Source organism: Colossoma macropomum, unplaced genomic scaffold (genome assembly GCF_904425465.1).
Source record: "Colossoma macropomum unplaced genomic scaffold, Colossoma_macropomum, whole genome shotgun sequence".
Taxonomy (NCBI): Eukaryota; Metazoa; Chordata; class Actinopteri; order Characiformes; family Serrasalmidae; genus Colossoma; species Colossoma macropomum.
Genome location: NW_023494786.1, coordinates 29,863,444 through 29,935,532, shown reverse-complemented (window position 1 = coordinate 29,935,532; position 72,089 = coordinate 29,863,444).

Below are 72,089 nucleotides of genomic sequence, written 5' to 3'. Positions count from 1 at the left end.
AAAGGAAACAGTTTTGCTTCTGAATCTGTTTGATGAAGAACTGATTTATATGTATTAAAAGTGTTGAGTTCTGAGTTAAGTTGTGTTGAGGTGTTCCGTTCTGATCAGCTCAGACTTGACTTTCTAAGGAAGATCATCGGTTGTAGCGAAGCCTCCACAGTAAGGTGGACTGAAAGTGACAGAGTCTCAGGACTGAAGGGACGCTGGCTGTGGGCGACTCACAGGTGTGCTGCCTTAGCCTTTATTAGCTCTCCTGCTGCCGCTGCTGCTGTTTGTGTGGGAAGTCTGAGATTGATGGCAGAAGAGGCGTCTTTGCTGAGGCTTTTTAAAAGTGGGAGTTAAATTATTTTTAATTTAACGTATGTGGTGAGTCACTCACCATCGCTTTTAGAAGAATTTAAAGCTAAGAAAGTTTTTTATTATGTTTCGATTGAAAGCTGAACTCAGATCTGTTTATCTCAGGATAAAAGTCCTAATCACACACACACACACACACACACACACACACACACACACACACACACACATATATATATATATATATGTGTGGTGTGTGTGTGTGTGTGTGTGTAAAGTCCATCATTTATTTATTTATTTATTTATCTATCTATTTATTTATTTATTTTCCTGTCAAAATGCCAGTTAACTACAGTTCATTTTCAGGAGGTGTTTCTGAGGGAACATTACACATTAGATCCACCTGTATAAGGAAAGTCAAAGGGGCATCTCAAGGTTTATGGATAGGGGGGCTAAGCCTGTACCAGGGGGGTCTGGGGGCATGGTCCATCAGAATTCTTTTAATGGCCCCAAAATATCTGCTCATCATGAACGGAGTAGCAACAGCCAGAAATCGTTTCGAAAAATGCCAGTTTGGACCAGTTGGCACACAGCAAATCTGTCCCTTCACAGTTTGTATTAAGCACAGAGCTAGTATGACTTAAACACTACACTGTTAGAAATAAAGGTTTTGTGCAGGTATATTTTCCATTCATCAAGGTACAAACAGTGTAAATGTTCCCTCAAAGGTACAACAGTGGTTTTAAGGTCTGATTGTGTACCTTAAATAAGTTTTTCCAGGTGAAAAGTTTGTATTTGAACCTTTTCATAACCGAATGTTTTAAAACAGAACAGTAAAATAAAAGCCTGGAGGCGAGACGGGGTGTGTGGAGTCAGTACAGCTTCAATGGATTATGGTACAGTTATGTTCCCTGACTAAAGGTACTGAGATGTACCGTTGAGGGTGCCACCCCAGTGACAGGAGGGGTCCTGCCCCAGTGACAGTTTAGTACCTTTATGTCTGAGTGTATATTCATCCTCTTGCAGCAGGCATAGATCAAGCAAAGGTACTGAAGTCAAGCAGTGTCATCTCCTCTATCTTAGATAAACTGCAAGGTCCTAAATACAGTATTCAAATACACAGATTATAGGACAGTTCAGTCTCTGTGCAATCAGAAAGCGTTTGATGAGCTAGGTGACAGAATTTCATGGAAAAATTATAGTGAAAAAATTTCATTTAAATATAGTATTAATTTTAATTGAGCTTAAACAGCTTAAGCAAGTATCCCTCACTTTCATATCTGCTCCGTCGCCCTGTCAGTCTCCTTCAGCTTCTTTCTCTCCCTCTCTTCATCTGTGTTTAGTGATACATTATTTTATCAAACTGATATTTACAAGAACCCAAGGAAATAATGAGAACTCTGACTGGCCTTTTAAACTCTGACTGACCTGCTGTCTCTTAATTTCCATCTACAGGTTGAGGATTTGAGGGGTATAGCCATTGCTGTGGGATCCCACTTTATGACCTCACATGACCTTTTCACAGACATTAACTTTCAATGACATTAACTTTCTGCAGTTATCTGATTATTCATGAAAACACCATACTCCGATCTAGAAATCCGATTAAGAAATCTGATGATTTCTCAGTGCATGTCAACTCTTACTCTGATTTCTTTCAGATTTGTCAGTCTGTGCATGTGCACAGTATGTTCATATTTTCAGGTAAAGTTTTAAAAATGCAGCGACATGAAGTTTGAGCTTTATGTTACGTTTGCATCACGTCTTCTTCTGTGACTTTATTGGCTGGTTGCTAAGCAAAAATCCCAATACTGTCTGACTCATGTAGACCCAGAGTTTCACATTATCTGATTACTCAAGTGCATGTAAACATGTTGATCAGATTACTGACAAAATCTGATTTTCTGCAGTTAATGGATTATTAAGTGCATGTAAACGTACTCATTGTTTCCAAATACTAAAGAGAAATATAAAAGCAAGTTAAAGATTCTTCAAATTTACGGTCTTGCAGAATGACTCTTACTGGTATAGTGTAGGGTGCTTGCACAGCTGGGGGATTGAACCCCAGTCTACTGCACAGAAGGCAGAGGTGTTACCAGCTAGACTACACCAACCTACTCCAATTCCCCAGTACACTACACCAACCTACTCAAATTCCCCACTACACTATACCAACCCACTCAAATTCCCCTCTACACTATACCAACCTACTCCAATTCCCCCCTACACTATACCAACCTACTCATATTCCCCTCTACACTATACCAACCCACTCAAATTTCCCTCTACACTATACCAACCCACCCAAATTCCTCTCTACACTATACCAACCCACTCAAATTTCCCTCTACACTATACCAACCCACTCAAATTCCTCTCTACTCTATACCAACCCACTCAAATTCCCCACTACACTATACCAACCCACTCAAATTCCCCACTACACTATACCAACCCACCCAAATTCCCCTCTACACTATACCAACCCACTCAAATTCCCCACTACACTGTACCCACCCACTCAAATTCCCCTCTACACTAAACCAACCCACTCAAATTCCCCACTACACTATACCAACCCACTCAAATTCCCCTCTACACTATACCAACCCACCCAAATTCCCCTCTACACTATACCAACCCACTCAAATTCCCCACTACACTATACCAACCCACCCAAATTCCCCTCTACACTTTACCAACCCACTCAAATTTCCCTCTACACTATATCAACCAACTCAGATTCCCCTCTACACTATACCAACCCACTCAAATTCCCCACTACACTATACCAACCCACCCAAATCCCCCACTACACTATACCAACCCACTCAAATTTCCCTCTACACTATATCAACCAACTCAAATTTCCCTCTACACTATACCAACCCACCCAAATTCCCCTCTACATTATAACAACCCACTCAAATTCCCCTCTACACTATACCAACCCACCCAAATTCCCCTCTACATTATAACAACCCACTCAAATTCCCCTCTACACTATACCAACCCACCCAAATTCCCCTCTACACTGTACCAACCCACTCAAATTCCCCTCTACACTATACCAACCCACCCAAATTCCCCTCTACACTGTACCAACCCACTCAAATTCCCCACTACACTGTACCAACCCACTCAACTTTCCACACTACACTATACCAACCCGCTCAAATTCCCCATTACATTATACCAACCCACTCCAGTTCTTCACTATTCTATGCCATACCACTCAAATTCTGACTACACTACACAAACCTACTCAAGTTCCCCTCTACACTATACCAACCCACTCAAATTTTTAAACCAGTGGGCATCAGCTAGCTAGCTAATGTTAGGGTTAGCCTAACCCTTTTTCTTTGCCTTATGTAACCATGAAATTCGATAGCTAACAAGCAACTGAGTAAAACCCAATAGCCAGCTATACTGACCATACTTTGCCACAAATCCTTGTTGTAGGTGGGAATCTTCACTCTGTAACTATTTATTGTTTCACTCTGTATATTATAGTTTTTTTACAAAGGTCTAATGTTTATTTTAGTGAGCTTTTAGGCAAAATCCTGTCACAGCTTCAGCAGTTGCCCCCCTGTGTTAGAGAGCGAATAAAACCAGAGACCCTCCTCCAGGTCTGATATGAATGGCTTACAACTTAGGAGGTCTGATATGATTGGTTGAGCCAGGGGTTCCATTTTTCATGTTACATTAGTAAATCTCTGGTAGCACAGCAGAGGCAGCGCTGCATTAGAGCAGAAATGTGTACATTTATTTAGGAAGTGGGACTAAATAACATTTAGGAGGGGGCTAAAGCCCTCCTAAAACTGGCCTAGCGACACCCATGATCCCAGGTAATTGCTAGATAGTAGCTGTGGTATCCCAGGCGGTTGCTAAAGTGTTGCTAGGTCATTGCTAAGATTATTAAGGTGATCGCTATGGTATCCCAAGTGTTGGGGTATTTTTAGGTCATGCAATCCCTTGTGGTTGCTAATGTGTTGCTAGGCTATTGCTATGGTTGCTAAGGTGTTTTTAGGCCATTGCAATGCAATCCCAAGTGGTTGCTAAGTGTTGCTAGGTCATTGCTAAGGTTACTAAGGTGATTGCCATCGCTATGGTATCCCATGTGATTGTTAAGGTGTTTCTAGTTCATGTGATCCCATGTGGTTTCTAAGAGGTTGCTAGGCCATTGCTGTGGTTGCTAAGGTGTTGCTGGTCCACTGCTATGGTATTCCAGGTGTTTTCTAAGGTGTTAGTAGTGTTAAATAAATAGTTGTTGAGGCTTCTGTGTAAAAATGTTGAAAAATAATCAACATAATGGCTTTTTTTGACTGGAAATTCAATAAATGAGGGCAGACTGTGACTTTTGAAACTGTCCTTGAATTAAATCATTTTCAACAGTTGAAAAAAAGAACACACTAAGCTGATCTGTACACATTTTCCAAAAGCTTCTGTTGCTCTTTGAGACAAAATATTGACTCTGGGAACCTTGGAGAAGCACTTGAACCAAACTGCGCTCATGAGTTTGTAATTTCTTTCTGAAATCTAAAATCAGTCTGTTGGTCATGTGGTGCTGTTGCAGACACTATTATAGTCTTTTGGCTCTGAATGATTCATTATGTGTTTGCAATGAGAAACTGCAGTACGCCTGCAGTAAGAATCCACGCAGCAGATTCATGTCTTATACAGCCAGACGCCCGCGTCCTTGAGCGAACGCGATTTGTGAAAAGCTTTTTTTTCGATGCAGAGAAACTCGACTGGGTCTTTTTTAGGATTCTCAGAAGCCAGGATGTGATTCATATTGTCTGGCGAAGTGTCAGAATAGGGAAAATTCATCTGTCTCTATGCGCGTATATGTTTTCATGTGCAAAAGTCCAGGTGGAGCGGTCAGGGTCCCTTTCGTATTTGCTTGAAAAATCAATACATGTAGTACGCAGTATGCCGAACCTTGTATTTTTCAATGAGGCCTCTTGAAGCACAATGAACTTCTTCGCTTTCGTGTAAGTCTTGCGCAGAAACACACACTTCAAATGAAATTCTTTAAACCTGGCTGATCAAAAGTCTGCCTCAGTCTCTTTCTACAGAAACAAAAGCCTGAGCTGGTGAACTCTGATAACTCCACGCGCAGGGAGAGAAGGAAGGACACGTTTAGAGGATGTGGAAGACGGATCAATTTGTCATTTGGAAGTTAACACAGAGAAACTGTAAGATTTAAGACTTAGGCCACATCCTGACCCTGTGAGAATAAAAAAATGAGTCAGATCGAGCTAGAAAGAGCAAAAATTAACAGAGTGCTGAGGAATTTATTGCCTGGGAACTGGAAAATTCTCTAATTTATCACCATGCAGTTGAATTTCTCCCGTTCTTATTCATTTAGGCTTTTATTCATTCAAGCTGTGTGCAGACAGTTTCATTATTCATCAGTTTCATCTTTGGAATATCTGTACACTCAGACTTCTGTGTAATACAGTGCAGTGCAAAAGTCGAGGCGCCCTTCATTTATTTATTTCTGGTTAAAATGGCCATTAAGTACACATTAGTCATTTTTCAGGAGATATTTCTAAAGAGGTTAAATGTAAGATAATCCACTTGCTTAAGGAAAGTCAAAGGAACACTAGAAAGAGAAAGTTCTTGAACGAAGTTCAGGCTGACTTGAAAACGGCAGCTAATAAAACTTTGTGCAGTAGGTGATCTTTAGAAAACAGGGCAGCAATGTTCTTTTTGGCCATGCACACCATTGTTGCTCGGTGTTCTCCTGATGATGGACTCATGAACATTAACATTAGCCACTGTGAGACGGGCCTTCAGCTGCTTAGAAGTTACCCTGGTTTCCTTTGTGACCTCGTGGACTCTTACACACCTTAGTCTTGTGATCTTTGTTGGTCGACCACTCTTGGGGAGCGTAACAGTGGGCTTGAAATTCCTCCATTTGTACACAGTCTGTCTGACTGTGATTGGTGGAGTCCAAACTTTTTAGAGATGGTTTTGTAAACTTTTCCAGCCTGATGAGCATCAACAGCTCTTCTTCCGAGGTCCTCGGAAATCTCCTTTGTTCGTGCCACGATACACTTCCACAAATGTGAAGATCAGACTGTGATAGACTCCCTGTTCTTTAAATAAACAGGGTGGTCACTCACACCTGATGGCCATCACATTGATTGAAAACACCTGACACCTAATTTCACCTTCAAATTATCTGCTAATCCTAAAGGTTCACATAATTTTGCCACCCACAGATCTGTAATATTGAATCAATTTCCTCAATTAATAAGGGACCAAGTCCCTTAATACAAGTCTAGTAGTTTTGTCTCATTTGTTTTATTCGGTTCTCTGAGTTTTTGGTCAAATTTATATAGAAATATAGAAAATTCTAAAGGGTTCACAAACTTTCAAGCACCACTGTTCTGATGTACTGTACAGACGGAACTAGTGAGTGAATCGAGACACAGCCTGGCTGCATCTAAACCATATACTACCATTCTATACATACTACATTTCTTAATGTGCTACTGTTGGTCGTGTGCTACTACTTTAACATACTATGTATGCAGTTTTGTAAAAGGGACAATGATGACTGTACATTTTCCTAAATATATTAAAAAAATACATAACATTTTATATAAAATGTTTTGTTTTGGACATGAATCCATATATATATATCGCTGCTGTCAGAAGAAAACCTAATATCTCCAAAATGGTAAATTTACAGGAGAAGGAAAAAACTTTACTTTTAATTTAAGTAAATGGAACCAGACATTTTCCCAAGTCATTTTGGGTCACATAAAGGGCGGCAGGCATTTTCAAATTATGTCGAAAACTGAAAAATGACAAAAAATGTAGATACAAGGTTTTGATATATAACTTTTATAAGCATAGGCCTTCACATCACATCTTTAACCCCCACCCCCTGAAAAAAAACACAGAATGAGGTGCGTCCAAGCTTTTGACTGGTTGTGAATTGTATGTATATGAGGCTAAATTGGGATATGTTGTTTGCGAATGATATGTAAATAAGGGGCCAGTGGGTGGGAGCTTGTTTCCACGCAGCTAAAGCTGATTCATCATTCATGCTCGGTTGGATGTTCTAGAACAGTTCCATGAATCAGTTGTGAAGCAGTTCATAGATCATTCCAGGTGGTCCAATCTGCGCTTGATGAGTAAGGGTCAGTGTGTTCAGTCCTGTCTCTTTCACAAAATGCTGCTAAAGTGCAGCTATTTTGATCCAAAACATGAAACACAGAGCTACAACAATGTTCAGAAGTTCGGAATCACTGTTTTCATTAAAATAAAACATAAATGTTGCAGATAAATATATGAAAATTGTTCTCTTAAGCCTCTACTGCACTACAACCTTATACATTTTAACTAATTAGCAGGAAGCTGTAAATAAAAATGAAGAAATGTTTCATGTGTCCAGAATGATTAATGATGCACAGAGCTGTAAATGAATCTGAAGCTGTCTGAACATTCAGAATGAAGAAATACAAATCATATCCAGGAAGCTTCATATTTGAAACGTGCTGATCAAATCTCAGATTTTAATCTACACAGTATATGATACAGCTGACTAAGGTATCAGCAGTTATTTATATTTGGATTTTTCTACTAAACTGGTTCAGTGCTTCTGCTTTGACTGACCCAATACCTTCATTATGTTTATTTTATTAAAACAAATTATTAAACACCCTATTCTGTCACTACCAAAACAATCACAACACTTTACCAAAGTTTTTTCGGTCGTGACAAATTTAGTTTATTTTGAGCAGAACTCAAAACCAAAACACAAACACAGATTTAAACAGCTGTACACACATAAAATCAGATTTCCCAAGTAGGATCAATGAAGTAGATATAATAACATAATAAACATAACAAATTTGAGGTATTAGTCATTTTGCTATGCATTTCAGTTACACCATGTTGTTACATTATGTTGAGTTACATTATGTTATTTTATGATTGTTGTTTGTATTATTTGCAATATTATTATTATTATTATTATTATTATTATTATTATCATTATTATTATTATTATTATTATTGTGTGTAAAACACAAAAAAAAAATACCTAATAGCAGAAAATACGTGTTTTATTGTTTAGAATGCTTAATGATTCACACTGGTTTTCAGACTTTAGAACACATTTACTTCAAAACAATGGGATCTAACTGTGGCCATGAGGGACAGGGGTGCAGTCTCACTTCCTGCTCTAAAATGCAGGGGTGTGGCTAAAATAAGGCTCCGCCTACAGACTAAAACTCTGTGTTTCCAAAGTGACATGAAAATGGAACCACACTAATAAACCTTTTTTATTTAAAAGTTAAACTCATGATAAATTTAAATCTTTAAACTTCACATTACATTAAATCAAAAACTTCAAAAACATACAAATTACAAAAAGAAATTAAGTGTTGTTTTCACAAACTTAGGGGTTAGGGCTTTTTTGTTCAATTTTGAAAGTAAGCAAACACGTCCTCTACAGAGACCACACATCTGCACAGTTTAATACACAATTACTGCCTATTTGCTGAATTTAACACATTGGCAGAAAAAGTAAATATAAGCTGTGGCCTGTGCAAAAGTTTGTGCACATTAAACTAATTAAAGCAAATAAAAACTAATGTGTGGTAAGATTTTGCAGAAAAATGTATTTAAGTTTGTTCTCTAAAGAGGATGTGTTAACTTATTTTCACTTTTAAAATCAAAAAATTAAATTGAGTGGGAGTGTCCAAATTTTGCATATGACTGTACATTGCTATTCAAGTTTGGAATCACTTAATTAATAATATAAAACCAATTTTTTGCATGGATAAAATGATTCTAATATGATGCTAATACTCCTCAAATTATTTATAACAAGTTGTAAAAATGAAAAGCCCATGATTTTTTCATGATTATTTTCCAACCTCTCTTTGTACTTGTAATATTACTGTGCCTTTAAGACTATTATATGTAAATGACGTCTGTTCTGATTGGCTACTCTGTATTTTACCATCTCTTTCAAAGAGCAAAACCCAGTCCAATTAGAAAACAGTCCTTATGACTTCAAAGCAAATGGGTGGAGCTAATCTAGTATAGTTAGATGTGTGTAAATGCATCGTTTTTTTCTGACATCATAAAACAAATGAATTCAAAACTGGCTGTTTTACAGCTCATTTTCCCTCTGTGGACTGGTCCACTCTTCTGGAGGGTTTTGGAGCATGAACTGCATGTTTAAAGTCTTGCCACAGCATCTCAATTGAAATCAGGTCAGGACTTTAACTCAACCTCTCCAAAACCTTAATTTTGTTTCTTTTGAGCCATTCAGAGGTGGGCCTGCTTGTTGTGCTTTGGATCATTGTCCTGCTGCAAAACCCAACTGTGCTTGAGCTTTAGGTCACAAACTGATGGGCAGACACTCTCCTTCAGGATTTTCTGATAGAGAGTAGAATTCATGACAAGTCGTCCAGGTCCTGCAGAAGCAAAGCAGCCCCAGATCATCACACTACCACCACCATGTTTGACTGCAGGTATGATGTTCTTATGGTGGAATGCAGTGCTTTATGCCAGATGTAATGGGACCCATGTCTTCCAAAAAGTTCCACCTGTGACTCATCAGTCCACAGAATATTATCCCCAAAGTCTTGGGGGCAGTCTAGATGTTTTTTATGCAAATACAAGACGAGTCTTTGTGTTCTTTTTGGTCAGCAGTGGTTTGCACCTTGAAATTCTCCCATGGATGCCATTGTTACCCAGTGACTTTCTTATTGTGGAATCGTGTTCACTGACCTTAACTGACACAAGCGAGGCCTGCAGTTTTTAGATGTTCGTCTGGGTTCTTTTGTGACCTCCTGGATGAGTCGTCGATGTGCTCTTGGTGATATGTTATTAGGCCGGCCACTCCTGCGAAAGTTCACCACTGCTCCAAGTTTTGCTGCAGTCCCAAAGCCTCAGCAACGGCCTTGTAACTCTTTCCAGACTGGTAGATTATAGTGACTTTGTGGCATCATGTGCTGCTTTTTGAGAACTTCTAGGTGCTTCACATTGCCAGACAGGTTCTGTTTATGTAATGTTTAAGCCTTGGGTTCACTACATGACTTTTAAGGTTTTACCAGATTATTAAAAGACTGGGAATCTCACACAATCCAACTGTTTTATGCAGATTTTTGGGTGACTGAAATATTGGGGACTACACACTAAATGATAAGGAATCACACACTACTCAACTTTTAAGCTGTTGCTGAACCGAACGGAACTCACTGAACTCACTGAACTCTCGCAAACTCACGCATTCTGCCATTACTAGGAGACACAAATAAACAAAGTTAGAGCGGCTCGCGCTGCTGCTTTTCTCTCTGCCGTTTGCACTGATACAGTAAAGAGACAGCAGGTAAACATGTTGAAGTGAGGATCATGGATTTAAAAATATGATCAGTGAGGTATTATTTTTTTTTAGAGTTTTAAATGTACATAAATGACTCGACTCTCACTCCAACTGTCGACTCTGACTGACTAAAAATCTGCAGACTAGAGCCAACTAACACCGACTCGAACTAGCCAGACTAAAAACTGGGGCTAAAATCGGGGTAAAGTCACGTAGTGTAACCCCAGCTTTAGATTCAACAGGTCTTGCAGTAATCATGCCTGGGTGTGGCTAGTGAAACTGAACCCAGTAGTCAGTTGAATTTGCTTAACTGATTGAATTAGTAGCTAGTGGGGCTTTACTTTTTCACATAGGACCAGGTTAGGATAAAAAAATGAAATCATCATTTATAAACAGCATTTTGTGTTTACTCTATCTACATTATCTTTGCCTAATATTGAAAGCAGTTTAACGGTCTGAAACATTCAGGTGTGACAAAAATGCAAAAATAGAAAAAAAAATGAGAAGGGGCAAATACTTTTTCACAGCACCGTAAATACACACAGTCATACAGGGTGAATATATGTGGATGGATGTAGATGTTTAGGGTGAATGACTGAAGATTGCGATGTTCTTGTTGCTTTTTCACTTTGTTTTCTTTACCAATGGTAACTCCTTGCTCTCACTAGCCAGGTAAGTAGCATCCTTTACTTCAATGTGCTACAAGAAATAATTAAACAGGATATCAGAAGAGGCATGTTAGGGTGTGGAGGCCTAGAGGGAGAACTACAGGAGTGAAAATGACAAGTTATTATGATTTCAGATTTTTGAATGGTAGTGCATAGAAAGCGAGAAAGCGAGAGGGAGTGAAGGATCATACTGTGAGTATAGACGAGTGGAGTGGATGGACTCTCCTGGTTTCCCTCCGTTCCTTCCCCTGACTTCCTCCATGCCGGGCGAATGATGGCTGTAGTCAGAGATAATAGTGGTCGAATGCTTTTGTCCATGTCAGATTTAAAACAGCCCCTCGCCATCGCCGTCCATCCGAACGGCTGGAGGACTAATATTTGACTGAGGATTTTCTCTCTGCAGAGAACAAAAAAAGGGGGCGGGGAGTGAAGGGGGTTGCCAGGTTGGTGAAAAGAGGGAAACGTGTCACCGCGGTGTTCCCGCAATTACTTACAGCGTGCCTCCAGGCCGGCCTATCAGAGCGCGCTCTGGGCATACACATGCCGAACATGGCATGACATTTGATCGCTCTCTTATCGTGGGTTTTCCTTTGGGGCGGGGGATCATAAAGGGGGATTAGTTTGCTGTTCTGGCCTGATAAAACCTTCCGTTAGCCCAAAACCGCACACGCTGATAAACCCTCGGTTAGCCTAAAACCACACAAACTGCAGCAATGGCCAGTACGCTCTGTTCACACTGCTGCTGCTGGATGGGTGAACACATGCTAATGGACAGAGAGGGATCAGGTTATTTGCTTATAGTGGAATATCCTTCACACGTATTAGCCTGAAGAGGGTTTTCACAGCCAGAGTGTGTGTGCAAGTGCATTGGTGTGCATCTCTAGTGAGCTTCTAGTGTGTCTAGGGGTGTAAAAATGCATCGATCTGAAGGTGGCGATTTAACTGCAGCGACTTTGGAAGGCAAAAACCAAAACTGATGGTTTTATTAATATTCAGCAAAGTGTGGTGACCACTTGAGCCCCATTACATAACATAGGCTTAACCATGCATACACGTTATGGGAGTTATTATATGCTGTACAGAAGCATATGATATAGGTATAGATAATTGATCAAGCATTTTCTGCTGATATAGACCTGATAATTTTTATTTTTATTTATTTTATCTTAATTTAACCAGGGTAATCAAAATCTCTTTTACAAGTGAGCCCTGGCCAAGAAGGCAGCACACAAAACAATCAACAATGAAACACCACCACAACCAATAAAATCAAATTAGTGTCAAAACCACATTAAACACATTTTAATAATTTCTGTTCATCTGCTGAGTTTAACATATTGGACATTTTATTTAACTTTTGCACATTTTTTCCCCAATGTGTTGGACAGTGTGTTGGCAGATAAACAGTGATTATGCATTAAAATGTGCAGAAGAGTGCTCTCTGCAGAGGATGTGTGAATTCTGAGGATGTGCAAAACATATCATGCCCCTCCTGTGGGGTAGTAGAGTGTTTGATTAGCTTCAGCATCACATTCTGCTTTTAGAACTGAAGTACCTCAGTTAAAAGTTTTAAAATGTATTAATTTTATATCAAATCTGTGTCAGCATATACTAATGGTGTCATCTAAAATATATTAATATAGAAAGTAAAGTATCAGAAAAGAAAAAGTGGTATTGTGCCATATATATATATATATATATATATATATATATATATATATATATACATATGCAAATCATGTAAACCATATCTTTAAAGGAAAATACTAAAAAGACAACATATCAAATGTTAAAACTGAGAAATTTTATTGTTTTTTTTTCCATTTTGAATTTTTGCCAATGTTTGCCACTGTGTTTCATCACCTCTTCTTTTATCAACACTCTGTAAGTAGTTTTGAAAGTGAAATGTTTTCCTGTTCTTGTTTGATATAGGATTTCAGCTGCTCAACAGTTCAGGGGCTCATTTGTCATATTTTTATTTTATAATGCACCAAATGTTTCCAGTGGTCACAGGTTTAGCACCCTGACTCTTTTAATATGGAACCATGCTGTTGTAATACATGCAGAGTGTGGTTTTACATTGTCTTGCTGAAATAATCAAGGTCTTCCCTGAAAAAGACGTCATCTGGATGGCAGCACATGTTGCCAAAACATGTATATATTGTTCAGCATTAATGGTGCCTTCACATGTCACCGCCATGTGCACTGATGCATCTGTTTTTAATGCAGTGTTGCCTGAGGGCCCAAAGATCACAGCCAGCAAATACTGTTTTTTGGCCTTGTCCCTTGCATACAGAGATTTCTCCAGATTCTCTGAATCTTTTAATGATATTATGTACCGTAGATGATGAAGAGCAATAGTTATTTGTTATTTTATGTTGAGAAATATAAAAACATAGAAATATAAAAACAAAGATTCTTGAATTGTTGCACTATTTGATCGTGCAGTCTTTCACAGAGTGGTGAACCCCTCCTCATCTTTACCTCTGAAAGACTCAGCCTCTCTGAGATGCTCTTTATACCCAATCATGTTACTGACCTGTTGCCAATCAACCACCATTTTTTAGCATTACACAACTTAAACAGTCTTTTGTTGCCCCACCTCCCAACTTTTTTGGAACATGTTGTTGGCTTCAAATTCAAAACGGGCACATATTTTTCAAAAACAATAAAATTTCTCAGTTTCAACATTTGATATTTTGTCTTTGTACTATTTTCAATGAATTCTAGTGTTTAAATGATTTGCATATCATTGCATTTTGTTTTTATTTACATTTTTGCACCGTGTCCCAAATTATATATTTACATTGTATCTTGGTGAACAAAAGTGTACTTATACAGTATCATTTTCTGACAGTGTATAACAGACAGTTTTGTTAATGTTTACCTTAAAATCAATAACACTTAATAAGTAAATGATGCTAGGGATGTTTCTGTACTACTGTACTATAGACTACGGTCACTCTAGAATAATGGCTGCTTAGTAAAGTTTGTAAAGGAGATTCACTTCATTCATGCACACAACAGTACATGACTGAACTGAATTATCTCCAGTGTGGTTAGATTCTCCAGAACGTGCGGCGCTCAGAAGGGGCCAGAGTGAAACACTTTCTCCTCTAATACAAGCTTTCATGATAAAAGAGTAAATTACCGAGCTATTAGAGCTTGAACTTACCCTGTGCTGGGAGCTGTTTGTGTCACCCATATCAGGGAAGTACCTGTGTAATTTGCAGCTGGCTGATTAAACGAAATCAAATGGAGATTAATGTCAGAATTTTGTGACGTACCACCAGTATCATTCGATGTACCCCCTGGGGGTACATGTACCACAGTTTGGGAATCACTGCATTAGACAGTAAGCAAATAGTTGGGTTATATAGTCGATGTGTTGGACGTGGGAGAAAGGGGCAGGCGCGAAGACCTGAGTGACTCTGACCAGGGTCAAAACATTATGGGCAGACGAGTCAGAGCATCTCTAAAAGAGTACCGCTCCTAAACTTGATGAGTACTTGAGGAGGGAGAAACCATGAACCAGTGAAAGTGTTGGGCGCCTTGGTTAGGTTGGGCTCATTGATGCCTGAGGGAAACTACGGCTACCCCATCTGCTCCGAACTGACTGAAGAACTAGAAGACATTTTAAATGATCCATATGGGGCTTCATAGCCATAGACCAGTCAGAGTGCCTATGCTGTCCCCTGTCCACTATCAAAAGCCTTGTTCACGTGACCATCGCAACTGGACCTTGGAGCAATGGAAGATGTTCCCCGGTGCCATTTTCTTTTACATCACATAGACGCCCATGTGCGGTGTTTGCCTACATATCCAAAAATCATGGTTCTTCAAGGGTTCTTTAGTAAAGAAAATGGTTCTATGTAGAACCATGAACATTCAAAGAACCCTTTCCATGATTAAAGGGTTCTTTGCATCATGGAAGAGTTCTTCAGATTGATGGAGAATGTGCTGCAGATGGTTCTATACAGCATCTTTTTGTAAAGGGTTCTATGTTCTATATAGCACCAAAAAGTGGTCTTCTATTATTACAATGTCAGGCGTGTTACAATAAAGAGAACCCTTATTAGTGCTATATAGAACACTTTTCAGAAAGGTTCTACATAGACCCATTTTCTTTACTAAAGAACCTTTGAAGAACCATCTTTTTCAAGTGTGTAGGTAAGGGATGGCTTCAGGATGCACTGTTTGAATAAGACAAGCCATTGGAAGGGGCATGATGCTCTGGACAGTGTTCTGCTGGGAAACCCTACACATCACGTGGACGTTGATTCAACATGTGCCACCTACCTAAACATCATTGCAGACCAGGGACACTCCTTCATGGTGATGGTATTCCCCGATGGCAGTGGCCTCTTTCAGCAGGACAATGCGCCCCACCACACTGCACACATTGTTCGGGAATGGTTTGAGGGACATGATAAATAGTTTAAGGTGTTATTTTGGCCTCCACATTCCAGCATCTGTGGAATGTGCTGGAACAACAAGTCTGATCTGTGATGGCTTCACTTCACAAACTACAGGATCTGCCACTGATGTCTTGGTGCCGGATACCACAGGGCATCTTCAGGGGTTGTCAGAGCTGATTCAGTGGCACATGGAGGACCAACAGCATATTAGGCAGGTGGTTGTTGAGTGCGTTTACATGTACTCAATAATCCAATCATAATCAGATTTCTGCAGTTATATGATTATTCAAATTGTCATGTAAACAGCACACTCTGATTTTTTAGATCAGAGTAAGGTCTAGAAATCCTGTTAAGCAATCCCAAAAAAAGAGTTGGATTATAGCTCAGTAATCAGATTTCTCAGTGCATGTAAACTCTTACTCTGATTTCTTAGATCTGATTAAATCTGATTAAGAAATCTGATAAAGAGAGCTGGATTTTAGCTCAGTAATCAGATTTCTCAGTGCACGTAAACACTCTGATTTCTTTCATATTTCTCAGTCTGCACATGTGCGAAAACAGAAAGCAGTACCAGAAAAAAGTGAGCAGCGTTACCCCGAGACTCAGCAAAACACTTTTGGAGCGATGCTAAAACCAACTACATGGTTGATGAAATCAAGGATTTAAATATTCTTCATCTTCTAGATGATGTATGTTGATATTTTCAGGTAAAGTGGTGCAATATTTTTTTAAAAAAAAGCTGCGGCATGAAGTTTTACGTTATGTTTACATCACGTCTTCTTCTGTGAGTTTACTGGATGTTTTCTAAAGCAGAAATCTGATTACTGTCTGACTCATGTAGACCTGGAGTTTCCCCACTATCTGATTACTCAAGTGCATGTAAACACGTTGATCAGATTACTGATAAAGTCAGATTTTCTGCAGTTTTTGGATTATTAAGTGCATGTAAACACACCCATATGTGGTCAAAGTAAAAATAAGTGCAGACCTGAGTAAATTTAGTAGTATACATTAGTATGTAAACTGAAAGAGCAGCACAGCATGATGCAAAGGAGCACATGATAAAACTGTTCACGGTTGATTCCTTCCCAGTGTGTTTGTATGTGAATACCTGTATGAGCAGCCAGTGTGCTCTGTGTTATGTTCTATTTATTTGTGGAGTGTGTGTGTGTGTGTGTGTGTGTGTGGTGTGTGTGTGTGTGTGTGGTGCTCTTTACACTCTGTCATCCTGCGTGGCTTCACACACACTCTGTCTCATCAGCGCTCAGGGCCTTCAGAGCTCAGTTCCTCCTCTGTGCAGAAATAAAGAGGAGATGTATTGCCCTGTGGATCTGTCCCAGCCATTAGCTCTGAACACAGCAGCTGTTAGCAGACAACGGAGGCAGGATCACAGGGAATAAACACACACACACAGACACACACACAGAGTTTTGTAAAACTACATTTGTGGGGATATTTCACTTGAACTATATGTAACAATGACATGGCCCATATGTATTAAGTATACATGTACGCATCTATATGTACTACTACTAATAATGATCATAAGTGTCCCATGTTTGGTATGCAAAAAAAAAATAGAATTTACAAAAGAAATTACAAAAGAAATATTAAACGATGGTTCATTAACCATCATCCTGTACCTGTTTTGGCCAGTCAGCACTTCATTATGTCAAATCAAGGTAGCTGGTGGAGAAATTTACCCAAAAATCCATGTGATGGCTGGGGGCATCCAGGAGAAATCGGGAACCAAACTTTGTTCTCTTAAATAGCTCAGGAGATATCAACTATTTTAAAAAATATGTTTTTTTTGTTGTTGTTGTTGTTGTTGTTTTTTTGTTTGTTTGTTTGTTTTTGTTTGTTTTTTTTTTACGGTTTTGATGTTTATTCACATCTATTCTATTGGTGTATGGTGTTATTACAAGAACAAACACTCACAGCTGAGATTTTAAACAATGTATTTGGTGCCTAAAACCTTTGAACAGAACTGTATATTTACAGTATATCTAATATATATATATATATATATATATATATACATATACACACCGTAAACAAAACCTTGAATCTCCATTTTTGTCATTTTTCAGTTTTGATATAATTTGAAAATACAACAACTCTTTATATTGTGTGTTAATTTCATGATAAATGGACCAAAAGAAACGGCTCAAAATGACTTGGAAAAAAGTCTGGTTCCATTGGCTTACATTAAAAGTAAAGTATGGTTTTTCCTTCTACTGTAAAGTTACCAGTTGGAGATATGAGGTTTTGTTCCCACAGCAGCAGCATATGTATACTACATATGGGACATATTATTATAACATATACACACACTCACTGGTTGGAACATGAACAGGAAGCCACTGTTGCTCTCACTGGTGGTCGTTAATAAAAATCGGAAACTGTGTTCACTCAGTGGAGATCACATGATGTTCATGTTCAGGTTCATGTGAACTCGTTCCCACAATGAAAATAATGTTACTGAATTGCTGAGAGTAATAAATACATTCTAATGAAGATTATTTTGTTCAATCAGGTATCAATTACAAAATGCACTGCTTTTTTTTAAATGGAAAAACTTTTCTTTAGGGTGTGTATAATATGTATTACATATTTAAGCATCTATATGTAGTGATATGTTTCGCTGTAGATTAAGTTTGTCCTGTTTGTCTCTGGTTTTCTTACAAAGTCTGAGCACTATTTTTCTGAAAATGTATGAAAATGAACACATAAACAAACACAGCCAGTGTGAAACTCTCCCTCATGTTTGTAGCAGCAGCACTCGAGTGCTTTTAGCTGGGGATACAGCACATAGTCCTGATCACTGTTTAGATGGAAATCACCGTGTAGAGACGTCCCCTCTAAAAGAAAACACAGGTGATGAAGTTTGTTTAACATGCCACAGTCTTAATTGTTTTAAATAGGGTGGATCCTAATTAACACATGCAAATGAACCCTAATTACTCACTACTAATGGGCCATAGTCGTATCTCTTCATTTATCATAGCTCCTGCTTAACTGTGAAAAAGGCTTTAAATATGCTTGATTGATGCTGATATTAGAAAGAAACACAAATGCATGCAAACGTTGACACAGTAGAAATGATAATTAATTGTAACTGAGTATCTCCAGTGAATATGTATAAATACAGTACAGATACAATACAAAAATACAATACAAATACCCTTCCACTCAGTGGCCACTTTATTAGAAACACCTATCTTGTAGGTCCACTCAGTGGCCACTTTATTAGAAACACCTATCTTGTAGGTCCACTCAGTGGCCAGTTTATTAGAAACACCTAATTTGTACTTCCACTTGGTGGCCACTTTATTAGAAACACCTACCTTGTACCTCCACTCAGTGGCCAGTTTATTAGAAACACCTAACTTGTACTTCCACTTGGTGGCCACTTTATTAGAAACACCTACCTTGTACCTCCACTCAGTGGCCAGTTTATTAGAAACACCTAACTTGTACTTCCACTTGGTGGCCACTTTATTAGAAACACCTACCTTGTACCTCCACTCAGTGGCCAGTTTATTTGAAACACCTACCTGATACTAAACTAGTTACTGTAGTAACTATGAAAGTAGTTCCTGGAAAATAACCTTTAAGATGAACTGAATAATCAGCCTGGAGCCTGAACTTAAAACTTTGATCTAAAAAAGTTGTGACACTGTTTAAAATGTAAAAAACAGAAACAGAAAATAGAACTAATACAACATATTAAACAAATGAAATGTTCAAACTGAGGAATGTTATTGTTTTTTTAAAAATATATGCCCATTTATATTTGATGCCAGCAACATGTTTCAAAAAAAGTTGGGACGGGTCATGTTTACCACTGTGTTTCATCACCTCTTCGTTTAACAACACTCTGTAAGCGTTTAGGAACTAAGGAGGCCGAATGCTGTAATTCTGAAAGTGAAATGTTTTCCCACTCCTGCTTGATGCAGGATTTCAGCAGCTCATATTTTTCATTTCATGATGCAACAAATGTTTCCAGTGGTGACAGGTCTGGACTGCAGGCAGGTCAGTTTAGCACCCTGGCTCTTTACTATAGAGTCATGCTGTTGTAATAAGTGCAGAATGTGGTTTTACATTGTCTTGCAGACATAATCAAGGCCTTCTCTGAAAAAGTCGTCATCTGGGTGGCAGCATGTGTTGCTTCAAAACCTGTATATATTGTTCAGCAGTAATGGTGCCTTCACAGATGTGCACTAATGCACCACCATAGCATCACAGATGCTGGCCTTTGAACTGTGTGCTGATAACAAGTTGGATAGTCCTTTTCCGCTTTATCCTAGAGGACGCAGCATGATTTGATTTGTTGGACCACAGGATAATTTTCCATTTCGCCTTAGTTCATCTTAAATGAGCTCTGGCCCAGAGAAGGCAGAGGCGTTTCTGGATCCTGTTTATGTGTACTTTCTTCTTTGCATGGTAGAGTTTTAACTTGCATTTAAGGATGCAGTGATGAACTGTTCACAGACAGTGGTTTTCAGAAGTGTTCCTGAGCCCATGGAATGATTTGTACCTCAGAATCGTGTCTGTTTTTAGTGCAGTGCTGCCTGAGGGCCCAAAGATCACAGCCAGATGTTATCGGTTTTTGGCCTTGTCCCTTGCGTACAGAGATTTCTCCAGATTCTCAGAATATTTCACTGATATTATGTACTGTAGAAGATGAATTCTTCAAGTTCTTTGCTAGTTTTCGTTGAGAATTGTTATTCTTGAATTGTTGCATTATTTTCCCACACCGTCTTTCACAGAGTGGTGAACCCCTCCCCATATTTACTTCTGAAGACTCAGCCTCTCTGAGATGCTTTTTTATACCCAATCATGTTACTGACCTGTTGCCAATTAACATAATTAGTTGTCAGATGTTCCACCAGGTGTTTTTTTAGCATTACACATCTTTACCAGTCTTTTGTTGCTAATATCCCATCATTGTTGATGGTTGTTGATGTTGTCTTTTACTATTCTCAATTAAATATGGTGTTTAAATGGTTTGTGCATAATTGTATTCTGCTTTTATTTACATTTTGCCCCTGTATCCCAACTTTTTTTGGAAATGTATCATTGAATAATAAGTCTTAATATTAATAATTGAATAATAAGCTTGCAGTTTAAGGGGTTAAATCATAATTAATACTCATGTGTGTTATTATTTGTGCAGGACTTGGTGACCAGTGTATCTCCTCGTATTGTCCGTGGCACAACATCCGGCCCTGGTCAGGGCTCCTTCCTCAACATTGAGCTCGTTAGTGAAAAAGCGGCCGCCTACTGGTGCCAGGGCATCACCGAGCTCACAAAAAACAAAGACTTTCCCACAACGTCAGTCCAGTTTCTCAATCTTTCACACTCAGATTCAGATTCAAATGGCTTTACTGGCAACAACTGAAATTGGCAACTTTTGCCAAAGTAAGAAACACTTTTAAAACAATATCTTACAAACCCGACATTACTTGTTTTGATTGAATCGTTTGCTCTGTTTCGTTTTTCTTAAAGGGTTCCAAAATGTCTGCATAACTGAATCATTAAAACGTAAACAATAAAGTCATTCAGAGTCGTTTAACATGAAATGCTCTGTTCTAGAGAAACTTGCCAATTTTCAAATACATGTCAGAATTGGTCACAGTTGTGGTGATAGGAACCAGACACCTAAAGATTTTGAAATCTTTAATAATAATAATAATTTAATAATAATAATAATTTTATTTATATAGCACTTTTCATGCCGGTGGCAGCTCAAAGTGCTTTACAGGCAGGTGATAAAACATAGTTATAGAAAAGATCATTAATACTTAATTAGAATCAGAAGAAAATGAAGAAGATTAAATTACAAGATAAAAACCACGAGACAGTCAGTTTCAGTTAAATGCTAATTTAAAGAGAGACGTTTTTAGGTGCTTCTTAAAAGTGAGCACTGAGCTTGGCTGTCTAATAAAAGGTGGAATTGAGTTCCACAGTTTAGAAGCAGAATAACTGAAAGAGTCTCTCCATGTTTTCTGTATTTTACAGAGGGTATCTGTAGAAGGCCACTATCTGCAGATCTTAGATTACGTGCCGGAACATAAACACACAGACACTCTGTGATGTAAGTAGGTTCTAGGTTGTTTTGAGCTTTAAGGACTGGTAGCAGAACCTTGAAATCTATCCTGAATGATACAGGCAGCCAGTGCAGTTCTTTCAAAACGGGAGTGATGTGATCTCTCCTTTTTGTTCTTGTTAGGATGCGCGCTGCTGCATTTTGTACAAGTTTAAAGACTCTTTCACAGAAAGTTATTACTTAAAATGGTTACAAATGCTAATTTTATTATCATCAACATTACATATAAACCCCAGAAGACATGTAGGTTCACTGGTGGTTTTGGAAAGTAAATAAAATGGTTTTATTTGTGTTGCTGACATTGTGATGTCTTGTTCCTATCACCACCACTTTTATAGACATAAACTATACAAACTATTATATACAGAATATTACAGAATTATATAAATATTTGCAAAAATTACATCTGTACAGTTGTGCAAATAAGCTTCAGTCACAGAAGAGTTACTGTAATTCAGTGAGGAGGTCTGTTGGTTTCAGTTTAAGTGCAAGGTGTCCACTACAGTTAAAGAGGGCTACAGCTCTGGGGATTAAGCAGTTAGCATGATGAATTTTGGCTGATTTTGATGTTGGGCGGCACGGTGGCACAGTGGGTAGCGCTGTCGCCTCGCAGCAAGAAGGGCCTGGGTTTGATTCCTGGCCGGGTGACCAGGGCCCTTACTGTGTGGAGTTTGCCTGTTCTCCCCGTGTCTGTGTGGGTTTCCTCCGGGTACTCCAGTTTCCTCCCACGATCCAAAGACATGCAGTCAGGCTAACTGGAAATGCTGAATTGCCCCTAGGTGTGAGTGTGTGCGTGATTGTATATGTATGTCTGTCTGTCTGCCCTGCGATGGACTGGCGACCTGTCCAGGGTGTATCCTGCCTTTCGCCCAATGACAGCTGGCATAGTCTCCAGCACCCCACCGCGACCCAGGATAAGCGGTTTAGATGATGGATTGATGGATGGATCTTCTACCGGAGAACAGTGGCTGGAAGAGGTGATGTCCAGGATAAGAGGGGTCTGGCAGACCACATCCAATGATCCTGTCTACTGTCCTGATTATGTGCTGGAGTTTGGCTTGTTTTTTGGGAGGTGGAGGAACCAAACCAGATGGTTATGGATGATGTGTGGATGGATTCAGTGATCACTGTGTAGAGCTGGATCATCAGGCTCTGTGGCAGATTGAGTTTCTTGAGCTGTCTTGAGTTTCTCTGTTGTGCTCTCTTGGCCACCTCAGGTAGAGACACAGTCATCAGTATGGAGACTGAAGAGAAGGGGTGAGAGCACACAACCTTGTGGTACCTCAGTACTGAGGGTCTTACTTGTGTTTTACTAGCTGCACCTACTGTCTCCTGTTTGTCAGGAAGTCCATGATCCACCAGCAGATGGGATCTGGCGCAGACAGCTGGGGCAGTTTGGCCTGAAGCAGCTCTGGCACTGTGGTGCTGAAAACTGAGCTGAAGTCCACAAACAGAACTCCAGCGTAGGTTCCAGGACTTTGTGATGCTATAGAATTGGACAGGGCCAAGTTGACCATGGATGATGTGTTTGGGATTACTTGGATTGTGAGAAGGAGAAAAATAAACCAACTAATAAGACTGAACTTCGGTTATATATATATATATACACGCTGATCAGGCATAACATTATGACCACCTCCTTGTTTCTACACTCATTGTCCATTTTATCAGCTCCACTTACTACATAGGTGCACTATGTAGTTCTACAGTTACAGACTGTAGTCCATCTGTTTCTCTGCATACTTTGTTAGCCCCCTTTTACCCTGTTCTTCAGTGGTCAGGACCCCCATGGACCCTCACAGAGAACCCTCACTCTTTGGGTGGTGGATCATTCTCAGCACTGACGTGGTGGTGGTGTGTTAGTGTGTGTTGTGCTGGTACGAGTGGAACAGACACAGCAGTGCTGCTGGAGTTTTTAAACACTGTGTCCACTCACTGTCCACTCTATTTACTTGTTGGCCCACCTTGCAGATGTAAAGTCAGAGACATCAGCTCATGTTTGTCAGCATAGTTTGTGTTGGTCATCCTCTAGTCCTTCATCAGTGGTCACAGGATGCTGTTGGCTGGATATTGAAGATGGTGGCCACTCTATAAAAGAGGGTTTTAGGATTCTGAAGTCCAACCATCTACACAGTATGTCTCTTCTCTCTTTAAGGGTTGGTAAGGCGAGAGCTTGAAGGGCTTCTTGATAGAATAAGCCCTGCCAATGATGATTTGGCATGCATGTTTATGGACGGTCTCAATTTGGTTCAACAAACACTGTGTCAGGTCTTCATGCCATGCTGGGCAGGTGTTCTGGGATGAATAAAACCAGTGTATATCAAAGTCAGCTCCAAGATTGCCTCTCCAGGTCTTCTTAATCTTCCCAAGAAATGAAGTCTTGAATGTAAGTTTAATGTAAGTCAATGGAACCAGACATTTTTCCAAGTAATTTTGGGTAATTTCTTTTCGTCCATTCATCATGAAATTGACACACACTGTAAAGGACAACAAGCATTTTCAAATCATGGCAAAAACTGAAAAATGGAGATACAAGGTTTTGTTTTGACAGCAGCGATATGTTTACATACTGTGCACAAACCTGTGCACATATCTTATGCACACTCACTCTTGCATGTCTGTGTATGTATACACACGTGCATTCACATGCATACATGCACTTTCTTTTTCCTTTCTATCCCATCCTTTCTTTCTCTCTATCTCTTTCTCTGTCTTGACATCTTTTCTGTAAAAGGTTTGAAGTTGTTCCTCCTAATATGATTCATTACTTTTGTTTCTCCCTTTTGAGGATAACGAAGCTGTCACTGTTTTATCAACAGCTATAATTCTCTATAATAAAGGTGCCGTTTTCTCTCTCTCTCTCTCTCTCTCTCTCTCTCTCACCCTGGTTTTCTGCATGTTAAACCGCTTGACAAGTAATTTTGGAAGCTTTTCCGAAGCCCTTATTCTTTTCTCCGTCCTTTCTCTTTGCTTTGCAGGAGAATGACAAAGACTTTTTTTTTGTAGTTTTCTTTTCATCACTGTCAAATCATCTCTCCCCCCCCGCCCCAATAATCATTTGCATTGAGACAGCCCATTTGAGCACAAAATAACTTCCTCCGGTTTGTTGGCTGCCTGCTTCACTCGAGGATGAGATTAATTCTGGATTACGCTCGTAATGACGAGAAATGTTGGCGTGGGTTTCTCCTAACCTCACGCTTCCATGCTTCAACATAAGCACGTGTTCACCAGATACACAATGGTGTTCAAAAGTTTGGAATCAACGTTTTTAATAAAATAATGACAATTTCATTGCAGAAAATGTAGAAAATTATTCTAATATTCTCATCCTGTGCAGCTTTAATGGGGTGTAATATTAAATGTGAAACTTGGAAGTTATGAATGAAAATGAAGATGATATAAATGTTTCCAGAAGTTCTTCAAAGGTTATTTAAAGGTGATATAGATGACATTTTCAATATTAATACAGCAGCAAGCATCAATTTTCTTTGTGAAGACATAAACTGTGTCCCAATTCAGGGGCTGCATCCTTCAGAGGCTGCATCTGAAGACCAGTTGTCCCATTTCGAAGGCTCCTTCATATGCAGCCGAGAAACGTGTCCTTTTCCATGGCAACGAAGGATCCGATGGGTGGATCCCTCGCCAGCCAACATATCCTGAGGTTCATTGCTTGCCTGCGAAGATTCGAGAACATGACAGCGTCAACAAAGGAGCAAACAGCAGCTGAGGAAACACTTTAAATGTAAGCACTGGGTTTAAACTGAGTCAACTAGCTAACAATACAGCCAAGGTGGTCTTAAGCAAAACTTACGCTAACGTGCAGGCACCGGCAGTGAAGCATCTCCAGCTGTAATAAATGAAAAAATAAAAAAATAAAATGAAAGTTTCTGGCTCCATCTTTAAAGAGCAGATCATCTTATTTCAGTTCAGCCTTCGTGGGTCTATGCAGCCTTCAAAGGACACATCTTCATAGACCACATCCTTGGAAGGATGCAGCCCCTGAATTGGGACACACTCTATAGTGGTGTAACGGCATCCTGAGCAGAGAATGAAGCCACGCCCCCTCTTTGTGTGTTGTAGTCTGAGCTCATCTATTTTTTGTTTTCATAACTGGTCTGGCTATGCGTGCTTGGTAGTCCCACCCTGTGAAAACGTTGGCCCTCCCCACATTTTCTTTTGCCCTCCTCAGACACTGACCGCCCACACAGCGTGAGTACACAGTTTAAGGTGGAACAAGAGAATTCAAAAAAGAAGCTGAGGCGCTAAAATGTAGTGTTAACTTCTGCACCTTTTAAGGTGGAACAGGATGAGTTGAACAAGAAGCCTAGACATTGAAATGTGGTCTTAGCTACTGCATCTTTTAAGGTGGAACAGGAAAATTTGAACAAAAAACTGAGGCTCTGAAATGTAGTCTTAACTACTGCACCTTATAAGGTCCAACGGGAAAATTCAAACAAGAAACTGAGGTTCCAGAATGTAGTCTTAACTGCTGCACCTTTTAAGGTGGAACAGGGAAATCCAAACAGAAGCTGGCGAAAAAGAAGCTTCATTGTGAGTTGAAATGCTTGAAAAGGGATGAGGAGGTCGCTCCTGCTGGACAGGTGGGTAACATTAATTTATTTTTGCTGTTTGACAGAATCAGTAGGTCAGTATTGTGTTGTCCTCAGTGTTTCTAACAGCAACTGGTTAGCTTCATAGCAGAAACAGTGGCAACAGTTTGCTAACCCACTATGTAGCTAATGTTAGTTACATTACCTGCTGTGTTGTTGTTTACGCTAACATTATATTATGGTATTTGTGCGTACAACGTTTGCGAAGAGTTTTATGCCCACAAAGATCTAAAAAAGCATGTTGGCTTCAACAATGTGCGTCCATGAATTTGGGGGGTGGAGCTTCTGAAGGAGCTCTGAAAGGAAGGGTGTGTTTTTTTTGCTGTAGAGTTCAAATATCAAGTCATTCTCCAGAATCGTATAGCGCTCCTTTAAAAAAGACAGTACTCATATATACTCAAAGAAACATTTGAATGCAGAAATGGTTTAAATCTTCTTGTCTATGACGAAAAACCTGTTTACGATTTAAAAAAATGGCTCTATATAGCGGAATCTGCCACTAGACACAGCACTGCACAGCCCTAACATTACCGATGTGATGGATTGGGGCGGAACTGAAATCACGGAGATATTCTGGTAATAATTACATTACCACACGGCCCCATGTAAAACTAATCCCGTCTGAATAGTGCTGTAGACCGAGGGTACCTGACCTCATCATTCACTCAAGTCTCTCTTTCCCTCAGTGAGCTGTTATCACGCAGACAGTGGAGTGAGCGCATCTAAACACGGCGCTGAGAGGCTCATTGATAACACATTGATGACGGTCAGGCAGGTTACGGTTATTCAGCAGCTCCATTATCTTCATTTACTCTCTCCAATTACGCTGTTCCCCTCGTGTTCCTCATCAGAGCGGGGCAGCTGGACCGGAGAGGGACACACTCCAGCTGTGGGTGAAGTGTGTGTTGGGATGAGGTGAGTCAGTCGTGGTGCAGGACGGGTTTGGAGGTCAGGGGTGGCAGCAGGCGAAATGAATACTTACAGAGATGTAATGACTCGCCAAACTCTCTCAGTGATGCCAGATTGCTCACACACACATATGTGTTTTTGTACAACTTCAGGACGTGTGCAAAACAGGACTAACCTACTGGAGCAATAAACTGATCCTGATTTGTGTTTTTAACAAAAGTTTTAAGTTTCACTTTTAAACCATTAAGATCACAGTTAGGCTTTGAAAATTCTCATGATATACAAACAAATACAGATAAATAATATATATGGGACATATATATAAAATTGATAGTTCCAGTCCTGAAATCTGATTGGCTGAGCCACATTCGAAGCTGTTGTAAAATCCACGAAATACACACACCTATGACCACCTTACAGAACTGAACTCTGCCTTACTGCACCATGGCACAAAAATCCCTTGTGCTGTTAATGGAATAATCTTTGGCTCTCACGCTGCTCGAATGGACCACTGAGTATACTGATTAAGTAAGAACACGTTTGTGTAAACTAAGTGGCTGGCAACTTATTTTCTTATCTAGAACTAGGCTGGTCAGCTAGCTAACAGGCTAAAAGAACCACCAGCCTAAACAACTCCATCGTTAATATCACAGGCTTGAATTAAAGTACTTATGAAATGATTAACTGTAAAACTGCAGTATAAAAGTCTAAAAATGTCACTTGAATGGATTACATGCTTCAAATGTTCATGTTTCATTAAGAAGTTGCGTCAAACCCAGGCTGAATCCCAAATGGCTCCATACTCCCTAAATAGTGTGCTAGCTATGAAAGTTTAGAAATTCTAGCCTCTACAGCCAAGTAGTGCATCATTTATTGTGTGTCTGAGTCCCAAATGACTATTTCTTAGCTGTATTTTGCACCGTTTGGCTGCAGGATCCAGTATTTAAAATCCTATGTAGTGCACTATGTAGGGAGCAGGGAGCCATTTAAGATTCAGCCCAGCATGAGTAGAGGGGCGCTGCTGGATTGGTGCTAAATAAGACTCGCGGTTGTAATTTGGTGACTAAAAAGTACTTAAAAAGCAAAAGTTTTGCGTTAAACTCTATTAGACACTCCTACCTTGTCAGTCCACCTTGTAGATGTAAAGTCAGAGACGATAGCTCATCTGCTGCTGCACAGTTTGTGTTGGTCATCCTCTAGTCCTTCATCAGTGGTCACAGGACGCTGCCCACAGGACGCTGTTGGCTGGATATTATTGGTTGGTGGACTATTCTCAGTCCAGCAGTGACACTGAGACAAGCTGTGTCTGATCCACTTGCACCCACGCAACACACACTAACACACCACCAGTCTGTGTCACTGCAGTGCTGAGAATGATCCACCACCCAAATAATGCTCTGTGGTGGTCCTGTGGGGGTCCTGACCATTGATGAACAGGGTAACAAAGTATGCAGAGAAACAGATGGACGACAGTCTGTAACTGTAGAACCACAAAGTGCTCCTATATGGCTGATAAAATGGACAATGAATGCAGAAACGAGGTGGTTTTAATATTATGGCTGATTGGTGTGCGTCCTCAAGTGGTATAAAAACAAACACATTCACACACTGTGTTTCATCAATAAGGGGTCCTGTGTGGGGAGTCTAGCACAGCAGGCTGGAGAGAACAGATGTGGAGTGAAGAGAGAAAGATTCTCTCACCATCCCCCTGTTTTTTAATATTGGCGTATCAGTGGATGATTGACAGTTTCCACGGAGACAGGGGGTCTCTGGAGGGGTGGTGCTGGAGCGGCTCGGTTACCTCAGAGCCGTCTTATTAAAGAGATAACAGAGAGATTCCTATACTGCCTGTCTCCCAATCCCCCTCTCTCTCCACTCTCTCTCTCTCTCTCTCTCTCTCTCTCCTTTCTTTAGCTTCTCTCTCTCTCTCACTCTTTTTCCCCTTTCTCTTTTTTCCTCACCCTTTCTCTCTTCTCCCACTCTTTATAGTGAATAATAGGACATTTTACACAAATCTCACTTCTCCTGAGCTAAATTCTGAATTCTTTACAGCTCTGACTGCCAGAAGAACAGCAATATCTTGTCTAGTCCAGAATGTCTTTTTTTCCTCCCCCCCGAATTCTCTGTGTAGTCAGTACTAAACCCCTACAGTTCTTCCTCCAGATAGCTGTGCGCAGATTCCGATAAACGCGTGGATAGATCCTGGCAGACTTTCGCCTCGAGCATTCTCCAGACACCCATGAAAAGTTTTACAGCGTGCATGCTGCCGAGGCCTGCTAACTGCCTTTAGTCAATGTTTTTTTATTAGCATTATTTATTTATTTCCGAGGCAGGGTGGTTGTAGGATCAGGACCGGATCCGCGAGGCCTGTGAAAGCTGAAGGATGGATAGAGTCATAAACTCTCACAGTCACCTGCCAAAGCCCTGCGCTGTTCCACCAGCCTCCAATTTGTTTCCTTTAAAAGCAGACGAGGCATGAGATTTATACCGGTGTTCCAGCGTCCGTAGGCAGAGTGAGAGAGTATACCACGGCTAAATCCTGCCTTCACCGCAGAGGAGTGGAGGATCGCTCAGGGCGGCGTGTTTTTATTGGTTTAATAACGCTTGCATGCCACAGGGCGTCTGCCGAACCCTAAAGCAGCACAGCCTAACTATAATGACCGCTGTGTTTCAGTACAACACACATCTGGACAAACCACAGCTCATCACTCGTTCTAATTCTCTGGTTTATTTATATCTGTCTTTCTTTCTGGCTCTTTGTTTGTCTCTCCAGATCATCATCGCCAGCATTATGTGCAGTTACAACAAGGATGGCTGAGGTAAGTCCAGACTGTGTTCATCATAAAATGTGCAGTTTATCAAATGAAGCCTCTATTCGTAAGTTTTGTAAATGTGTTTAATGTTTCAACTCTAATAAGGCTGTAATAATGTGCTATAATCAGTTCTTTGAGGACTTATAAACAACAGAAGTGTCACTATCCATTATAATGCCTTTTAAATGGAGAATGACCTGTACATAACTAAGAAAGCACCTATAATGCACTCTGTGTCCAATAGTATGTAGACCATCACAATATATGTTTGTCGAACATCCCAAATCACAGAGATTTTTATGTTCGTAATGTTTATATAACTGATCATATGGGTTATAGGTGCGTTATAATTTTGCATAGGTCATTATCCATTAAAAAGTCATTGTAATAAATAATGACACCTATATGTGTTACAATGTGTTTATAAGTCATTGAAGAATTCATTAAAATTCATTAAAATTCAACATTATTATTGGTTGAAAAACTGTGTATGTTATATTCTTTGCTGTGCTGCATTTTGTAAAAGCAATAAGCCACATGAGGCCATGCATTACAGTGATTTTATCACTGGTAAGGAGGTTTAAGATTAATTATGTGTTGTAAACTTAATATATAACAAAATAAATCTAAAGTGTAAAACTTACAAAAATGTGTAAATGTAACACAAATCCATGAAGCTAGTTAAATGCTATTTTGGCTTCTTTATAATATCTGTTTCCTTATTAGGAAGAGGTGCTTTTTCTGCTCATAGTATTCTCATACTTATAACTAAACTACATTGTAAAACAAATTATAAGCTGAAACTAAGTAGAAAGTAGACTTTTTAATTAAACTGTGCTTTGAAACACTGAAAAAGGCCCTTTCCTCTAAAGAGCACCATTCAGTCTTTTTTTATCCCCCAAGTAAGCAATAAAGCTCTCCCTTCATTTTCCATATATTTTCCATATTCATAGACAAGCGACTTGTTTTAATATGCAGGCTGGTTTTTTACACCACTAAAAAGAAACATTTGTTTATAGTACACAACATATCTCAGCACTGTGACACTGTGACGAGGAGAAGCTCATCCATATTCACGAAGTGAAGCCTCATTGGTTCTGTGCAGAGAAGGTTTTACATGAAATTTGCATCAGATACTGTATCATTGGATTTCTGCCTTTCAGGCGACAGAATCCAACTGTGCTCACGAACTGTGAATGAAAAGTCATAAAAGTTTATAAAGTGCGTGTTTGTACTGTGTTTTTATAGCCGCTGTACATGTGACCAACAGCCTACTGAGAGTTTTGCATACAAAATGTTGTACTTTTGTAGTAACTCAGCTTCTTGTCTGTGGTCACTCATATAGTCCTATGGTTTTGTTTCTGAAAGCCAGGAATCACCAAAACACCAGAATAAAATATCCAAGTATAAATGTGGTAAACATTTCTGAACAATTGGAGGCAGATGTGCTAAGCTAGGCCAGTTTCAGGTGCAAATAGGATGCGTTCTGCCTGTGTGCTGTGTATGAAACTGGAGTACAAGCCTAAATGTGCAGATTTTGTCTCATGCACACAGTGATGGACGAAATACACAAACCATGTACCTACATGAAAGTAGAGATAGCTTTTGTAAAGTGTTACTCCAGTAAAAATAGCAGAAAATTATGTTTTTTTCTTAGGTTAAAGTACAAATGTACTTGCTTTTAAATGTATGTAAGTATCAAAAGTAAAGTACTATGCAATATTCTAGCTGTTATAGTTATTATCTTTTTTTCAGCTGTTTAATCCACATCCTACCCCTCTTATTTTGTGTCTTTTATTTAGAAAATGGATAAAATATGATCACTTTCACCTTAAAACTCTTGGATATCAAGTATCTGATTTACAACAGTGCTACAACTGGACATTGTGTATTTAGCAATAGGTGCACTATGATGATTTGCTTCAGTTTGACTGCATCTTTCTGACTTTTTAGAAAGTCCAGTTTTCTCAAACTTCAGAGTAATGGGTAACAACAAAGGTTTACATTGACATTGGAAATACTTTAATAAAATACATATCACTGCTGTCGGAACAAAACCTCATATCCCCATTTTTGAAAATGAATCAAGAAATCAGTTGTTGAAACTGAGAAATTTTATAGTTTTTTGAGAAATATATGCCCATTTTGAATTTGATGCCATTAACGCGTTCCAAAAAAGTTGGGACAGGGGCCTGTTTACCACTGTGTTTCATGACTTCTTCTTTTAACAACACTCTCTAAGCGTTCAGGAACTGAGGAGACCGACTGCTGTAGTTTTGAAAGTGAAATGTTTTCTCATTTTTGCTTAACATAGGATTTCAGCTGCTCAACAGTTCAGGGGCTCATTTGTCATATTTTTCATTTTATAATGTGCCAAATGTTTTCAGTGGTGACAGGTCTGGACTGCAGGCAGGCCAGTTTAGCACCCAGACTCTTTTAATACAGAGCAATGCTGTTGTAATACATGCAAAATGTGGTTTAGCATTGTCTTGCTGAAATATTCAAGGCCTTCCCTGAAAAAGACGCTGTCTGGATGGCAGCATATGTTGCCAAAACATGTATATAACATTCAGCATTAATGATGCCTTCACAGATGTGCACGTCACCCTTACCATGTGCACTAATGCACCCCATACCATCATGAATACTGGCTTTTGAACTGTGCACTGATAACAAGCTGAGTGGTCTTTAGCCTGGAGAACACAGTGTCCATGATTTCCAAAAAGAATTTTTGCCGCAGTCCATTTTAAATGAACTCGGGCCCAGAGAAGGTGGCAGCATTTCTGGATCCTGTTTATATATGATTTCTTTGCGTTTAAGAGATTTAATTAGCATTTGTGGATGCAGCAACAAACTGTTTTCACAGACAGTAGCTTTCAGAAGTGTTTCTTCTCATGCAGCGATTTCCACTACAGAATCATGTCTGTTTTTAATGCAGTGCTGCCTGAGGGCCCAAAGATCACAGCCAGCAAATGCTGTTTTCAGCCTTGTCCCTTGCATACAGAGATTTCTCCAGATTCTCTGAATCTTTTAATGTTATGTACCATAGATGATGAAAAGTAAAAGTTCTTTGCTATTTTATGTTGAGAAATGTTATTCGTTAATTGTTGTTCTATTTGATGGTGCAGTCTTTCACAGAGTGGTGAACCCCTCCTCATCTTTACTTCTAAAAGACTCAGCCTCTCTGAGATGCTCTTTTTCTACCCAATCATGTTGCTGACCTGTTGTCAATCAACCACCAGGTGTTTTTTTTTAGGATTACACAATTTTACCGGCATTTTGTTTGCCCCATCCCGACTTTTTTGGAACGTGGTATTGGCATAAAATTCAGAATGGGCATATATTTTTCAAAAAATAATAAAATTTCTCAGTTTCAACATTTGATATGTTGTCTTTCTACTAATTTCTATGAAATATATGATTTACATGATTTGCACATCATTGCATTTTGTTTTTATTTACATTTTGCACAGCGTCCCGACTTTTTTGGATATATATATATATATATATATATATATATATATATATATTTTACCATTATGTCACCCAAAATAATTACCTGGTACTTTGTACTTTTCACCTCACCTGGTTAATACACAGAACTTAAGGGGCTGTACAAAAGAGCATTACCCTCAGATGTGTTACATTTGATGTCTGAAGGAGTTTGAAGGAAAATGCTCTGGGTATCATGTTTCATATCTAAACAGACTGATTTGGACAGGATTCCTACTAGCACAGACATACACCAGCTCATATTACCCCCATCCTGCACTCCTCTCAGTACTGGAGGAGCTCTAACTGATGTGTCACACTCTCTCATCCTACTGTTTAACGTGTGTACTCCCTCACACACACACACACACACACACACACACACACACACACACAGACCCGCAGACGCAAGCTCACAGGAGGTGAGCCCACACACGCACATGTGTGTGTATTAGGAGAAGCCTCCAGACAGTGCGTGTGCAGCGGAGAGGAGGCTCATGTTGGCAGGAAGCATTATGAAATATGATAATGGCGTCTTTGATAGGGAGTTAAGTGGGCAGGTTAGAGAACAGTTCTGTAGATCATCATCATCATCTGCGTCTCTGCTGTGCTATTAATACTCCACTTTTCATCTCTACTGATGGGCCTCTGTGTCTTGTCTTCTCTCAGTATCAACAATGCTGAGTTTTAGTTTTAGAGGCATTGATAGATACCAAAAAATATAGTTTTAATTACACACAAACTAAATCAGTAGCATGTTTCCTTTCTGGACATTTAGTTTCTTCCTGCCTGACATTTACAGTACACCACCGAGATCATGTCATCATTCTGTAGACAGCGCCATGCCTACATTAGGACCTCTGGGTCTAAGCTTGTTTTCTCAATGAGAAAAATGAATTGCATTTTGGAAAATTGCTGCAGTCGCATCCTGTGGGTAACAAAAATGCCCCAAAGCTGATATGTTTTGTTCTACGTATGTTTTTACTCCCTTGTTGTCACTGAATCCTGTGAATTATGAGGTCATTTATTGGTCAAAATATGAATAATGCTAACTGCCTTGCACACTGAAATGACATTTCATGAAAGTAAGGCCAGTAAGTCTACTATTAAACCTCAACACTGAGCATGTTTATATGCACTTAATAATCCGATAACTGCAGTAAATCAGATTTTGTCAGTAATATGATCAACACGTTTACATGCATTTGAGTAATCAGATAATGGGGAAACTCTGGATCTAGAGTAATCAGATTTCTGCTTTGCAACAAGCCAATAAACTCACACAAGAAGATGTGACGTAAATGTAATGTAGTACATTGTGCCACTTTACCTGAAACTATGAGCATAGATCATCCAGAAAATGCAGAATATTTAAATCCTTTATTTCATCAAGCATGCATTCGATTTCAGCATCGCTCCAAAAGTGCTTTGCTGCATCTCACAGCAAAGATGCTCGCTCATTTCCAGTACCGCCGCCTGTTTCCGCACATGCGCGGACTGGGAAAACAGAAAGAAATCAGAGTAAGAGTTCGCATGCACTGAGAAATCTGATTACTGTGCTAAAATCCAGCTCTCTTTATTGGATTTCTTAATCGGATTTTTAAACTTCTAAGAAATCTAAGAAATCGGAGTATGCTGTTTACGTGACCATTTGAATTATCGGATAACTGCAGAAATCCGATTATGATTGGATTGTTGAGTTCATGTAAACATTGAAACCTAAACCTGCCAGTGGAGCCTAACATTGACAAGGGGTATTTTGGTATTTTGGTGAGGTTGCCAGTCTTATGATGTCTGTTCAGTGCACAGATGTGTTAGCTTACATTTATTAACTTGCTCACTCAGTCACTTACACATTCATTTGTCCATTCACTCACTCTCTCACTCACACCTTCATTCGCTCAGCAATCACTGAGTCACTCCATTTATTTGCTCGCTCATTCATTCATTCATTCGTTCACTTATTCACTCATTCCCTCACTCTGTCATTCACTTACTCACTCTTTTATTCATTTACTCACTTGCTCGTTCACTCACTCAGTCACTCATTCGCTCACTCATTTATTCACTCACTCCCATTCAAACCTTCTTTCACCTACTTATTCACTTAATCACTCATTCCCTTCATTTATTCACTTGCTCACTCAGTCACTCCCACATTCATTCATTCATTCATTCATTTATTCTTTCATCATTCATTCATTCACTTCTTCACACCTTCATTCACTTACTCACTCACTGAATCACTCACTTCCTTCATTTATTCACTCGCTCACTTACTCATTCGCTCATTTACCCAGTCACTCACACGTTCATTATTTCATTCGTCCATTCATTTATTCATTCATTCATTGATTCATTGATTCATTCATTCACTCACTCCCTCACTACCTCACTCCTTAATTCACTTACTTATTTAATCCTTTATTCATTTACTCACTTGCTTACTTACTCACTCAATCACTCATTCAGTCAATCATTCAGTCACTCACTCACTCACTCACTTCTTCATTCATTCACTCATTCATTCACTCTCGCTCCTTCACCAACTCCTTCATTCATTCACTCACTCATCCATTTACTCAGTCCCCCACTGATTCCCTCATTTACTCACTCCCTCATTTACTCTCTCCCTTCCTCACTTATTCTCATACTTGCTTCCTCTCTCACTCACGCACTCACTCACTCACTCATCCTGTATCTAATGAAGTCCTTTGTTTCTTTTATTTTTAGGTTTGGAGGCTGTATAGTAGTTTATCTGAAATACAGAGCGCTTGTGTAAGGATAGAAATGTTTATTTAAGTCTGTCATTGATTCATTCATGAAAAATGGATCCCAAACAGAACAGAATTGTCTATCACAGCTGCATCGATGCTACCAGATTGGGACGGGGCCGGGCAGCCGAGCCTTGATCAGAGTGCCGTGGACAGTTCTTGTCAAAGTTCATGTCAGGACTGATCAGTGTTTGTGTCGAGGCCACTTGGTCTCTAATGATGCGAATCCAAAGTGTCCTCTAACACTCTACACTTACACAAAACAAACACTGTTTCAGTTCAGTAAGCTTTATTGGCATGATCATATTTAGTAACAGCATCACAGAAATAACAAAGAACATTCCTTTAAGGGATTTAAGGGATTTAAGTTTCAAATACAAAAAGAATTAATTTAAAAAAGTCAAAGAACATAAATAAGAATGGCAGCTCATAGAAATGCAGACATAGAAAAGCTGCATAAAGATAGTTTTATAAGCTGCACAATAATTGTCCTATAGAGCTCATATTGACACTGTCATATTAAAACCTCACAACCTTGGTTTTTATGTTTAAACATTATTTGAACACCAGCTTGTGTGAACATTTCATGGTGAACTGACAAATAAAAGCACTTTTATATATGTTAACTTGCTTCCACGAAGGAGAAAAAATATTATTATTATTATTATTATTATTATTATTATATGAGTGGTCCTTTTTAGATGAAATACTCAACAGACTCTCGGTAATATGTCAAAAACATAGGATTAGGGCCAGGGTGAGGGTTAGGTTTAGGGTAAGATTGGTAAGGTGAGGTTTTGCATAACAGAGGTAACATATTAACAACACATCTACTCAATGTAAATAATGTATCAACAGAACATCTACAAGATATTTACTTCAATGTATTCAGATGATTCACTACTGATACTTCACTGATATGTTGTTGATGTGTTACTGACCATCTGTTAAGAGTTTAGTAATCATCTACAAAGGACCACTCCAAATAACGTGTTACCATTATATTCATTATTTACTGATGAAAAATGCATAGTTTAACTGAGGAATCTCCAAAACAGGTGGAAATTATATTTTATGGCTACTGTAGAAAGGGGTTCAGTTGAAAAATGCTTTTTCCCTCTCTTGCGTTGTAAAGTACAAACATGTAATGTTACCGTTTTTTTGTTTGTTTTTGTTTTTTTTTATTTTTATAAATGTCCTGCCAGAGCAATGCTTTTTATCACTTCCCCTAACAGGATGGACAGTCTGCTGATATGTGAGATTTGGTGAATTTTCTCCACAGTATTGCTGCACTGAATTTCCCATTCAGGTGAGGAACACCATGTACAGTAGTTGAATTTGCGCAGCGTATGAATGGGCTAGTGCACTTTCCAAGGCCGTGAATCGCCTCCGGTCATCCACAGGGACAGAGTCACAGCGTGTGAGGATCAGTGGGCCACTCTTGTGCCTTCCAGCAAGAACAACCAGTGGCTTTTTGCTTCTTGTCAGCTTTTGATCATTGACGTTTTCATATGTCACGTTCGAGCAGAGCGAAAATTTTCACAGCCGCACAGCTTCACAGTGAAGTAGCACTGGGGAAAAACCGTACACATCACAAACTAAAGCATCATTAGAGAACGTCTCAAAGATCATAATACCTCAGAGCATTAATGCAATACCTTGTATTATTCATTACAGTATCTGCTGTGTATTGGCATGGAGAATGAAGACCATGAGGAGGGAGAATTGATTGTGAGTTCTGCAGCCTCCACACCATTTCACGCTCAGTGGAGAAATACTCTCGCATGCTGAAATATAAACTCCCTTCTGCTTGACTGACAGCCCAACCTCAGCATGGCTCATAATAGATGAAGACATGAGCAGCAAAGCTGCCTATGATTCTTCACTTCTCTCTGCTGCTTGGCCCCCTCTGCCATTTTGTGCCTGTACACCACAGCCAAATCGCTCTATATCTCACTTTCTCTCACTGTTTCTTTCTCTCACTCTCAATCTCTCTGGCTCTGTCTCTCGTTGCCTCTCTCTAATGGCTGTCAGGTTTGCAGTGGCAGGTTTTGTTGAGTTTTTGTGCACCTGGAAAGGCTCAGGTTTGGTTTAGAATGGGTGCTGCGGCTTAATTGCCTGTTGAACGCCATCCGCTTCCACCACACTCATTCACTCACACATTTCCTCGCTAACTAACTCACTCACTCATTCACTGATTCATGCAATTATTCCTTCCCGTAGTCACTCAATTCAGTAGGCTTTATTGGCCTGGCTATTTTTAGCAAATGAGGTAGAAGTGTGGCCGAGGCTGGACATGGACCTCAGTGAATTATTAGCCCATTTGTTACATGGCCAGGTGGAAAGCCACATTCATTTGGGTACATCCTATATGAGTGCAGAGACAGCTCTGCTAAGGGTGCCAATAAGCAGATGGCTACTCTAAGAGGAAGGGAAAGTGGGGGGAAAGATATTCATCAACTAATACAGAGACAACAACATATTGGGAGGAACTGGAGGAAGGTGGCAGAGGATATTAGATGGTAGGCTTGCCTGAAGGAAGTGCAGAAGATGGTGAAACAGGAACTGGGCAGACTATGAAGAGGTAAATGCATTCTGAAGCACAGGAAGAAGAAAGAAAAGGGAAAAGACAGCTTATTTAAGGGTCCATTTAGATATGCCTGACAGCTGCTAGAGGATAAGAGGACACAACAAAAGAGAAGTTGGAGCAGTACATCAGAGACCAACACAACAATCCAGCAAAGACAACCCTTCTAGGAACACCAGGGTATGTTCCTCGTCCTGCCCTACTAGCCTCCCAGTTTGACACCTCTCTCCCCAAGCTCTGTGGAGTCTTAGGAATTGTTAGAAGGGAATGGTCAGCATCAGCACAAGGCAAACCTTAATGGGATACCATATAATCTGTACAAGAATTGCGAAAGATCCTATGGAAACTGAAGCAAATTGCCTGGAATATGCAATCCCATCAGATTGGTAAGGGACAGAATGCCAGTGACTTAAGCCGCTTCAGAGGTATTGCTTTGCAGAGTGTAGAGACAAAGATCTTCATCATTGTCTTCAAAAGGATGACTATCTTCCACATGAACAGTGGCTATGTGGATACCAGCTTTCGAATGGCAGATGTTCCAGGCTTTCTGGGTTACATGGAGCATGCATCAATGATTTAGGAACAGATTCAGAGAGACAAATAAGAAAAAAGCAGCCTATTTGTTGGGTATCTGTAACACCTGTATATCCATCCCACAGAAGCTCACTGACTTTGCTGTGGAGTCCTTCTACACCCTAAACTCTTGAGACGTGGTGTGCAACTATTACCATGACCTCCAATTATGTTTTGCCTGCAACACCTTAGAACTGATGACAGGTTTTGGAAGTAGGAATTGCCATGGCCTATTCTCTTTCCGTGTAGCCTTTTAAATCTTCTCATTGATGCAAAGCATACAAATCTAAATCTAAATCTATGCCTTGGTGGCTACCACCACTGAAAACCTACATCCTTTGGAAGGCAGCATGCCCAAGAAGGCTGTTGATAAAACTGGCTGAACTTGTGACCTGGTTAAAATTGTAAATCAAGCCTTCTGAGTGACAAAGCCTGTACAGAAATGGCTCAGAAGCAACCTTTGTTGTAGGTAGGCAATCTCACTATTGCCCAGTAAGTCCATAAAAAGCTTAAGTATGCAGTACATTGTAGAGCTCTTTGATAGACAGATGAGAAAAGTCGCTCTGAAACAGCTCTCAGATGGCATAACAAGAAACTACTCTCTGGAAAATACAAGGTGTCGTGGTACCTGTTCCAAATGATGGTGTGGCCTCTAAAGATGTATGGAATTCCCCTGTCATGATGAATAGGATTGCCAGCTCATAAATCCTCATACAAATGGCTTGAACTTGCGCAATGCCTCTCTGATGTAGCCCTCTTCAGGAACAATGCTTTGCAGCTCCCCCCTTCAGTTTAGCAGTCTGGAGTACAAGCAGTAGAAAGGCAGACAAGTCCTACAACTGACTCGCTGGTGAGGAGAGTGGGTGCCCCAGTTTGAACAGGACAGGAATTAAAAGCACAAGTAGAAGTGGACAAGGCCATCGACAGGTTGCAACATCAAGACATCTTTGGCAGAATTCAAACTGTACAAATCTGAATTCAGCCAAAGATGTCTTGATGTTGCAACCCCATGGATGTTGGATGCTGGAACTTCAGCAACAACACAGCTACCCAAAGATTTGACAGTAGCAGGAAAAAAGCTTCAGAAGGCAAACAAAGGACTGGCAGAAGAGGGTTAGAAGGGCAGCTTCTAGTTTCTAAGCCTTGGACTTGAAGTGTTGTGGTTCTGGTACAAGGCCACCTGGAAAGAGAAGAACTATAGTTGTGGCAGAGGCAACAAGGACAGTGCAGTGTACTACAAGGTAAATGTGGTGTTGAAAGACTGTCAATGGACAACATGGGAGAGCTTGGCTGACAGATAAATGATGAGGCACAATGTTTAACAAATCTCACAAGCTCACAAGTCAGTTTCCTTGTCAGGGTAAACCCCCTGCCCTGAACTAGTGGTATAACAAAGAAGAGTGCTGTCCACTTTGTTATACCACCAATACAAGCCTTCGACATATCCTGTCAGGATGTAAGGTCATGTTGTACCAGGCATAAACACCACCAGGTCCTACAGAGGGTGACAACGATGCTGGAATCCTGCAAATCAGACTTGAATGGTTACAAGCCTGAAGCAAGATACCTTGTCCACTTTGTGAGGCCAAGAAAAAGCCTGAAACTACTCACACATGAGTCCCAGCAATACGTCTATCCACTGTCAATGAGGGGAATGGGAGGGTCAGTCTCAGCAGGCAATTTTAGTTGTCCAGATGACCATCACATCTTTCCACCCTTATATAGTGGTGTTGGTTTGTGGCTGCCAGGGCTGTCCTACTCTTTGAGCTAACCACACCAAGGGAGGAGGGAATAGAAGCAGAAGCAAGAAGGCAAAGTATCAAAGTATCAGTATCAGCACTGAGTATAACATGGCTGGCTATAGGGCCATCAGCTGCCCCATGGACGTTGGATGCCGGAGATTTGTAAGTTCAGCAACAACACGCAAACCAAAGATATGGCAGTAGCAGGAGAAAAGCTCCAGAAGGCAACGAAAAGCAGAAGAGGATGAAAAGGAAGGCTTCTAGCTGCAGCTTAGGAGTTAGGGGATAAAGGAATAAAACATCAATGAGTGGTGGTCCTCTGGCTGAAGACCCTGCAGCAGACCTAGGGGGGGTCAGGTGAAGGTGTGGCCAAGCATGCAGCATCATCTTCCTTTATACCTCACGGTTGCAGTATTGCCAAAATATCACGGAACCAACAAGAATTGTTTTTTAAGAAGTCTCAAATTAAATTACAAGAAGAAAAAAATTAAATTGACAATGAAACAAGTAGGAATGGCTTAGATTGAACAATTTAGAGCAATTTTATAGCAAATTGTCCTCGATCCCTAGTTCACTCACTCATTCCTTTATGCACTCACGCCTTCACGTATCATTCACTCAACTCCTCCCTCATTCATGCCTGGCGGCTCTGACACCTCAAACATTTTTAGGGTCTATTTTAAGCTGCCTTTCTGTGGTTTGAATCCCAGGAACAGATGTGCCAGATTTCTCTCCTCTCTTTGTATTCTCCTGTCTTGTGGAGTTTCCGTTTCATGACATCTGCCATGTTGCGTGTTTTATGTGTGTTATCTGAGTGATGATGAAGAGTCTTTAGCATGTGTGTGCATGTGCCTTTAGCCTCCGGAAGCTTCTGTGCTTGAATTGTTTTTCTGTGTGAATGTTGAAGGGGCCCATATCATAAAAAGCATGTAGGATATAAAGTGTTTTAAGAAAGCTTTGAAATGTCTGTATGGTCCTTATGTTGAAATGAAACAAAATCAGCCCCTTTTTAAATTCATTGGGTTTTATTTGGTCACAAACACACATTTGCATATTTACACCTATTTAGGAGGAGGTTTGTACCATTCACATTAAAGCTATAGGGACAGGATTGCTTTTCTGAAGGACAGTTTTACTCATATTTCAAAAATTTCTGCATAATTAAATTAAGTCAGAGGTGTTCACAGTGGTGGTGATAGGAACCAGACGTCTGAAGAGTTAAAGCTCCCTCACAAAAATATTAATGATATTATGAATACACTGCCTGATGCCTGATTTAGGCTGTAAAAAGGCACTGTAAAACAAAATAATAGCCAAGGTTTCGTTCAGATTCATCAATAATTTACCATCATCAACTTTACCTATAAAACTCAGAAAACATGTGTACACTGTTAGAAATAATCGTTCTATGCAGGTACATTTTTCATTCATCAAGGTAAAAACAATGTAAATGTTCCCTCAAAGGTACAACAGTGGTTTTAAGGTCCAACTGTGAACCTTAAATAAGTTTTTCCAGGTGAAAAGTTTGTATTTGTATCTTTTCATAACCGAATGATTTAAAACAGAACAATAAAATAAAAGCCTGGAGACGAGACGGGGTGTGTGGAGTCAATACAACTCAGAAAATATCATTTCAATGGATTATGGTTCAGTTATGTTCCCTGACTAAAGGTACTGAGATGTACCCTTGAGGTACCACCCCAGTGACAAGAGGGGAACTGCCCCAGTGACAGTTTAGGACCTTTATTTCTAAAAGTGTAGGTTCACTGGTTGTTTTCCCTGTAGTGAACCCCAAGGCATTACACAGGGCAGCCAGTTAGTGTCCATGCACATATTGTCACTTTCAGAATAAAATCTTTTATCTCCAAAATTGTAACTTTACAGGAAAAGAAAAAAAAACTTTCTTAACTTATAATAGAAGTCAGTAGAACAATATTTTGATCCATTTGATCCAAGTAATTTTGATCCATTTTTGTTGGTCTGTTCATGAAATCATGAAATTTTAACACAAAGAGTAACTGGCGTTTGCAAATTATGTTTAAAAAAACAATAAAACTGGAGATTCAAGGTTGACATCACAAAGCAATCGAACAAAAAAGATGCCTGTTTCATTGTAAGGGGTAAAGGTAAAGGATAAAACAGAGCCACTGAAAATAAGATAATTACAAGATTATTAGTAATAAATAAAGAATTAAATGAGTTTTTTTTTTGTAAAATAAATTGTTGCTTTGCTTCACTGGTTTTCCTTTAGGTTGTGATCATAGGGCAGTTATTGTAATCTCTCTCTCTCTCTCTCTCTCTCTCTCTCTCTCTCTCTGAACAGCTGAAGCTCTAAAGCTGATGCTCTGGAGGTGAATCTGTCCTGTCCACATGGGATGGGTGACAGGGGTATGGGACAGGCCTGTGGACAGGTAATTAACCTCAGCCTTCATTAAGAAAATTAAACATGGAGCTTTTATATAAAACATTTTCTAAAGTCAGGAGTATTTTCTGTTCTGCTCCTGGTGAAGCTCCAGTGATAGTTGTGCCCAAAGCAACAGTGATCAGTGTACAGAGCTGGTTGCCGGTCTGACAGCATGGACCAGAACAGATTTAAATACAACATGTACAGTCCAGCTAAATATGAATTAACCCCTGAAATGGTCAGGGGCCACCAGCAGGCCCAAAGTTTTATTACACACTTCTATAACCTAAGAATAGCTCAGCTAGTTCACACTGAAGTCCCTGTAGTTACTAAATAATAAGACCTTGTATGTAATAGGCCTGAGATTTTAAGGGGTTAAATATAGGAATGTGTTGATATTGAAGGTAAGGGCTGAATGGATGACATATAAATATAGAACAAATAAGAGTCTTGCTTTGTTTGAATCATTCCCTTTAGCTACTGAACAGATTTCAAGCTATTAATGATCTATTAGGTGATTCTCATCAGCGTTAGGGTTAGCATTAACACCAGGATTAGGGTTAGTAAAGTGAAGGTAAGGTTTAGGTTTTTGGGTGAGATTGAGGTTGGAGTTAGGGCCAGGGTTAGGATTAGACAAGTAGGCATTAGGATTATTATATGGTTATTACTTAGATAATTTTAAAGAATATTTAGTTAAATGCAAGACAGTAGTAAAGTAAGACTCTACAAAGCATATACAGCAGACTATCCAAATAAAGTGTTACCCAAAGAGATGTTATTATTATTATTATTATTCTATTTCAGAGTCTCACTAAGTACACCGATCAGGTATAACATTATGACCACCTCCTTGTTTCTATGCTCATTGTCCATTTTATCAGCTCCACTTACTATATAGGTGCACTTTGTAGTTCTACAGTTACAGACTGTAGTCCATCTGTTTCTCTGCATACTTTGTTAGCCCCCTTTTACCCTGTTCTTCAGTGGTCAGGACCTCCATGGACCCTCACAGAGCAGGTACTATTTGGGTGGTGGATCATTCTCAGCACTGAAGTAACACTGACGTGGTGGTGGTGTGTTAGTGTGTGTTGTGCTGGTACGAGTGGATCAGATACAGCAGTGCTGCTGGAGTTTTTAAACACTGTGTCCACTCGCTGTCCACTCTATTAGACACTCCTACCTTGTCCATCCACCTTGTAGATGTAAAGTCAGAGACGATAGCTCATCTGCTTCTGCACAGTTTGCGTTGGTCATCCTCTAGTCTTTCGTCAGTGGTCACAAGATGCTGCCCACAGGACGCTGTTGGCTGGATATTTTTGGTTGGTGGACTATTCTCAGTCCAGCAGTGACACTGAGGTGTTTAAAAACTCCAGCAGCACTGCTGTGTCTGATCCACTCAGACCAGCGCAACACATACTAACACACCACCACCACGTCAGTGTTACTGCAGTGCTGAGAATGATCCACCACCTAAATAGTACCTGCTCTGTGAGGATCCATGGGAGTCCTGACCACTGAAGAACAGGGTAAAGGGGGCAAACGTTACTGCGATTTTATCACGGGAAGGGCATGATGTGAAGCGGAGTCCCTAAAACTCCCTTCCCCGTGATAAAATCTCCATAATGCACGGTCTCAAGTGGCTTATTGCTTTTATAAAATGCCGCCCAAGATAAACTATGATGAAATACACACTTTTTCAGAAAATAATTTAAATAATTATCAATAATAATAGACATAAACAAGTATTCCGCCTAGAAATGTAGTTCCTTTAGAGTATGATGTCGTTGCCAAGCAACCATGGACTGTTGAATGAGGAGAAGAATGTTCAGTCGCCCATCGCTGTGTATTACAGTCATATGATAACACAGCACTGTTTAATGCGAAAACTTTTGCTTTATAAGTACTTTCGTATTTACCACCAATCCAGCAGCGCCCATCTTCTCGTGCTGGGGCTGAATCTCAAATGTCTCCCTGCTCCCTACATAGTGCACTATGTAGCAATTTAAATGCTGGATCCTGCAACCCAACAGTGCAAAATACAGCTAAAACATAGTCGTTTGGAACACATCCACACTCGTCAAACGATGCACTACTGGGCTGTAGTGCTAGAATTTCTAAACTTCCATAGCTAGATCACTATTTAGGCAATATAGAGCTGTTTGAGATTCAGCCTGGATTTGATGCTACTTATGACTGAAACATGGACATTTGAAGTGTGTAATCTATTCAAGTGACATTTTTAGACTTTTATACTGCCGTTTTACAGTTAAGCATACAGTAATTATTTTAATTCAAGCCTGTGATATTAATGATGGAGCTGTTTAGGCTGTTGGCTCTTTTAGCCTGTTAGCTAGCTGACCAGCCTAGTTCTAGATAAGAAAATAAGTTGTCAGCCCCTCAGTTTAAACAAAAATGGGTTCTTACTTAATCAGTACACTTGGTGGTCCATGTGAGCAGCGTGAGAGTCAAAGATTATTCCATTAACAGCACAAGGGTTTTTCGTGCTGTGGCGCAGTGATACAGAGTTCAGTTGCTGTGAGGTGGTCATAGGCGTAGGTGTATCGTGGATTTTACAACAGCTTTGAACGCGGCTCAGCCAATCAGATTTTAGGACTAGAACTATCCGTTTTATAAAACATGGTAGAAAACTCTGATTGTACCTGCTGCTACATTGGTGACATGAATGGGCTGTAACCTTTCTGGCAGCTAATTTGAAACAGGTTTAAGATACTGTTGCTAAAATCTCAGAATGGATCTCCAGTGAAATGCTCAGTATAAATGAGTTAAAAGCGACAGAAAAGGCTGTGAATTGGTCACTGACAAGACATTAGGTTTGACAGAGATGACCAGCAGCCAGTACAACATAATCTGGATTCTCCCTCGGAGCTTTTATAGAAGCATATTCGTGCCATTATTGACCAAAGCACTCGAGTGAATGCCTGCAGAGGTGTGAGGTAAATATTTTAGAGATTATATTAGCTTTCCAGTGTTTGCAGCAGAAGTGGTTTAGCATTAGCGGTGTTAGCGGTGAGCACTAATAGCTGAAACCAGACACCACTCCATCTCTCTGCCGTGTTTATGGGTGAATGGAGAATACAGACTGCCTCCTTCAGCACAACACGGATTCAGCTGGAGACCTCAAATGAACAAAGGCACCCACAAACACAGTAAATGGATGCTGCACTGCCTGTGGACGTCAGCTACAAACACAGAGACGTGGACGGTCTCACATGAACACCTTCTGAAGGCCGTCCAAAATGCATTGACTCAGGGAATGTACTAAATAAATTAAACACCATATGAACTATGCACTCCTTGGCCATTTTATTGGAAACACCTCCCATGAATGAAACACTATATGAGCTGTGCACTCGTTGGCCATTTTATTGGAAACACGTACCATATATTGGTGTTTCACTGATATGTAGTGCTGGCAGACACAGTGGTGTTGCTAGAGTTTTTACACATGTCAGTGTCACTGCCAGGTTAAAAGTGGGCTCACCGCCCAAAACTATCCAGACAAGAGCGGCTCTGTGGTCAGAAACTGACCACTGATGAAGAACTAGAGGATGACTGAGTGAAACTGTACATCAACAGATGAGCTACGGTCTCTAACTGAACACCAGCAAGGTGGGGCTGCAAGAGAGGGGTTTCTAAAACAGTGGCGAGTGAGTGGAAAGTGTGTAAAAACTCCAGCAATGCTGCAGTGTCTGATACACTCGTACCAGCACCACACACACTGAGAATGGACCACCACCCACATAATATCTGGACAGAGGTGGTCTTACGTGGTCCCTTTCCAGTGATGAATTGGGTATAGGGGGGCTAATAAACTGTGCAGTAATAACAGGTGGGCTACAGTCTGTAATTATAAACCTATATAGTAGGTGTGTCTGATAAATTGGCCAGTATGAGCTACACAAAACTCTCTCTCTCTCTCTCTCTCTCTCTCTCTCTCTCTCTCTCTCTCTCTCTCTCTCTTTCTCTCCCCCTATTTTCCCTCTTTCTTCTTCTTCCTCTCTCTTTCTTTCTCTCTCTTTGCTCTCCCTTTTTCTTTTCTCTGTCTCCTTTACTCTCTCTTTCTATGTTCTCTCTCTCATTCTCTCTCCCTCTACTCTCTCTTTGTACGTTTACTCTCTCTCGCTGTCCTTCTTTCTTTCTTTCTTTCTTTCTTTCTTTCTTTCTTTCTTTCTTTCTTTCTGTTGTCTCTCTTCCTTTCCTCTGTCTATATCTCTTTACTCTCTTTCTTTTGTATCTTGCTCTCTCTCTCTCTCTCTCTCTCTCTCTCTCTCTCTTGCTCTCTTTGTCTCTGTCTCTCCCTCTCTTTCTCTCTCTTGTGCTTTCCCACTCTCTTGTCTCTCTCTCTCTTTCTCTTTCTCTCTCTCTCTCTCTCTCTGTCTCTCTCTTTGTCTGTTTCTCTGCCTTTCACTCGCTCTCTTTTTTGTGTGCTCTCTCCCTCTCATACTCTTTTTTCTCTCTCTCTCTGTCTCTATCACTTTCTCTCTCTCTCTCTCTCTCGTTTTGCCTCTCTCTCTCTCTCTCTCTCTCTCTCTCTCTCTCTTGTCTTTGATTGTATGGAAATAAGTAGGAAATTGTGTAATGGTACATAAATGTTGGGTTGTGGCTGCATGTTGCTGAGGTGTTTAATCAGCGCTCGGCGCTGCAGTCTGGAGCATGCTGGGTGATGGGGAACGGCTTAAAGATGAGAGGAGGAACGCGCTCCTATCTGGACCCGCCGCTGTCGGAGGGAAAAAGCAATTTGGGTCTTACAAAGGCTTAAATGTGACTTACAAAGACTCAAATATGCTAATGTTAAACAATTCTCCTCAGTGGAAAGGCAAACGGGGGCCACGTCTCGGCTCATATACATCATCCAGCCTAGAGCTATATGACCAACGTTTATGTAATGTGTTTTGTTTCAGATATTCATCCCTATTTAAAGTGACAGTTCAGCACAGAATAAAAGTTATCACCATGTTCACAAATGGATTCCATCAGCTAAGACATGTTTAGCGTCTGAAGTTTGCTTCTTTCGTTTTATACTAAAGGTATGAGGCTAATGTGGCTAACAAGCAATGAAAGTTATACTAACCCAGGTAGCATGACATAACACATCTGGATAGTGGTGGTCTTATAGGGCTGAGAATGGACCACCACCCAAATCATATCTATATAGCAGTGGTCTTATGGTGCTGAGAATGGACCACCACCCAAATCATATCTGGGCAGCGGTGGTCCTATAGTGCTGAGAATTGACCACCACCCAATCATATCTGGACAGTGGTGGTCTTATAGTGCTAAGAATAGACCACCACCCAAATCGTATCTGGATAGCAGTGGACTTATAGTGCTGAGAATGGACCACCACCCAAATCATACCTGGGCAGCGGTGGTCTTACAGTGCTGAGAATGGACCACCACCCAAATAATATCTGAACAGCAGTGGACTTATAGTGCTGAGAATGGACCACCACCCAAATCATATACTTATACTAAAGGTATGAGGCTAATGTGGCTAACAAGCAATGAAAGTTATACTAACCCAGGTAGCATGACATAACACATCTGGATAGTGGTGGTCTTATAGGGCTGAGAATGGACCACCACCCAAATCATATCTATATAGCAGTGGTCTTATGGTGCTGAGAATGGACCACCACCCAAATCATACCTGGGCAGCGGTGGTCTTACAGTGCTGAGAATGGACCACCACCCAAATAATATCTGAACAGCAGTGGACTTATAGTGCTGAGAATGGACCACCACCCAAATCATACCTGGGCAGCGGTGGTCTTACAATGCTGAGAATGGACCACCACCCAAATAATATCTGAACAGCGGTGGTCTTATAGTGCTGAGAATGGACCACCACCCAAATCATGTCTGGACAGCGGTGGTCTTACAGTGCTGAGAATGGACCAACACCCAAATAATATCTGGACAGTGGTGGTCTTACAGTGCTGAGAATGGTACCATCACCCAAATAATATCTGGGCAGCGGTGGTCTTACAGTGCTGAGAATGGACCATCACCCAAATAATATCTGGGCAGCGGTGGTCTTACAGTGCTGAGAATGGACCATCACCCAAATAATATCTGGACAGTGGTGGTCTTACAGTGCTGAGAATGGACCATTACCCAAATAATATCTAGGCAGTGGTGGTCTTACAGTGCTGAGAATGGACCACCACCCAAATCATGTCTGGACAGCGGTGGTCTTACAGTGCTGAGAATGGACCAACACCCAAATCGTATCTGGACAGCGGTGGTCTTACAGTGCTGAGAATTAATTAATGTGGTATAACACTTTACTTGAAGGGTGTCTACATAACACATTCATAACATCTTTCTTAAATGCTTCAAAACATGTTCATGAACACTTAACTCAGCATTCATAAAGTATACATGTTTTACATGATATTAATATGGACTACTATGTCATTTTACTGAGAGACATTTTTCCAAAATAAAAGTCTTCATTTTTGTTGCTTTGAAAAACTACATTTTCAGTAAAATGCCTCATTTCTAGAGAGCCAAAATAAAAATGATCTCACTTTACCCCCTTGGTCATTAAGTGCTTTGACACTTAGGCACACCACCCTATTAAGATTCAGTCAAATGATTGTTCCTGAGCATATTTATGTGTAATTTAGTGACATGCAAAGTCACAAGTGTTAAAAAAAAACAGATAATTAATAAGAAGTTGAAATTGAAACATGCCTGAGTGTGAAAGCACTTAATGACCAAAGGGATAACGAAAAGTTCATTTTTATTTTGCCTGTCCATAAATGAGGCTTTTTACTGAAAATAATATACTTTTTATTAAATTAAAAAAGTGAGGCTTTTTATGTAGAAAATTATATCTCAGTAAAATGACACAGTTATCCATATTAATATCATGTATAATTTATAAATGTTGATTTAAACATTCATTGACGTTATGAAGTGTTTATGTAAGATGTTAAGAATGTGTTATGTAGACACTTCAAATAAAGTGTTACCACATTAATTAACTTAGGCATGCAGTTTGCATAGTGCTGCCTGGGTTAGTATAGCTTTCATTGCTTGTTAGCCACATTAGTCCCGTAGCTCTAGTACAAAAATAAAGTGAACCACCAAACATGTCTTTGCTGATGAAATACATTTGTGAAAATAGTGATAATATTGATAAGTATTGCCAAGTGTTACCATTAATGTCATATAGATAAAAAATAGGTTACATGGCTAAAGACAAATTCAATTAAAGCTTGAAACTCTGAATTTCAGTCATACGACAAGGAAAAAACTAAGCTGCCATCTCAGCTGATTCAGAAAGTCGAGAAAGAGTCCTCAAGTCCATCAATGGCTCCTCACACAGTCAGCAATATTAAAGTATTACCTTGTGGAGCTGTATGTTTGCCCAAAACCAGACAAAACCTGTTTTAAAAAGTAGAACTTGAATAAAACAAACCTTTTGTGGTTTTCTTTTGTTCTTCAAGGACTTCATTTATGTGGAATCAATATCTCTTCCTGAGCTTTTGATGCTCAGACAGCAAATAAAAGCCAAAGAAATGCATCTGAAAGAATTTTGTTTGCACCTCTGACATTAAAGAGTTTAGTTTCTATTTTGGAAAAATGAAAGTAGTGTGGATAGTTTCACCACCTCAGTCAGGAGCTGAAAGTTTATGAGCTCTTTCACACACAGTTCGGTTTTCAGTAACTCGGTTTGAGCTGAATTTGGCAGCATGACAAAGTAGAAGACAAAATGATAGCACTTTATTTTGAGAATCCACTGTAGATGCTTTGTAGATCCTCAGTTTATTGACCAGTAACTTTCAACTAAACGTCTATTACATGCAAATTAATGTAATTTACAGTAATGCAAGTTAAGTGTAGTAGATTTTGTTCAATCTAACCTTAACATTGACGCAAAACCTAAACCTAATCTTAAACCCCAACCTTAACTTCAACCTAAAACCTAAATCTAATCCTAAACCCTAGCCCTAACCTTAACTTCAAACTAAAGCCTGAAAATCATCTTAATCCCTAACCGTGACCCTAACTTCAACCTAAAGCCTAAAGCTAATCCTAAACCTTAACATTAACTATAACCTAAAATTTGAACCTAAACATAAACCCTAACCCTAACCTTTACTTCAGCCTAAAACCTAAACCTGATCCTAAACCCCAACTTTAACTTCAACCTGAAGCATAAACCTAATCATAAAGCCTAACCTTAACTTTAATCTAAACCTGATCCTAACCCTAACCCTAACCCTAACCTGATATTCAAACTGAAACCTAAACCTGATCCTAAACCCTAACTTTAACTTCAACCTAAAGGGTAAAACCTAATCCTAAACCTTGACCCTAACTTTACCTTTAATTGTAAGCCTAATTATGATCCTAAACCCCAAACCTAACTTCAACATTAACTTCAACCTGAAATCTAAACCAGATCCTAATCCTAAACTCTAACCCTAACCTCAACCTCAAATCTAAACCTAATCCTAAACCCTAATGCTTACTTTAAGTTAAACCTGAAACCTAAACCTAATACTAAACCCTAACCTTAACTTTAACTTCCACTTAAAGCTTAAACTTAATTCTAAACCCTAACTTTAATCTAAAGCCTAAACCTTATCCTAAACCCTAATCTTAACTTCAACCTGACACCTAAACCTGATCCTAAACCCTAACCCTAACCTTAACTTCAACCTAAAGGCTAAACCTAATCCTAAACCCTAACCCTAATGTTAATTTCAACCTAAAGCCCAAACCTAATCCTAAACCCTAACCCTAACCTTAACTTGAACCTAAAGGCTAAACCTAATCCTAAACCCTAACCCTAACTTTAACTTGAACCTAAAGGCTAAACCTAATCCTAAACCCTAACCCTAACCTTAACTTCAACCTAAAGCCTAACCTTAATCCTAAACCCTAACCCTAACTTCAATCTGAAACTTAAACCTGATCCAAAACCCTAACTCTAACTGTAATTTCAACCTAAAGCCCAAACCTAATCCTAAACCCTAACGCTAACTTTAACTTCAACCTAAAGGCTAAACCTAATCCTAAACCCTAACCCTAATGTTAATTTCAACCTAAAGCCCAAACCTAATCCTAAACCCTAACCCAAACTTTAACTTCAACCTAAAGCCCAAACCTAATCCTAAACCCTAATTTTAACTTGAACCTAAAGCCCAAACCTAATCCTCAACCCTAACCCTAACTTTAACTTCAACCTAAAGCCTAAACCTAATCCTAAACCCTAACCCTAACTTTAACTTGAACCTAAAGGCTAAACCTAATCCTAAACCCTAACCCTAATGTTAATTTCAACCTAAAGCCTAAACCTAATCCTAAACCCTAACCCTAACCTTAACTTCAACCTAAAGACTAACCTTAATCCTAAACTCTAACCCTAACTTCAATCTGAAACTTAAACCTAATCCTAAACCCTAACCCTAATGTTAATTTCAACCTAAAGCCCAAACCTAATCCTAAACCCTAACCCTAACTTTAACTTCAACCTAAAGCCCAAACCTAATCCTAAACCCTAACTTTAACTTGAACCTAAAGGCTAAACCTAATCCTAAACCCTAACCCTCACTTTAACTTCAACCTAAAGCCTAAACCTAATCCTAAACCCTAACCCTAACTTTAACTTGAACCTAAAGGCCAAACCTAATCCTAAACCCTAACCCTAATGTTAATTTCAACCTAAAGCCTAAACCTAATCCTGAATGCTAACTTTAAATTGATCATTGATTTCACCAGACAGTTTGTTGATGATTTGAACATCTGTCGATCGTCTATAGAGACTCTCAAAGTAAAGCGTGACTGACAAACTAAAACTTCTGGCGTTTGTCAAAAAGTTCTAGTTCCTGAGACGCAGCAGATCCATCAGCTCAGCTGTTACTGTGCCAGTGACAAACATGCGGAAGCCCCACAGAAGACCTGAGGGGATGACGTTCCTGAGTCTGAGATTTTTTCTGTACCAAAAACAGCCAAAAATATCGCCACCATCACTTTTACAATTTCAAAACCCTTTTTTTTTTCGTCTACTGTATGAAAAGGCTAATATTTAGCATGTTGCTCCAGGCTGATATATATTGTTTTCTTGCCTTACCCTTCGGGGACCAGGGCTGCATCCAGAAACCTTTGAAACCTACCGTTCCTGTCCTCCCCATGTTTTCGGTTTTGATCAGTTTTCTCTCAAACTAAAGCCTAAACCTAATCCTAAACCCTAACCATAACTTCAAACTAAAGCCTAAACCTAGTCCTAAACCCTGACCTTAACTTGAATCCAAAGCCTAAATCTGATCCTTAACCCTAACCTTAACTTCAACCGGAAACATAAAAAACCTGATCCTAAACCCTAACTTTAACTTTAATCTGACACCTAAACCTGCTCCTAAACCTTAACTTTAACTTTAACCTGAAACTTAAACCTGATCCTAAACCCTGATCTTACCTTATTTTCAACCCAAACCCTAAACCTGATCCTACACTCTAAACTTCAATCTAAAGCCTAAACCTGATCCTAAAACCTTAACCTTAAATTTAACCTGAAACTTAAACCTGTTCCTAAACCCTAACCTTAACTTCAACCTAAAGTCTAAACCTAGTCCTAAACCCTAACCTTAGCTTCTACCTAAAGCCTAAATCTAATCCTCAACCCTAACATTAATTTCAACCTAAAGCCTAAACCTAATCCTAAACCCTAAAACCATAATTTTAACTTCTAACTAAAGCCTAAACCTAATCATAAACCCTAACTCTAACTTCAACTTAAAGCCTAAACTTAATCTAAAGCCTAAACCTGAAACTTAAACCTGATCCTAAACCCTAACTTTAACTTCAATTTAAAGCCTAAACCTAATCCTCAACCCTAACCTTAACTTCTACCTAAAGCCTAAACTTAATCCTAAACCCTAACCCTAACCTTAATTTCAACCTAAAGCATAAACCTAATCCTAAACCCTAAAACCCTAACTTTAACTTCTAACTAAAGCCGAAACCTAATCCTAAACCCTAAAACCCTAACTTTAACTTCTAACTAAAGCCGAAACCTAATCATAAACCCTAACTTTAAGCAAATTTCAGTTGTCAGATTTACTTCATAAGTCTCTGTTTGGTCAGTGTTGTTGAGTAGAACTCTTTCTTATTGGCTCCTGGCATCGTCTGTTCACTCATCCTCTACATGTCGTTTTTTCCCCTGATCTGTCTTTCCTTTGTTGTGCATATTTCTCGGCTTACTTGTTGGCTGTGAGTGCAGGTTACACTCTCAGATATAAAGGTAGTGAACTGTCACTGGGGCAGGACCCCTCTTGTCACTGGGGTGGGACCCTCAAGGGTTCATCTCAGTACCTTTAGTCAGTGATCATAACTGAACCATAATCCACTGAAATGATAAGCTGTACTGACTCCACACACCCCGTCTCGTCTCCAGGACTTTATTTTACTGTTCTGATTTAAAACATTTGGTTATGAAAAGGTACAAATACGAACTTTTTACCTGGAAACCTTAAAATTTAAGGATCACAGTTGGACCTTAAAACCACTGTTGTACCTTTGAGGGAACATTTACATTGTTTGTGCCTTGATGAATGAAAAATATACCAGAACCTTTATTTCTAAGTGTACTCTTAATTTACTGCTGAACATAAGTACATGACTCAGTAGTGCAGTTATAACTTAAAGTTAAGTAGATCTAACTTTATTCAACATGAAGTTCTTTTTTAAATGTGATTTGAATTCACTGAGTACGTTACTCAATTAACTAGATAAGATTATTATCTTAATAGCTACTTAATGCAGTTGCGTGGAACCACTTGATAACATATAACACTTATAAAATTTTGAAATAAATCCAACATTTTTCTGAGTGTACTGTTCCTTTGCTACTCCAGAGGAACATGGAGGAATAGGCCCTCATCTGCAGCTGCACTGTTTATGTTGGTCATCCTCTAGTCCTTCATTAGTGGTCACAGGACGCTGCCCACAGGATATTTTTGGTTGGTGGACTATTCTCAGTCCAGCAGTGACACTGAGGTGTCAAAATTGTTCACCATTGTAGTACTAGGAACCAAACGTCCATATGTCTACACTACAAATATCACCATTTTATCTGCCATCCAAAATGACCAGTGAACTTTTAAGTGTCTGATAAGGTTTTATATGTCACGCTGATAATGGTAAAATACTGCTAAAAAAATCTTTTGGGTACTGTTTTTTCCTTACAATGCCCTGCATCTATCACTCCACCCTGTACACCTTTTGTGTTGTTCGGGTTGGGGGAGTTGAATCACACGGCATCAGCAAAACTCATCATCCCTTTTTATGTGATAGATCATAGTTGCACTTTGCTGTTCTGACCCAAAAACTGGTGAGCAGAGTAGCAAATTGACCCCGTCAATTTCCATTCGCTCTGGGTTCTTCTGCTTCGGTGCCGGTGTTGTATCCAATTCAGTTCCCCCTCAAATTCACATTCCCTTCAACAAATCAGGTCTTCAGGCATGCGCATTCACTGAACGACAGCGAGCAACACTGGGCTGCATGTTTTCACCCAATCCCCAATATAAATTCCCCCAAGATTCCGTGATAATTATTATTTTCAATTCGAGTAAACAGAAAACAATCATACTGCTAAACACTTTTGAACTGTTCATCGCCGGTTGGGTGAATACAGCTGCCGTACAAACCTTTTTTGAACCTTTTCGCCTTTCGTAGTTCCAGCGTTGCTTGGTGTTGTTTTCTGTTCTGTGAATGAGCGCAGCCACGGACCTGATTTGTCAAAGAGAACATGAATTTGAGGGGGAAGTGAATCAGATACTACACTGGCGTCAGCCATGTTGAATGGCTGTAGCTACAGGCTAGTAACTACAAAAGCTTGCGCGCATTGATCTCAGTTGAGAATGCGGTTTTGAGAGGAAACACGGAAGTGATCCTCGAGCAATAGTTTATAATAAAATTACATTTTAGGCCAAAACCTTATAACAAAACTATCACAGAAACTGTCTCAGGTATCAAGCAACACATTCATAACTATTGTGTGCAATAACTTAACGGGATGTAGGTTTTAAATGCTTCAGACATCTGGTTCCTCGTACTATAATGGTGAACAATTGTGACTCGGTAAATTTCTTTATAAAAATAAATATCATTGAACCACTGAATGATTGAGGAGTTCCCCTTTAAACTCCTTAAACTCCTTAAATCACTGTTGTTGGAAGAAAACCTCGTATCTCCAAAATGGTAACTTTACAGGAGAAGGGAAAAAACCTACTTTACTTGTAATGTAGGTCAATGGAACCAGACTTTTTTCCAAGAGATTTTGGGTCGTTTCTTTTAGTCCATTTATCATGAAATTTACACACAATGTAAAGAGTAACAGGTATTTTCAAATTATGTCAAAAACTGAAAACATCAAAAACTGACATACAAGGTTTTCTTCCAACAACAGTGAAATGCATGTATTTTTTACATTTATTTACCTTTTAAAGCTTCCATGGGAGCAACAGTAATTGGTGGAGTGAGTTCATGCTGGATGTGAAAGTGCAAAATTTGAACAAAGAGCAAATAAAGTTTCACAATTTTGAATAATTTATTAGTGTCCAAATAAATTACACTAATAAATCCCGCTAAGGCTGCTGAATGACCTCTAGGCATGCAGTTAGCACAAGTCTAATTTGTGCTAACAGCTCATAGCTTACACTGCTTAGACTTGCATAAGAAGCAAATTCCGGACACCAAGCCTGTCTTGGCTGATCGAGCACGTTGAAAAGGAATATGTAAATCGGACATTTGGCCGAATTGTGGCTTTAACACTTAGCTACAGTGTTCAGTATAGCTCAGTATAGTAGAACGAGCTCTTACAGAGTCAGAGTGAATCAGGCTGGACTTTGTTTGAGCGTGTTTGGCTCTGTAGGAGTTGATTTAACACCTGTGATTTTTACTGGGCATCAGTGCACAGCCCACAGAGCTGCTGTCCAAGGTGCTGAACTCAGAGCTGCAGTGAAAGCACACTCCTCACGCTCTCCAGAGGCCGGACCGCCGCGAGCCACCGCCGCTGTATTTATAGCTCTCTTTCGAAAAAGGTGATATTCTCTATGTTGGTACTGTATCCGATGTAGATCGCAGGGCCGTGGGAGAAGACAGTTATGTCAGACGACAAGATCTATTTCTTTATAAAAGCCTGTGCTTATATGCACTCCTCCTTTTAGCTATGACAATATCTCTCCTGCTTTCATAATCCTGTTATTGAAGCTGCTGTTTATGGCGGTGGCCCCTGGCCCCGGAGCCCTCACGTTGGCTCATAAATGTGTGTGTGCGCGAGCTGAGGGACCGATTTCAGGCTGAGATACAAAGTCCCTGACTACGTAAGATTGATGTGTCTCATAAGCTCACGTGTTAGTAGAGCCACAGTCTTGCTTATTTAACCCTTTTAACCCTTTAGACTCACCGTGATAATAAAAGCATGGTGTAATTCTCCAACTAGTTAGTGGATAAAAGTTAGTGAATAATTCATAGTAGTTATTTAATCTTTCACTGTAGTAACTGGATCGTTAATAGTAGTAAATGAATCATTCATTGTAGTAATTGGATCATTCAAAGTAGTTACTGAATAATTAATAGCAGTTACTGAATAATTCAGTGTCAGTCTTAAGATTAATAAGTGAGTAGTAAGACTGTCTTTATAGTGCTGCAGTATGGAGACTCTCTCGCTTGCTCAGTCGCTTTCTCTCTCTCTCTCTCTCTCTCTTCTCCCTCTGTCTTCTTCTCTCTTGCTCATTCTCTTTTCTCTCTCTCTTTTGTTTCTTTCTGTCTCTCTCTCTTCCATTCTTTCTCTCTCCCCCACCCCCTTTCTTTTCTTCTCTCTTACTGATTCTCTTTTTTTTTCTCTTTCCTTTGGTCTCTCTCTCTCCTCCTCACTTTCATTCTCTCTCCCTTCCTCTGTCTCTCTCTCTCCCTATCTCTTCTTCTCTCTTGCTCGTTCTCTTTTTTCTCTCTCTCCTTTGTTTCTTTCTGTTTCTCTCTCGCTTCGTCTCTTTCTCTCTCTCTCTCTCTCTCTGTTGCTCATTCTTTTTTCTCTCTACTTTGTTCCTCTCTCTCTCTCTTTCCCCCTTTCGCTTCTTCTCTTTTGCTCAATCTCTTTTTCTCTCTCCTTTGTTTCTTGTTATTTTTCACTCTCTCTCTCCTTCTCTCTATCTGTCTCTGTCTTTCCCTTTCTCTTGTTTTCTATTGCTCATTCTCTTTTTCTCTCTTCTTTGTTTCTTTCTGTCTCTCTCCTCCTCTCTCCTCCTCTCTATCTCTCTTTCTCTCTCCCCTTTTTCCCTTTCTCTTCTTTCTTGCTCATTCTCTTTTCCCTCTCCTTTGTTCCTTTCTGTCTCTCTCCCTCCCTCTCTCTCTCTCTCTCTCTCTCTCTCTCTCTCTCTTCCTATCTCTTTGCTTTTTTCTCTCTTTTGTTTTTTTCTGTCTTTCTCTTCCTCTCTTCCTCTCTCCCCTCTCTCTATTTCTCTTCTCTCTTATTCATTCTTTTTCTCTTTACTTTGTTTCTTTCTGTCTCTCTCTTTTCCTGTCTCTCTCTCCCTCTCTCTCTGTCTCTCACTCTCTCTCTCTCTCTCTCTCTCTCTCTCTATTTCACCCTTGCATACACTCTCCTTTCTCTCTTTTCACATATTCCATCTTTATTTTTCCTCTGTTTTTCCAGAGCTCTCTCCACAGATCACGCTGGAACATTCTGGTTTGTAACCTCCGACAGAATTTGGTGCATGTGTGTGTGTGTGTGTGTGTGTGTGTGTGTGTGCGTGTGTGTGTGTGTGTGTGTATGCATGCGTACGTGTGTGTTGTTGTCAGTCTTGTTAAAACGCCGGCTGCCCACACGCCTCCCACGGCCCATACTGGTGGCTATTTTCCTCCAATGTAGCTCACGTTATGCACTCATGTTCCTCTGAGCTAAAAGCGAAGGCTCTGCTGAGCGTGATGGAGCTGCAGATATCTCACTGTGAAACCTCATTATCCTCACACACACACTCGCGTCCTGCTGACCAAGGTGCTGCAGAGCCACACACTGACCTCAGCGGCCGGTCAGTAAGTTACATCTACAGATACTTAGATGTAATTCTTTACAGGCAGACGGTAGAACCTTCAGGAACATCCAAGTCCAGCAGCAGAGATCCAAAACCAACAATGGGCTTTTGTGTGATAATTAGCTCTTAAAGGGCCCATTTCATTAAAAAGTGACTTTGTTTACATAAAAGTGTCTGTTATGCCATAAAAACACAGTTAAAGTTCCAAAACATACCATTCGCTTCCCTGTCTGTACAGTCAGTATATCACTGTTGTTGGAACGAAACCTCGTATCTCCACTTCTGTCGTTTTTCAGTTTTTGACATAATTTGAAAATGACTGTCGCCCTTTACATTGTGTGTATATTTCATGAACAATGGACCAAAAGAAAAGGCCCAAAATGACTTGGAAAAAAGGTTCTCGTTCCATTGACTTACATTAAAAGTAAAGTAGGTTTTTTTCCTTCTCCTGTAAAGTTACCATTTTGGAGATACGACGTTTTCTTCCAACAACAACGAAATGCAAACTGAGCCCATTTTGATTTCATTGTTTTTGTGATGTCACAAAAAACCAACATGTACATAGATCCACCTATTGAGCTTAGAACAGTTTAGCCCCACCGATTCACTCTAAAGCTATAAAGAATGTTTTAACCTTTACTGCTTTTTGAATGAGGCACAATAGAGGACAACTAATGAGTACAGACCTCATTTACATACATCAGTCTTAAAGGCACAGCAACAACACAGCCTGTTCAATTCTAAGAGATAAAGAGAGGTTGGAAACTTTGTTTTTGTCTCATACTGACTGCCCCGAGAGTGATGCACTCTTCAGGGATTCAACTCACAGACAAGCCGTTTCCCTCCAGGATTTTCATTTCCAGTGGGAACACATCTGATTTGGGGTAAGACTCAGGAGGGAAGGTATCTGATTCGTGGTCAAATTGTGGCCACAGTCAGCTTGTATTCAGAAAGGCCCCCAGGTGATGAGCTACCAGCGATTTAGTCGATAAGAGGTGAAAATTCGCTGCGGGGTAAGAGCTACAAACACCACAGATCACGTTCAATTTCAGCTTTCACTCTTAAAACCAGTCACTCAACTTTTGCCATGTCGAATATCCTCTAAACGGGGTTATTTCAGCATCAGTTAGATGAAACCAAGCCTGTGCTGTGGTGTGTGGGATGTTTGGCCTGCTAACTGAGCTATTGTTAGCTTAGCCAAAACACTACAGTCCCAAACATCACAGAACAGGTTTGATTTCAGAGCAGCAGTCAGAATCAAACCTGCACTGTGGCGTGTGGTGCTGTTTTAACCTGTAGTCTGCTCGCTAAGCTAATGATTAGTTAGCCAATCAGGCTACAGATCCAAACACCAAAGAACAGGTTTAACCCTCTTGGGTCCATGAACTCGCCTGAGTGTCAAATTCAATGTTTCTGTATATATTTCTCTATCTTTGCAATATGGGTCCCTTTAAATAACTACCATTAACCCCTTAGGCTGGGCGTACACTACACGACCTTCACAACCGTAACAGATTTCTAACACAGACAGCATCACAAACTCAGTGTGTCACAGAATTTCTTGTCTTTTTGTCATGAGGGAGCTCACAGTAGATGGCAAGAGAGAGTATAACACACAAAACGAGTTTCAGCTACAAATAACAACTCAAACTCCCAGAACTCCTCAGAGATCACATGACACAAATAACGCTAAACTCACCGGACCTGTTTATGCTTTTATGCGTACTAAAGTGCAAACTGGGGATTAATATGGGGTTAAGAAGCGCTGATACAGTGAGAGCTGGAGATATTCACTACAAGCCGGCAGCTGACTTGAAACTGTAAAGAGAGTCCAACATTATAACCATGATATCGGCACTTATTTGCCTGTGTTTTGCATGCAGCTCCTCTGTCTCCGCTCCGCTGTTCAGGCGCTGTTCATGCACGACTCTTCGTCTTTTCTCAGCTCTTCTAGCTCTCTGCTTGGCTGTTGTTTGAATCACTTGTTGAGTAAATCTCTGACCTTCTCACACTGCAGGACTCGTGAACATTTTGAGTCATATAATAATAATAATATCTGAGGGTCTCTGATCACTTCAGAGCTCGACTGGAGGGCTAAAGATCCATTCCTTTCTCCTCTCACTCTACCAGATCACCTGCGCCGTCAGTCACTTCCGATTGAGCTCCTGACCTGGAAAATTGCTTCAGATGGTGAAAATTTGTCACAAGGGGCAAATTGGGGTTAAAATCAGGAAACAAATCGTCTAGTGTGGGCTCAGCCTTAGGCAGCATTCAAATGATGCCTTTTCAATCTGAAGTGTGCTTCTTTTAGAGAGGTCCTCTGGCTTGTCCAGCGCACTTTTGCAGTTTTAAACTGTAGAAAAACCATCAGCTTTTCAGCTGGACTGCATGAAAAAGCATCATACATTATCCACAGCTGACCACTCAGTATCCATGATACCTTCTCCTCCAACTGAGGAAAAGATAGTTTGGGCTGTTTTGTGGACACTCAGAGCTGCACAACGCTTGGTACAAAGATTAACTCAAGCACAATATGAAAATATCTATTGTTCATAAGTCCGTTTAACACTCTGTCGTTTGTGTTCTCTCAAATCATTTTATCATGTTTAGCTCCTTCTATCAAATGCGTTAACTTGCCCCCTTAAGAAGCACGTCCTGCTTCTTTTTAAGCACAAGACACAAGAATGCGCTTTACATTTCAAAAGATGTAGTTTGAACGCCTCCTTTACACTTGAATTGATCTCTCTTGCAACTACATTACACAGTAATTACACTGTAACTACTGAGTAATTAATATGCATTGTGTAATATAAATATTGGAGTTACTAATCAACTGAAATACTGGAGAATAACCCTGTTTAAGGTGTTAACTACAAAACTATATTAGATAGATAGATAGATAGATAGATAGATAGATAGATAGATAGATAGATAGGTAGATAGATAGATAGATAGATAGATTGCACTGTTACAGTAGCAAGAAATAATTGCACATAAACTTACATATATTAGACAAAAATAAAAATAGGAGTAAAAACAGGCATAAATCAGGCAGAAATAGAAAGACATGTTATAGTAAACTATGAGAGTAGGAATAAAAGTGTGTCTATTTGCATATTTACATACATGTAAGACCATACAGATACTATAGTAGTTAATGATTAGTTACTGAATAATAAGCCCTAATATTAATAGCTAAATTATTAACTACATAATGTACATAGACATTTCAAAGTACTGAGTAGTCCATGTTACTTATATAGTAATTACATAGTTATTATTAGATAATAAGGCTTAAATTTTAATAACTGAATAATAAGCTATTTAAATATCCATTTTACACTATACTGAATATTCTTGGTGCTTTTTCTCCTCTTTATGTTTAATATTCTAATATTGGATTTAGATATTAGATTTTATTAGAATCTACTTTTAATAGTCTAATATACCGTATCACTGTATAACATGCCTAAACATAGTAACAGAATAATAAGAAGTTAAGGAGTCAAACTGCTTTTAAAAAAGCCCACTGTTTTCTTTTTATCTCCTTTTTTTAAACCCTCATTTTGGTTGCTTGCGGACAAAAAATGAAGATGTGTTTTTATGGACTCGCGTGCAACTCGAACAAGCACGCTGGTGTTCAGAGGAAAACAGAAAAAGGGCCCGGAGCGGCTCACTCCAGCAGATGCCGGAGCAGCCCGGAGCGGAGCGCTCGTTCGACAGAGGCGCATCACATTTCCATTTGGCACGTCTGAGCCTCGTCTCTGAGTTATGACAGCCTGCGCCGCTCTCAGGATGCGCACCATTCAAATCTCATTCATTATGAATGCCAGTGATTGGGCGCGCTGCCACTGCGCAGGCCGGCCATAACCACACCACACACAGACACCATCTCCGCATAAAACACACCCTATTGTGCTCCGGGTGCTGCACCCCAGTATCACTGTGTTCTCTCTGTAAGAACAGTGGGTGAGATGTGTTTTGTTTTTTTGTTGTTTTTTTTTGTGTTGTTGTTGTTAAGAACACTGCCATATTTGCTTATGGGTGTCTTAAATCTCACTCACACGTACACACAGGAGGACACGTTCCTTCTGCTCGCAGGAAATTCATGCCAGCAATTACTGGAGTGTTGGAGCGCCACAAAAAAGGTATGTACAGTACTGTACAAAAGTCAGAGACCATCCTTCGTATATTTGATTTCCAGTCCAAAAAAGTCATTAAGTACTGATTATTTGTCAGCATCAGGAAAAATGCAGAAAACATATTTAACAGAAAATGACACAGAAGCCTCACAACTATATTTTCAGTGTTTGGTGTTGACTGCCTTTATTACAGCTTCAGTTCTTTTCTGGAGACTCACTTTCAGTTTTCAGGGATAATTTTTTAAACAAATTTTACTCTAAAGCTCGGCCGACACTGGACCACTTTTAAAATCACAACAGATTTCGGAGAACAGAAAACGGAGAGTGTAACACATTTAACATCTGTCTTTAACAGAATTTTCTGTCATTTTGTTGTGAGGTTGCACACAACGACGATAAGGAAGAAGAAGCCGCGTTAAACGTAATGAGTTTCGGCTGAAAAATGTAAGGCGAGGCGAGGCAAGTTTATTTATGTTGCTCCTTTCATTTGCTGCTGTCATTCAAAGTGCAGATTAAACAAGAATACAAAGTAAACAAGAATAGAAATGAAAAACATGATTAAAGCAATACATTTCAAAAAAGACTGGGGCAGGATGGTGGTGCAGTGGGTAGCATTGTCACTTCACAGCAAGAAGAGCCTGGGTTCAGTTCCCCAGCCGGGCAATCAGGGCCCTTTCAGTGTGGAGTCTGCATGTTCTCCGTGTGTCTGTATGGGTTTCCTCCCACAGTCCAAAGACATGCAGTCGGGCCAATCAGACACACTAAATTACCCCGAGGTGTGAATCTGTGTATGTGATTGTTTATGTCTGTCTGTCTGCCCTGTGATGGACTGGCGGTCTGTCCAGGTTGTTTCCTGCCTTCCGCCCAATGGCTGCTGGGATAGTCTCCAGCACCCCCCATGACCCAGGAGGATAACCAGCTTAGAAAATGTCTGTGTGGTTAAAAAATCTAATTAAAAATAAATAAAATTAAAAATTAAAAGCACTCAAAATCCCAGATCTCATCTGTTAACATGTGAAATGAACAAAGCTCAGCTGGATTTAACCTGTTTGTGCTTTTATGCACAAACAAGACGGCAAGTCAAGTCAAAGTTTATTTATGTAGCACTTTTGACAACAGGTGTTGTCACAAAGCAGCTTTACAGAAAAATTTGTAACTAAGCCCCCATGAGCGTCGCCAAGGCGACAGTGGCAGGAAAAACTCCCTAAGAGCAAGAGGAAGAAACACTGAGAGGAACCAAGGCTCAAAAAGGGGAACCCATCCTCCTCTGATCAACACCGGATAGCAAACAATAACACAAACAATAACACAAGAGGATTCTGGGGTGGTCAGTCCATTGTTCAGCTTCTTTGTTTGATGTGTCCATCTCCTTTTCTCAGTGAGGTTCTTCTTGACAGCTACACATCCTTTCAGACCCACAGCGCTGAGTCGTCTTCTCACAGTGGAAGGATGGACAGAAACACCTGTGGATGTTTTCAGATCTGAAGCAGCTTGATTTTCTCCTCTCTCTAAGAGATGAAAGCTTTAAGTGCTGTTTATCTGATGGGGGCAGTTTTGGTGTCTGCCAGGTCTTCCAGGTGGTTGTTAGGAGCCCCATTTTCTCTGTAGATTTTAATCATTTTTTGTAAAACAGTAAAGTTTGGTGGAGGAGGGATAATGGGCTGGGGCTGTTTTTCAGGGTTTGGGCTCCTTAGTTTCAGTGAAGGGTGATGTTAATGCTACAGCATATAAAGACATTTTAGACAATCATACGCTTCCAACTTTATGTCAGCAGTTTGGTGAAGACCCTTTTCTGTTCCAGCATGACTGAACCCCTGTGAACAAAGTGAGCTCCATAAAGACATGGTTTGATAAGTTTGGTTCGGAGGAACTCCAGTGGCCTGCACAGAGTCCTGACTTCAACCCCACTGAACACCTTTGGTATGAACTGGAACATCAAATGTGAGCCAGGCCATCTTGTCCAACATCAAAGCCTGACCTCACAGATGCTCTTCAGACTGAATGGACACAAATTCCTCACAGACACATTCAAAATCTTGAAGAAAGCTTCCCAGAAGAGTGGAGGCTGTTAATGCTGCAAAGGGGGCAACTCAATTTTAATGCCCATGATTTTGAATCGGATGTCCAACAAGCTCATATAGGTGTGATGGTCAGGTGTCCACATACTTTTAACCCATGTAGTTTATATAATAAAATAGTGGTTTTTTCAAGTGTTCTCAGTAAAAATGAAAAGGTTATATATAATGAGTACCACTTAAATATTTTCCTTTATAGTTCCAAATGGGTTCCACTACTGTTACAAATAATGCCTTTTTTCTTTCAAACACTTATACCTCACAGTATGTACAGTCATCTCCAAAAGGTTAGGCCCCCTTGGTCAAATGACACATTTTGTTGATTTTATAAGTGAAAACAATTTAACACATCCTCTACAGAAAACACATACAATTTAATGTATATTTGCTGAACTGCGCATTTTGTGGGGAAAAAAAAACTGTGGCCTGTGCAAAAGTTACAAACTCAGCAAACAAAAAGACACTTTGATCTAAAATGTTTAAAAAATAATTGTGTGTCCCCTGTTGAGGATGTGTTAACTTACTTTCACTTAGAAAATCAACAAAACATGTCATTTGTAATGTGATCAAGGGTGTTCAAGCCATATATATATATATATATATATATATATAATACTATATATATATATCAAAATCTTGCATTGCTAAAATGGTAAGAAGGAAAAAACATACTTTTAAGTCTTTTTGGGCCTTTTGTTTTGGTTTAATCATCATGAAATGTACACACAATGTAAAGACCAACAGGCATTTTCAGATTATGTCAAAAACTAAAAAATAACAAAAAATGGAGCAGCGCTACACACACACACACCCATATATATATATATATATATATATATATATATATATATACATATATAGTGCTGCTCTCTGAACAACACCTCATATCTCCATTTTATATAGGGAGAGTGATGAGTGAGGAGGCAGGGAAGACACCACAGAAGTGAAAGAGTGATATGAAAGTGCTGTCTTTCAGCTAACATGTTCAGACACAGCAGCGTTTTCCTCCCCAGCCACATCTGAAAGGGTTCGTATTGGGACCCATGATCACCATGTATATGGCAGAAAGAGAGTGAAACACAGATTGTGTGCTCTGTGGCCACTGCTGGACAAATATTTATATTCAAGCCAGTCTGGCTGCTGCAATATTGTTTTTACTTAAAGTTTTGCCAGCGGTCCATTCGTCATGTTACTGTTCGTCTCTTTTAACTGATTAAATCTGCTCCCGGAGTAGTTGGTAAGTGTGAACGTCCACATTGGTCAGCAAAATGGATGAGCATGTGGAATCGGGGCTTTTAATGTGAACACTTTTCTCTGTACCAAAGCACTGTAACATATATTCACATTACAGTTACTTACTTAAGAAATTTGTTACTTGTGTTAATCACGTGTCTGTATTACTTTACTTTACAGTACAGTAAGTAAATAATATTTACTGAGCAAATATGTAAACTTACAAGTAATAGTTGGTGCCTACTTTGCAAGTTTGATATGTAAGTACAGAGTAACTAAGGTGAGAAATGTAAGTTATACTGGTGAGTACTACAGTAAATACAGTAAATACCTGAACATGTAACAGAAAAGTGTAGAGTAAGCAGTTTTTCTCATTCCAGTAATTTGTTCCATATTAAATGATAAGTTTACAAGTAAGTTCTCTGTATATTAATTACACATCAACTATCTTTCTCTCATCATCATCATATGCAGAGTTTAACCAGACATACTACCAGATACATACTAGTAAGTTTTCTGTAATATGATGGAAACAGGACTGTAAAATAAAGTGTACCTTTGTACATAGTAATTACAGCAACTACCTGTTTTCTTGTCTTTGTGGTATGCAGAGAAAAAACATGGTAAAATGACTCCACTGCTTACAAATTGGCCTATTTTTAGGTTATAAAAGTGTTTGATAAAACTTGGGGTCTGCCTACGGGCCAGTAGCTTGGTAAGAGGTTAATGTACTGGAGAACAAGTAATCTACCAAGTACTCAGTGATAAGTACTCTACAGTTTTTACACCTGTATCCTGTGAAACCTTGTAGCATTAAATGTTGAAATGCTCACATTAGTTATTCTGTACTTATATATTGAACTCATAAAGAATGCACCAAGTATTACGTGTAAATACTACAAGTAAGTACTGCAGCGCATACCAGGCACATACTATGAACAGGTGCATGTGTGCTACCAGCGAGAGCTAACTGCATGACTTTGTGTCAAAGCATGTAAACATGATGGACAAATGCTGCCTTTAAGTCGCCCTCAATAGTTCCGACTTGATTTATGTTCAGTTGGTTTTGGTGTGGAAACAAGATAGACGTGCTGGAAATAAGTTTGTTTGTTTACTTTAGTTTTTTTGTAATTAAAGCGAGTCTATGTGAAGAGCAGAGGATGCTTGTGAATTACGTTTTTATCCAGTTAGAAGCACCTCAGAAAATTATTTTCATGTGTGGATGATTTTATCCTCCAGCACTAATGTGTGGCTGCTAAATAACTAAAATATGGTTTATTTTTTGTTGAAATGCCCCCAACTCAGATACTCAAGGCTTATCATGTTAACTGAGTTTCCCACTAGTAAATACAACTGTGTATTGTGGTGGCATTAATTTGTGCTCCTCTTGTAAATACGATCATTTCAACACGACTTGAAGGCAGTGAAAGACCCTCATGCTGAAGAAGAGAGAGCCCCAACCTCCCCAAAACATCACCTAAACTGAACATGGTTTTCCTTCAGGAACAGCTCGATAAGCTTTACACTTTATCCTTCATGATTTTATTTCAAGGCAGCTGTTTTTGAGCTGTTTCAAACAGCACCAGCCATTCAGGACTGTAATCAGCATAACTGATGAATTTTAAGGCAGGGAAACTGACACACCTATTAAAAGATGTCTACTGTGATTGGCTATTTCTTTCTAAATGAACTGCAAAAAGTGACTGCTGGGCTTTTCTTGTAATTTCCAGTTAGCATAATAAAATAAAGAAAATGTATCTTTAACACTTAGTGTGACATTCTGTGTCCTCCTTGCTGTGAAGAGCAGGTTTTGCCTAAATAATGATTTGACATCTTATTCTTTTTCTAAATATTTTTTAAAACACATATTGAAACACATTTGGTCCAAAGGGCTCATATCCTACAATGTTCTTGTATTTATTTATTTAATGACATTTATGTAGATTTATGTACCAAAAACATTTAGATTTATTTTTTTCATGACCAAACAGAGTTTTTGTTCCTGCACCCTTAAGACTAATATATGTAAATGAGCTCTGTTTTGATTGGCTGTGCCTCATTTAAAGAGCAAAGAGCAGTCCAAACTAAAACACTCTTTATAACTTCAGTGTGAAAGGTGGACAGCCTGTATGTAAATGCATGGGTTTCATGACATCACAGAAACAATTCGAAATGGGCTGTTCTTGCAGATTAATATCCATATATGGACTATATGGACTGTGGACTGAACAATACTTTTTGAAATATTAACAATGTTTATGTGTTTACAGACAACATCAAGCTCTTTTATTTAGGGAAATGTGGTTATCAGTGATGTGGGCCATTTACATTCCTGAAAGGTTCAAGTCAGGGGTCACAACCTAAATGTTAAGAAGAGCCGTTTTGTCCCTTTAACAAAAATCAAACCACCTTCGGAGTCACAACATCTTATGTCCATTTTACCATCTTGTCTGTAAATATGTGTCAGTATGTGCTGATGTACTAGTATAGGATAAAAACTAAAATGTACACACAGACTTACATTGCTCTGCTTTAAGCTTTAGCTCAGCTATAGCTGCTTTTCTCGCATCTCCAGCAGGAAACTGTAAAATTGTAAAATGTCTCACGTTTGATTTTTTATGAGGCTGAAGTCGTTTCTCATTCACCAGATCCTTGTTCGAATTTTTCTCATCTGAGGCACCAGAATGTAACTGCTGCACTATATAAGGTGGAATGGAAAATTTTGAACAAGAAGCCGGTGAACAAGAAACTGACTTCAGCTTTGCTAATTTTTAGTGTTTGTCAGCTGGAGTTATCATAAATGCAAATGAGTCCCTTTGTCACAAAATTATTGACGCTACTAGCTAGGTGAGACTGTTGTCTGTGTTGCTATGTGACCATAGGGTTAAAGGGTCAATTAGCAGTTCTACATTAACTCCAGCATTCAAGACCATTTATTGTTAAACTGTGTTGAACGATCAGCAGAGCTTTATTTTACTGTAAAGGAGGATTATTTTATTTTTACCTACTAATCTAATTCTGCTGTGGAGCCGCAACAGGGCAGTAAAAGAGACATATGCAGCTCTGGAGGATGTTGCTGACCCCTGGTTTGGGTGCTGACACCACAACAGGACAGTTGGCTTTATTCCAAAGGTAGCACTCTCACTAATGTTTACAAGTGTGATATGTTTACTTTCCTCCAAATAAACTTGGTATGGCTTTAATATGACAAAAACTACATTACTATAAGTATTAAAACTCTCTGAAAAGCTATGAATCTCCAAACTTTTATAAGCAGTGCATTCCACCACAGCCTGCATTATGAACCTCGTACCTTCTTTTGCGGCTCTGGCAATGTCCACAGTATTGGTGACGTTGGGGGTCAGTTTGGCAAAGAACAGAATCCTGACGGTGTTTCGGACCCAGCGGCAGATGTTCCGCACCAGCTCAGGGTCCTACAGCACACAAGGTTCAAGAACAGCTGGAGGTGAAAAGAGAGAAAACAATAACACCAAACCTCTAAACTACGTGTGCCAGGACTAAACTTTCTGCTGCTGAGGGTCTGGAACAGGTCAGTCCAGAAAAATGGAGCTTTTTCACATGGACTTCAGCCATATATAGATAACCCTACTGAACTGGTTCAAAGTAAGAGCTGAAAATGCATTTTGGATTTTTAACCCCTTAAAATCTCAGGCTCATTACATATTAAGGCTTATTATTATGTAAACTGATTGAGCTATTCTTAGGTAATAGAAGTGTGTAATAAAACTATGGCCATTTAAGGGGTTACTTGACTTGGACTTCAGACTAAAATGCTTTTGCTCTGGGTGACCCTGTGCCTTAATTATGTTTATTTTATTAAAACAAATGATCAAGCATTCCATTTTGCCTCATCATAACACCACTGAAATTTTAGCTAATTTGGAGGAGAATTCAAAAACACTTGCCAATAGATGACTAGCAAACACAGCTTTGAACAGCTGCACACAAATACAATCACCATATTTTTCATTAAAACACAAAAACGTTTACTTAATTGCAGAAAATCTACGAAGAATTTATAATGAGTTCTGTAGCTACTCTAAATTATTCATTACCTGCTACAAGTTATTTACAACCATATTCAGTTTTAAATACAAATTATTCAGTAACTACTATGATTGACTCAGTGACCTAAAACTTCAGATTCATCATGACATGAATTCCTAATAGTAGATTAAGAGAACCAAATTAAACAATTGAGACAAAAATATTAGACTTGGTCATTTATTTATTGAGGAAAATGACCCAATATTACCCATCTGTGAGTGGCAAAAGTATGTGAACCTTTGCTTTCAGTATCTGGTGTGACCGGCTTGTGCAGCAATAACTGCACCTAAACATTTTCGGTAACTGTTGATTAGTCCTGCATATCGGCTTAGTGGAGTTTTAGCCCATTAATCCGTACAAAACAGCTTCAGCTCTGTTATGTTGGTGGGTTTCCTCCCATGAACTGCTGCTTCAGGTCCTTCCACAGCATTTTTATAGGAGTAAGGTCAGGACTTTGACTTGGCCTTTCCAAAACACTAACTTTATTTTTTTTTTTAACTATTCTTTGGTAGACTGAATTATGTGCTTAGGGCCGCTGCCTTGCTGCATGACCCATGACCTCTCTTGAGTTTCAGCTCACGGACAGACGTCCTGCTTTTTTCCTTTAGAATTTGATGGCATATTTCAGAGTTCGTTGTTCCATCAATGACGGCAAACCGTCCTGGCCCAGATGCAGCAAAACAGGCCCAAGCCATGATACTACCACCACCATGTTTCACAGATGGGATAAGGTTTCTACTGT